This window comes from Anolis sagrei, chromosome 7, assembly GCF_037176765.1.
Source record: "Anolis sagrei isolate rAnoSag1 chromosome 7, rAnoSag1.mat, whole genome shotgun sequence".
Taxonomy (NCBI): Eukaryota; Metazoa; Chordata; class Lepidosauria; order Squamata; family Dactyloidae; genus Anolis; species Anolis sagrei.
In genome coordinates this window covers 33595116-33659385 of record NC_090027.1, presented here as the reverse complement: position 1 = coordinate 33659385, position 64270 = coordinate 33595116, and the positions used below count along the sequence as shown (strand labels likewise).

The following is a 64270-nucleotide window of genomic DNA, read 5'->3' as shown; positions in this document are numbered from 1 at the left end:
ATGAGCCAAACACACGCACTGTCATTGCTGTAAAGAAAAAGCTGGCATCTTTGGAACCGATCCCCAACGGAGGCCACAGAAATGGACGGGAGACGCCTTCCAAGTTTACCTTTGAAAGACAGCCAAAACCAAAGCCACAATAAACCTCACCATGGTGTCAGGGCGACTTGTCATGCAGCAAGAACGGGATATTTTATCCTTGGAGACTTTGACCTCTGATTTGACCTCTGTATTTATATAATCATGTTTACTCACAAGCATAAAGGAATTACATATATTAGAAACCCACACTTTCTCATGACTTTATTTTCCAGATCACCAGGCTGGGCCACAGCAACGCGTGGCAGGGGACAGCTAGTAAATAATAAAACTCTATTTTCTTTCTTGGGAACTGGTCAGAAAGCACCTTCCAACTGCTAGGGAATGAGCATTAAAAATACTCCTTCCTCTACTAAAGGTACCTGACATGCTTCACTTCAGTTGGGCTTTCATGGGTCATTGGAAGACATTGCAAGAAATACTGTGCAGTAAGACAGTATTGAGAAAGGCATACATGTTCTAAAACAAATCCCTCTCAGCTGCTCTCCCAATAGTTTTCAGCTAAGTTGACTTCCCCTTTGTTTCCCATGTCATGCCTGGGATACAAGAAAACGCACTCAATAAGATCCACCTGAATGAAAACAGGGTGTGTGTATATATGACTAAGGCCCCTGCCACACAGCTGAATAAAGTCCCACATTATCTACTTTGAACTGGACTATATGGCAGCGTGGACTCAAATAACCCACTTCAAAGATGATATTGTGGGATTTTTCTGCCTTGATATTCTGGGTTATATTGCTGTGTGGAACAGCCCTCAGATGGTGTAAACCAGTGTTTCTCGACCTGGGGGTCGGGACCCCAGGAGGGGGTCACAAGGTGGTGTCAGAAGGATTGCAAAAGGCCATCAGAAAATACAGTATTTTCTGTTGGTCTGTGTGAGAGGTTTGATCCAATTCTATTGCTGATGCGGTTCAGAATGCTCTTTGCTTGTAGGTGAACTATAAATCCCAGGAACCGCAACTCCCAAATGACAATTCTTTTATCCCCAAACTCCACCAGTGTTCACATTTGGGCATGTTTGGTCCAGATCCATCATTGTTTGAGTCCACAGTGCTCTCTGGATGTAGGTGAGCTACAACTCCAAAACTCAGTGTTTCTCAATCTGGGGGTCGGGACCCCTGGGGGAGGGGGAGTTGCGAGGGGGTGTCAGAGGGGTCGCCAAAGACCATCAGAAAACACAGTATTTTCTGTTGGTAATGGGGGTTCTGTGTGGGAAGTTTGGCCCAATTCTCTCATTGGTGAAGTTCAGAATGTTCTTTGATTGTAGGTGAACTATAAGTCCCAGCAATCCAAATGTCAAGGTCTATTTCCCCCAAATTCCCCCAGTGTTCACATTTGGGCATATTGAGTCTTCGTGCCAAGTTTGGTCCAAATCCATCATTGTTTGAGTCCACAGTGCTCTCTGGATGTAGGTCATCCCAGCAACGTCAGCTCCCAAATGACAACATCAACCTCCCCCAACCCCACCAGTATTCAAATTTGGGTGCATCAGGTATTTGTGCCAAATTTGGTCCAGTGAATGAAAATACATCTAGCAGATCAAATATTTGCATTTCGATTCGTAACAGTAGCAAAATTACAGTTCTGAAGTGGCAACAAAAATAATGTTATGGTTAGGGGTCACCACAACATGAGAACTGTTTTAAGGGGTCGGGACATGACGAAGGTTGAGAACCACTGCAAAGAAATTCAAGGTTAAGGCCCACCAAACCCTTCCAGTATTTTCTGTTGGTCATGGGAGTTCTGTGTGCCAAGATTGGTTCAATTGCTTTTTAACATCTACATGAAACCACTGGGAGAGGTCATCCAGAGGTTTGGAGTTGGGTGCCATCTCTACGCAGATGTTGCCCAACTCTACTACTCGTTTCCACCTAACTCCAGGGAAGCCCCTCGGGTGCTGTGACTATCTGGATGAGGATGAATAAGCTGAGGATCAATCCTGGCAAGACAGAAGTCCTCCAGGTCGATCGTAAGCCGGACCGGGGTACAGAGTGGCAACCTGTGCTTGATGGGGTTGCACTCCCCCTGAAGTCACAGGTCCACAGCTTGGGTGTCCTCCTAGACTCATTGCTAACTCTTGAAGCCCAGGCATCGGCGGTGGCTGGGAGGGCCTTCACACAATTCAAATTCTTGCGCCAGCTGCGACCATACCTCGTGAAGTCAGATCTGGCCATGGTGGTCCATGCCTTAGTCACCTCCAGATTGGATTACTGCAATACACTCTACATGGGGCTGCCCTTGAAGACAGTTTGGAAATTTCAATTGATCCAGCGGGCGGCAGCCAGATTAGTAACTGGAGCAACTTACACGGAGTGGTCAACCCCCCTGTTTAAGGAGCTCCATTGGCTGCCGTTCATCTTCTGGTCCCAATTCAAGGTGCAGGTTGACTTCACTACCTCTGAGGATGTTTGCCATAGATGCAGGCAAAACGTCAGGAGGGAATCCCTCTAGACCATGGCTGAAAAACTACAACAACTAAGGTGCAGGTTCTTACCTACAAAGTCCTGAATGGTTTGGGACCCACCTATCTATGCAACCACATTTCTGTTTACAAACCCACACAATCTCTTTGATCATCTGGAGAGGCCCTGCTCTTGCTCCTGCCCCCTTCACAGGCGCGATTTGTGCGGACAAGGGAGAGGGCCTTCTCTATGGCGGCCCCCCGACTCTGAAACTCACTCCCTAAAGATATCAGACAAGTCCCCACTTTGGCAATCTTTAGGAGGAGCTTGAAAATGTGGCTGTTCCAGTGTGCCTTCCCTCAATAAAGGAAATAAGTATTGTCGAAGGCTTTCATGGCTGGAATCACTCAGTTCTTGTGGGTTTTTTCGGGCTATATGGCCATGTTCGGGCTATGGCCTCACCTCTGAGGATGCTTGCCATAGATGCAGGCGAAACGTCAGGAGAAATGCCTCTACAACATGGCCATATAGCCCGAAAAAACCCACAAGAACTGAAAGGAAATAAGGCCTGATCTGACCAATTTCCTTCTATATGTCCTCTGAAGCACTTTATCTACCTGTGCTTCAGAGGACATATAGAAGAAACCCCCATGTCTAGACATACCCTACTCTGTACATGCCCAGTGTTTTAAAATTTTAGTCTATTACATCTGGCCCTGCCATAGTGTTTTTAAATCTCTTGTGTGTTATTGTTTATATGTTAAATTATATTATTATATTGTTTTATTTGCTTGTTTGCTTGCTTAGTTGTACTGTTGTATTTGTATTTGTCGGGTTTGGCCTCATGTAAGCCGCCCTGAGTCCCGTTGGGGAGATCGTGGCAGGGTATAAATTAAGTATTATTATTATTATTAATAATAATAATAAAACTTTTGTGGCGCAGCTGGCTGAGTGTCAGCTGCATTAAGATCACTCTGACCAAAAAGCCAGCCCAGGTTGGAGTGGGTTTCCAACCAATTGTGTGTAGCCTGTTGTCGACCTCTGCAACCCGAAAAACAGTTGCATCTGTCAAGTAGGAAAATAAGGTACCACCTTAAAGTGTGGGGAGGCTAAATTAACAGATTTATGAGGCCATAAAGAAGACTCCAGCAAAGCATTCCAGCGGGAAGCATGTGGGGAATGCGGAAGTGCTTCATCAGCATCGCAGATGGACGATGAAAGCGACAGCTCCCCTGGCGGCCAGAAAAAAAAAAGTTAAATAGCCTCTGTGTATGTCAGTATATGTTTGTATGTCAAAAATTGGCATTGAATGTTTGCCATATATGTGTACACCGTAATCCGCCCTGAGTCCCCTGTGGAGTGAGAAGGGCAGAATATAAAAGCTGTAAATAAAATAATAAATAAATATTATTATTATCATTATTATTAATGCCATCATTGTTGGAGATCAGAATGCTCTTTGATTGTAGATCAACTATAAATACCAGCAAGTACAACTCCCAAGTGATAAACTCAGTCCCGCCCAACCACAATACTATTCATATTTGGGTATCGGGTATTTGTGCCAAATATGCTCCAGTGAATGAAAATACGTCCTGCCTATCAGATATTTATATTATGATCCATAACAGTAGAAAAATGACAGTTATGAAGTAGCAATGAAAATAATGTTATGGTTGGCGGTCAGCACAACATGAGGAACTGTATTAAGGGGTCGCAGCATTAGGAAGGTTGAGAAAAACTGGTGTAAATTGTAAACGTGCGAGGAGAAGGAAGAAGTGCAAAAAATATGAAGAAGTGACCTGTACAAAAGGAGTCTTGTCTCAGGATCTAAAAGGAACTGGCAGTCCTCTCATGCTTACATTTCCTCTTCAAAAGGTGGGGCATGGACCATTTATGTCCTACTGGCACTCCCTCTCTGTGCTTTTTCAACCTTGCACTCTGGTGCTCACCTGCTGTGCAAACAGGTAGACTTTGAGTTCTGCGGGAGCTGGCAGCAGAAATAACCTGCTGGATCCAGGTAAGGTCTCTCTGCCTTTTCTGGATAGGACCGGATTTGAGTGTGTGTGTGTGTGGGGGGGGGGGGGAGCTATTAATAAATGTAGTAATCAGCCAGCTTTATTTATACCCCACGAAGCTTTCCATGTTCTGCATGCTCAGAGTGGACGCCAGAATTGTGAACTTTACTTTTGCAAAATTGCATTGGGCAGAATGATTAGTGCACTGATTAATTCAAATTCCTGTTGTCCCCAACTTTTACATAAAAAGGAGAGTGTGTACGTATATTTATATTGATTTTGCCCTCAGGGAGTTTTGATGAAACTTGTCACTTGTCACCATCCAAATACCAAGCACTAGGGCCACGGTCTTAGTGACAACAAGTTTGCATTTATCTGCTTGTTGTCATGAGGAAACTGGCAATGAAACAGACGGTTCTAGGTCAAGTATTTGGAGGATTTTCACCTTTCAAGACAATGTTTTCAATTTCAGAAAAGTAATAGAGAAAGGTCTATTAGATCTGATGTCATTCACTGCAAAATGACGTGTGTTCCACCAGAAAGCGCTCCAAATGAGGAAGCACACTGTGAAATAAAAATAAAATCTGGTGAAATAAAATAAAATGTATGTTACTTATTAGGGCTGGGCGGTTTCGTTCGTTAATTTCGTAATTCGTTATTAATTCGTTATTTTTTTTGATAACGAAGCGATATTGAACCATTCAGGAGCAACTAAAAAACGAAACGAATTTTTCAATTCGTTTCGTAATTGTTTCGTAATTGTTTCGAAATCGTTTCGAAATTGTTTTGAAATTGTTTCGAAATCGTTTCGTTATTATTTCCGCATGTCTGGTGCAAGTTTTAGGGTTGTTGTTTGTTTTATCAGTGAAAAAAATATATAATTATCACACCAACAGTCAACAACAGAGGGAAAGGGAAGCTTCAGAAGTTCCCCCTGTCCCATTTGGAGGTTTTTTTAGTGTATTGCGCGATCGCGTCCGCCATTAACGAATCGATTCGTAATTGTTTCGTAATTGTTTCGTAATTGTCTCGTAATTTCCGAAATTTCGTAAATTTCGAACTTTTTTAAAGAAAAATTTCGGAATTCTTTTAAAAACCGAAATGCAAAAACCCCCTAAAAACGAATTGAGTTTAGAAACAATTTTTTCCGTGGTTGCCCAGCCCTATTACTTATATCATGTACGGGCAAACCAAAGCCCAGGGTTGGATGCGGCCCCATGGGCTCTTGTCTCAGGCCTTCCTCTCTCACACCATTCTATCTTTCCTTCCTTCTCTCTTTTCTTCCTCCTTCCTTCTCTCCCTTCTTCCCTCCCTCATTCTTCCTCTCTCCTTTCCTTCCACCCTTTCATCTTTCCTTTCCTCTTTCCTCCCTCCCTCCTTCCCTCCCTCCCCTTCCTTCTTTCCCTTTAGTCTTCCTTTCCTCTTTCCTCCCTCCCTTCCCTTCCACCCTTCCATCCTTCTTTACCTCTCTCCATCCCTTCTCTCTCTCCATCCTCCTTCCCTCCCTCCCTTCTTTCCCTCCCTCACTTCCTTCCCTCCCTCTTTCTCCCTCCCTCCTTTCCTTCCACCCTTTCATCCTTCCTTCCCTCTTTCCTCCCTCCTTCCCTCTTTCTTTCTCCTTCCTTCCTTCCTTCCTTCCTTCCTTCCTTCCTTCCTTCCTTCCTTTTCTCTTCCCTCCCTCCCTTCCCTACCACCCTTCCTTCCATCCTTCTCTTCCTCCCTGTCTTCATTCCTTCTCTCTTTCTTTCCTCCTTCCCTCCCTTCCTTCCTCCCTCTTTCTCCCCCCCTTCTACCCTTTCATCCTTCCTTTCCCTCCTTCCTCCCCCCTTCCCTCTCTTTCTTTCTCCTTCCTTCCCTTTAGTATTTCCTTCCTTCTCTCTTTCCTCCCTCCCTCCCTTCTACACTTTCATCCTTCCTACCTTTCCCTCTTTCCTCCCCCTTCCCTCACTTTCTTTCTCCTCCCTCCCTTCCTTCCTTTCTTCCCTTTAGACTTACCTTCCTTTTCTCTTTCCTCCCTCCCTTCCCTTCCACTCTTCCTTCCTCCCATCCTTCTCTTCCACCCTGTCTTCCTTCCTTCCATCTCTTTTTCCTTCCTCCTTTTCTCCTGGGGGATGTTTAGTTGGGAGAAAAGAAGGTAGACGTGAAGAAACCTTTCAAAGTAAGCAGACAATGAGTCGTGAAGTCCAAAGGAAAGTCCAAATAACATCAAAATCCAAGTAATAATGGAGCACTGCTCTCAAAAAATGTCTTCGTGGGGAAAATCCAAATAGCATCAACAGGGGTGCCTGGGTATTTTTTGTAACCTGTTTCGGGGGAAAAAATCCCCTTCTTCGGGAGTTGATATGAACAGTGACCCCAGACTTCATGACTCATTGTCTGCTTACTTTGAAAGGTTTCTTCATTGAACACGTATCCCTGAAGGCTATATCTATTGACATCTATCAGTCTTAGAACTGTTATGTTTGAGAGCGGTTGCTCCTTTTCACTTTGCTTTATGCCGCTGTATTGAGCTGTATACTGGGAATTTTGATAAAATTATATACTACATGCTCTTTGGATATTATACTTAGATTGCTTTGTGTTTGTAATGTAAAATAAACCCTTCTGGAAGTGGCTGGTCATTTGTGTAAATGTTAAACATTGATGGAGCAAGCATGCTCCCCTGAGGTAGGCCATTCTTCTGTTTTCACCATCTGCTTCTCTGGCCCTGGAATCTTATTTGACAAAAGAGAACTTGTTTGGACAACAGATGAGTTAGGAACATGAATTAAAACTTGTCAATGAAGAGTAGCAAAATGTTACCTTACTGTAAATTCTTTCTGTGCCTTCAAGTTCCATGTCGATGAATGGCAACCCCATGAATTTCCAAAGCTTCTCTTAGCCAAGAAGTACCCAGAGATGGTTTTACTTGTTCCTTCCTCTGAAATACGGCCTACAGCAACATAGTATTCATTTGTGGCTTCCCATCCAAGTGCTAACCAGGGCTGGCCCTGCTTAGCTTTCAGGATCAGATGGGACCTGGTGCCTTTGGTGTATTTAGGCAGGTAGTTTGGCATAATTCCATTTCATGTGCCATAAATTTAATGGATAAAGATCAATATCTTCCACTACTGCATAAAACTAATCTGGGTAAAACCATTATGAACTGTGCGTTCCAAGTTTTCCCTTGAATAGTTTTGAGTTTGTTGTAAGGATGACATTGACTTTTCTGGCTGTATGTTTCTGTTGATGGGAAGCTTCCCACCGGAGTGGAAATCATTGGACAGATGGCAAGCTATTAAACCTCAGCAGACTGAAAGCCAAAACCAAGGTTACAACAACATCTGTTATAGAACTCTAGTATGCTGATGACAACGTCCTCTGTGTGCATTCAGAAGAAGACCTACAAACCACTCTAAACACCTTTGCAGAAGCTCGGCCTGTCATTGAACATCAAGAAAACCAAAGCCCTCTTCCAGCAGTCACCAGCCAACCCCTCTCCAATGCCAGAGAAACAGCTTAATGGTGTAACATTAGAAAATGTTGACCATTTCTGTTCCCTTGGCAGCCACCTCTCCACCAAAGGCAACATTGACACCGAAATACAACACCACCTAAGCTCTGCGAGTGCAACATTTTTCCGAATGAAGCAGAGAGTGTTTGAGAACAGGGACATCAATGGGGATACCAAGGTTCTTGTTTATAAAGCTATTGTCCTCCTAACCCTGCTATACACCTGCGAAACGTGGACTGTCTACAGACGTCACATGAAACTCCTGGAACGATTCCATCAGCGCTGCCTCTGAAAAATCCTGCAAATCTCTTGGGAAGACAAGCGGACAAATATCAGCATGCTGGAAGAAGCAAAGACACTAGCATTGAAGCGATGGTCATCAACTCTGCTGGACCGGCCACGTTGTCCGGATGCCGACTACCGTCTCCCAAAACAGTTGCTGTACTCCGAACTCAAGAACGGAATGTTGATGGACAGGAAAATATATTTAAAGATGGGCTGAAAGCCAACCTTAAAAACTCTGGCATAGACACTGAGAACCGGGAAGCCCTGGCCCTTGAGCACTCCAGCTGAAGGTCAGCTGTGACCAGCAGTGCTGTAGAATTTGAAGAGGCATGAATGGAGGGTGAAAGAGAGAAACGTGCCAAGAGGAAGGCACGTCAAGCCAACCCTGACCGGGACCGCCTTCCACCTGGAAACCAATGCCCTCACTGCGGGAGACGATGCAGATCAAGAATAGGGCTCCACAGTCACCTACAGACCCACCCTGGAGGTTTCCCATTCCACAGTGACCATATGCATTCAGCACCAGAAGAGAGGTGTAATATGATTATTATAGATCTCAGTCCAGTTTTGCAGTATGCAAACGCACAGCAGGCTCTCTTCGATTCCCCTCTCAGCTATGGAAATCCATTGAATGCATTTGTGCAAATCACACTCTTACAGCCGCAGAGGAAGTCAACGGCAACCCTGCTTTTCAAAAAACACAGCCTGAAGGCAACATAAATAAGTGCAGAAAAGAAACATGGTAGATCTGGTGCCAAAAATTGTGGTATTATTCTGACACGCAATCCCAGCTTCATATGTGGGATCCAAATTATTAACAGAGATTTTAGGATTGTGGTGTGGTGGACCTGATTCAATGAGAGGCTTCTTCTGAGAAGGGAGGGGGGAAAGCTTATCCTATGCTTGGCATAATTAGGAAAACAACTAAAATAAAGTGGCCAATATCATAGTACCCCTGATGTGATTTCCATCTGGAATACAAGATACAGATATAAACACTGCTGCTAAAATAATTGCATGTTTCTTCACAGTAAGGAAAAGTGCTAAAATGGCATTCAAAAGCATCAAGGCGTGGCAGTACCTTTGCCACTAAGAAGTTTGAAGGGAGATGTTGACAAAATGATCAAGGTCTGGAGAACAAGCCCTATGAGGAGCGGCTTAAAGAGCTGGGCAGGTTTAGCCTTCAGAAGAGAAAGCTGAGAGGAGACATGATAGTCATGTATAAATATGTGGGAGAAAGTCATAGGGAGGAGGGAGCAAGCTTGTTTTTTGCTGCCCTGGAGAATAGTATGCAGAACAATGGCTTCAAACTACAGGAAAGGAGATTCCACTTGAAAACGAGGAAGAACTTCCTGATTGTGAGAGCTGTTCAGCAGTGGAACTCTCTGCCTTGGAGTGTGATGGAGGCCATCTGCCAGAGATGCTTTGAATGACCTTTTCTTGCTTCTTGGCAGAATGGAGTTGGACTGGATGGCCCACGAGGTCTCTTCCAACTCTATGATTCTATGAATGCTTAAAATAGGAAGGAGGATTTGGATAAGGAGAACCTACGACCTCATCACACAATTAATGTTTAGTGTCCTAAGACACTGACACTGCAGTTGAGCAATGGAGTCCCACGCACCCATCACATGGCGTAGCTGAACTTCCGGTAGGGCTCTGTTGCCCAACTAGGGTGGCAGCGTGGTAGGATGCTGTGCCGCCAACATGGGAGCCTCCCCGTGTTCCATTTGGAATAACGGGGATACCGTGGGGATGATCCTCATGTAGATGCTTCCCCACATGTGATGGAGAAGCATTGCTGCCAGCCAGGCAGGATGCAGGCATTGCCCCGCTTCCACACCGATTCACCACGGAGGCTGGTGAATCGGCAGGGGAATCTCATCAGCGTGATGAGGATGATTATGGAGTCAACGTGATGAGGTCCTTAGTATGTCTCCCCAGTGTTCAGACCTGGGTTCATCCACTAAAAAAGCTGAATGGTGGGAAATTCAAGATAAAGGAAAGGAATCATTTCTTTCGATCGCTGGTGCAAACTGTAGTTGCGACCGCAAGCAAGGGTGAAGCATTGCGTCTACATGTTTCTGCATGTATAGTGCAAACAACAGAAGGGCAAGTAAATGATTAAGCCATTGCACAGCAACAGGCAAGGGAAACAATGGCATAAAACCTGTTTCTTATAGTAGATTGTAAAATGAATCCTTTGTTGTTGTTCATTCATTCAGTTGTTTCCGACTCTTTGTGACTTCATGGACCAGTCCACGCCAAAGCTCCCTGTTGGCCGTCACCACCCCCAGCTCCTTTAAGGTCAGCCCAGTCACTTCAAGGATCCCATCCATCCATCTTGCCCTTGGTCGGCCACTCTTCCTTCTTCCTTCCATTTTCTCCAACATAATTGTCTTCTCTAAGCTTTCGTTTCTTCTCATGATGTGGCCAAAGTACTTCATCTTGGCCTCTACTATCCTTCCCTCCAATGAGCAGTTAGGCTTTATTTCCTGGAGGATGGACTGGTTGGCTCTTCTCGCAGTCCAAGGCACTCTCAGAACTTTCCTCCAGCACCACTGTTCAAAAGCATCTATCTTCCTTTTCTCTGCTTTCCCTAAGGTCCAGCTCTCACATCCATAGGTGACTATGGGGAATACTTACTTGCTTACTTAGGTGATCCCTCGTTGGCCGAGTAGGACAGTCTTCCAGGATCAGAATTCTTGTTAGTCTGTAGGTGGCTGTGGAGCCCTATTCTTGATCTGCATCTTCTTCCGCAGTGAGGGCATTGGTTTCCATGTTGAAGGTGGTCCCGATCGGGGTTGGATTGACGCGCCTTCCTCTTGGCACGTTTCTCTCTTTCACCCTCCATTTGTGCCTCTTCAAATTCTGCAGCACTACTGGTCACACTGCTGGAGAATACCATTGCTTTAACTATGTGGATCTTCGTTGCCAGTGTGATGTCTCTACTCTTCACTATTGTATAGAGATTGGACATTGCTCTCCTCCCAAGAAGTAAGCATCTCCTGATTTCCTGGCTGCAGTCTGCGTCTGCAGTAATCTTTGCACCTAGAAATACAAACCCTGTCACTGCCTCCACATTTTCGCCCTCTATTTCCCAGTTGTCAGTCATTCTTGTTGCCATCATCTTGGTTCTTTTGATGTTTAACTGCAACCCAACTTTTGCGCTATCTTCTTTCACCTTGATTAGAAGGCTCCTCGGCTCCTCCTTGCTTTTGGCCATCAAAGTGGTTTCATCTGCATAAAACCTGTTTCTTACAGTAGATTCCAAAATGAATCCTACAAGCTACAAAAGAAGTAAAAGAAATGGCCAAAATCTTGTCCTCAGTCCAGACTGACCAATGGTGAAGTATGGTGGGAGTTAGGAGTGATACGGCTTCTGTTCTTGGAACACATGTTCCCCTTCCTGGCTTTGAGTCTTTGGTAAGAAAGGGCAACTCAATGGAACAGAACACCCGCGATAAATGAGGGAACACTGTATACCCAAGGTTTTTAAGGTTATCTATCTATCTATCTATCATCTATCTATCTATCTATCTATCTATCTATCTATCTATCTAATCAAAGTGAAAATATGGCTGTATCTTTGTATCTACCTATCTATGTATGTATATGTATGTATCTATGAATCTATATTTATCTAGGTACAGTAGAGTCTTGCTTATCCAATCTTGCTTACCTTCACTCATCCAATGTTCTGTATTATCCAATGTAGTCTGTCTCCTGCCCGGATCCACAGATGTTTCAATACATTGCAACGTTTTCGTGCTAAATTAGTAAATACAGTAATTACTACATAACATTAACATGTATTGAACTGCTTTTTCTGTTGATTTGTTGTAAAACATGATGTTTGGTACTTAATTTGTAAAATCATCATGTAATTTGATGTTTAATAGACTTTTCCTTCATCCTCCCTTATTATCCAACATTTTCACTTATCCAATGTTCTGCCAGCCCATTTATGTTGGATAAGCAAGACTCTACTGTATCTCTTATCTATCTATCTATCTATCTATCTATCTATCTATCTATCTATCTATCCATCCATCCATCCAGTTATGTTCCTGTGTATATTCCAAGATGGCTCCTACATTCAGAGAGCACTGAGAGCCCCACCGGTGATGGATCTGGCCCAAACATGTCACACATACCCAACATAACCAACTTTAAACACTGTCTGGGTTGGGAGGGAGGCAATGACAGATGATGATGGAACTTACTGTTCATCCATATGCGAAGTACAGTGTGAGCTCCACTGACAATGAATCTGGACCTGGACCAAACTGGCATACACATCAATCATGACTAACTTTAACTGCTAGCAGACTGGGGGAGGGGGGATTCACCTTGAGTGATGGGCATTGTAGTTCACCCACATCCTTATGCATTTTCTAATGGATCCATTCATAAAACCCAAAACCAAACAAAGACAATTTCTAATGTTTATCCTTACTACATACTTCACGTGGGCATGGCCAGGTACCTAATGTTCTAAATAAAGTTGCCAATCTCTTCCGGCTGCACTCAAGCAGAGAGTAAGCAGGCAGATCATTTTGCTAGATAGGAACCAGGAACTGCTTGACAAGAGGAAGTTTATTGAATGGCTGCAACTCATCGTTGTAGCTAAACTCAGACCATACCTTCGGGCAACTGTGGCTATGGGATGCTTGGCTGGGCAATTCGCTTGTCTATCAACAAATGGGGCAAGTTTTCCAGCATAAAAACGTTTTGGGGAGAAGGAGGCTCCCAAAGTGACCCGTTTAAGGTGGAATCAGGCGTCAAACAGGGATGTGTTATTGCCCCAACCTTATCTTCCATCTTCATCGCTATGATACTTCATCTTGTTGATGGGAAGCTTCCCACTGGAATGGAAATCATCCATCCGACAGACAACAAGCTATTTAACCTCAGCAGACTGAAAACCAAAACCAAGGTTACAACAACATCTGTTATAAAACTCCAATATGCTGCTGATAACGTCGTCTGTGTGCATTCAGAAGAAGATCTACAAGCCACACTAAACACCTTTGCAGAAGCATATGAGAAGTTCGACCTCTTATTGAACATGGAGAAAACCAAAGTGCTCTACCAGCAGGCACCAGCCAATCCCTCTGCAATGCCAGAAATACAGCTGAATAGTGTAACATTAGAAAATATTGACCATTTCCACTACCTTGGCAGCCATCTCTCAACAAAAATGAACATTGATACTGAATTACAACACCACCTGAGCTCTGTGAGTGCAGCATTCTTCCAAATGAAGCAGAGAGTGTTTGAGGATCAGGACTTCCATAGAGATATCAAGGTGCTTTTTTATAAAGCCATTGTGCTCCCAACTCTGCTATATGCCTGTGAAACATACTGTTTACAGACATCACTCTCAATTCCTGGAATGATTCCATCAGCGTTGCCTCTGAAAAATCCTGCAAATCTCTTGAGAAGACAGGCAGACAAATGTGTTGGAAGAAGCAAAAGACCACCCACATTGAAGAGATGCTTCTATCCTATCAATGCCATTGGAGTGGCCATGTTGTCCAAATGCCCAAAGATCACTGTCTCCCAAAGCAGTTACTATACTCCCAATTCAAGAACGAGAAACGTAATGTTGGTGAACAGGAAAAGAGATTTAAAATGGGTTTAAGCCAACTTTAAAAACTGTGGCATAGACACTGAGAACTGGGAAGTCGTGGCCCTTGAGTGATCTAACTGGAAATCAGCTGTGACCAGCAGTGCTGTGGAATGCAAAGAGGTACAACTGGAGGGTGAAAGGGGGAAATGTGTCAAGACAAAACGCATCAAGACAATCCTAACCGGGACCACCTTCCACCTGGAAACCAATGTCCTCACTTTGGGAGAACATGTGGATCAAGAATAGGGCTCCACAACCACCTACGGACCCAGCACCAAGGCACTGCACTTGAAAGACCATCATCCTTGGTCTATGAGGGATCACCTAAGCATGTTTTCCAGCATAAAAACACTTTTTTGGGAGGGAGGTAGAACATTCTCTACTTCAACCAGGAGTACCTAAAATTAATATACCGTAAGGATTTTTAAAAAAAAGAAAAAGTGGGGAAATTGTATATTTCACAAGGATCTGTCCATTGACCATGTGGTGTTGATGTTGGCAGGTCTATTGCTGTGTTTGGGAAAATGACTGTAGATTGTGTTGGAAGGTGCTGATGGAAGGCTAGTTGAGACATTGGCTATTAGTACCATTCTCTTTATTACATCTATGCCGAGATGATTAATTGGGCTTCCCGTTCTCTCCTTGTAGCTCCTGAGGTTTGATCAGCAATGGCCAATTTTCAGGGCCATGCTCTTCCAGGAAGTTTCTTCTTGCTCTTTGGCCTCTGGTGGGCAGTGAAATGTGTGCTGAAGCACTACAGCAGGAAGCTGAACAAAAAGAATCATCTGCACCGGAGTTTTGACAAACTTGAGGTCATTGAAGGCGCAGTCAAAGTCACTTTTTCAACAATAGGTGAGTTTGAAATATCATGAAACACCTTGAGTTGCTATTACCATTATCTCTAGCACCAAGTTTTTAAATAGCACTTGGAGGCAATTACTTTCAAGTAAGTCATTCTTTGTTGTTCTTTCCCAGTAAAGAAGGTTAAACTGTCCATATGTTACAGGTACTGTATACTCTGTCCTTCCTCCAAAAACCGCCACAAAAATAGTTAAATCCTGCTAGTGACAGCTGTATGTATAATTCAAGGTTATGTGCAACTGTGCTTTCCTTCAGAAGGGATATACGGAGCTATGATCTAACCTTTTGCCCTATCCCAAAATGTTGCCCCAAAGCCACTTTGAAGTTAGGTGGAGCGAGAAAGCCATTCAGAGGAGGAAGAAGTGGTTGGTCTCAGCTATAAGGGGAAACAAAATAAGTATGTACTCTATCTAGAAGAATGCTGTAATTTCTTTTCTCCTTACAGATGGGACCAGCTGCTTTTTCAATTTTTGAGTCTGCAATACATTGCTTTGAGCATTAGCCTTCAGGTCTTGGCAACCAGTTGGCCAAGGAAAGGGCAAAAATCTGCAGGAACAATCTGTTATGCTCCATTTGCTTTATCCAGGATCATCTACAAAATCAATGCTTTTAAAGCTGTGGTTCTCAACCTTTTTTTGACCAGGGACCACTTTGACCAGGGACTACTTCACCAGGGACCACTTTGGCCAGGGACCACTTGACCAAGAACCACTTTGACCAGGGATCAATTTGACCAGGGACCACTTTGACCTCCCTGCCCAAGGACATCAGGCATGCCCCAACATTGGCAGTCTTTAGAAGGAGCTTGAAAACATGGATGTTCCAGTGTGCCTTCCCAGATTAAGGAATCCCAAGCAATTTGTCCCAAATGCACTTTACGAGAGAGTTAGAATTGTCTGCACAGCCACTTATCCCTAAAATATCCATCCTATTTCACCTGGACATGCCCAGCATTTTTTTAAAAAATTAACCATTACATTTGGTCCTGCCACAGGTTTTTAAATGTGTCGTGATTTTTGTTATTGTTTTGCTTTGCTATGAGTAATTTATTGTTGTAATGTTGTTGTTGTGTTTTTTGTCTCTGATGTATTTTCGCTCGGCCTCTTGTAAGCCGCACCGAGTCCTGCGGGAGATGGTAGTGGGTTATAAATAAAGGTTTATTATTATTATTATTATTATTATTATTATTATTTGACCAGGGACCACTTTGACCAGGGACCACTTGACCAGGGACCACTTTGACCAGGGACCTCTTGACCAGAGACCACTTTGTCCAAGAACCACTTTGACCAGGGACCACTTCACCAGGGACCACTTTGACCAGGGACCACTTCACCAGGGACCACGTTGACCAGGGATCAATTTGACCAGGGACCACTTTGACCAGGGACCACTTTGACCAGGGATCAATTTGACCAGGGACCACTTTGACCAGGGACCACTTTGACCAAGGACCACTTTGGCCAGGGACCACTTTGACCAGGGAGCTCTTGACCAGGGACCACTTTGACCAGTGACCACTTTGACCAGGGACCACTTTGACCAGGGACCACTTGACCAGGGACCACTTTGACCAGGGACCACTTGACCAGGGACCACTTGACCAGGGACCACTTTGACCAGGGACCTCTTGACCAGGGATCAATTTGACCAGGGACCATTTTGACTAGGGACCACTCTCCAACATTAGTATTGAAAGGTTTACAAATCTGTTTTTGGTCAACTTTAGATTCGGTTTGGTTATTTAGGGTGCTGATTCAGAAAATTGCATTGGATAGACCACATGAGCTCTAGTAGTCATCTAGTAGTCACCATTTAGTAGTCGCCATCTGCTTGCCCGCAGAAAACCATATTTAATAACCTAGAGCTGATGTGGTCTATCCAATACAATTTTATGAATCAACACCCCAAATAAGCCCAGGAACAGGCCAAAAAATTAGGCCACCAAGGCGCCCATGCTTCCAGGCACCATGTGGAAAGGCTCTGCTCAGGGGGAAGAAGGAGAAGCAGCAGTCAGGAGGCTTGTTGTCCCACCTTGCGTTGGTGGTCAGCCTCTCCCCTCCCAACATCTCCATTGCCTCGGCACTATAAGAGGGTTTTGTGAGATCTGTAGCTCTTGTTGCAACAGTGTAGTAGTAATGGTGAGGCCATGGACCATAGTTTAGTTCTTGGGAACCACTGGTGGTCCATAGACCACAGATTGTGAACCACTGTTTTAAAGGGAAAGGACTCCCAGCATATGTAGCTTCTTTCTAAGAAGTACTTGAAATCATGACCACATTTCTAAATAGAACTACTGCTCAGTTTTTGTCGGTAGTGGTCTAAACTTTTACCTAATAACATCCAATTAACTGTGTGGTCCCAAATCCCTTTCGGAACTGTTTGAAAGCTAGTGTGGATTTGTGTTAATTGACGTGTATCAATTTGCTTTGATCTTTTGTGTTTTGGTTCGCCTTTGTTGTTTAAATGAATCATTACTTTTCAATAATTAGTGATTAAGAAAAATATCTTCAGCTAAATTATAATTTTTGTGGGCTTTTTGAAAGCAAAGTGCTGCGAGCAAACCTCAGAAACAAATAAGCAAGCATTGGAGTTCTATATTTAGAAGCAGCCTGAGTCACAGAAACATGATGCTCTCCTAAAATGCGGATAAATGGCAGAACGATTTCTGTTTATTGTCAGGAAGTATTTAGGAGTTGGAATAAAGCCTGGTGTACATAGAAATGTAATTTGTTTGCTTATGTATTTGTGTATTTATTGAAATAGACATACATTTATAAGTATGAACCCCCAATGGCACAGCGGGTTAAACCGCTGAGCTGCTGAATTTGCTTACCAAAAGGGTGGGGAGTTCAAATCTGGGGAGTAGGGTGAGCTCCTGCTGTCAGCCCCAGCTTCTGCCAACCTAGCAATTCAAAAACATGCAAATGTGAGTAGTTCAATAGGTACCACTTCAGCAGGAAGGTAACAATGCTCCATGCAGTCATGCTGGCCACATGACTTTGGACAACGCTGGCTCTTCATCTTGAAATGGAAATGAGCGCCATCCCCCAGAGACGGACACGACTTGACTTAATGTCTCTTTAGGATGTAATTTGTTTTGGACTATATCTCTCAGAATTTCTCAGTGGGCAAAGAGATGGTGGATTCTGGATGTCATAGTTCAAAGTCTAATGCAGACATGGACCACAAATTCTCTGCTTCTCTATTCCAAGATTGCTCTTTGAGTTTGCCCTTTGGATGAACCTTCTTTCTAGAGAGATCCATTCATGTTTTCCTTCTCTCTATTTTTTAGGGATCCTGGCTGAGCAGTTTGTTCCAGACGGTCCCCACCTGTACCTCTACAACAGAGAGCCATGGGGTTGGGTGAAGATGATGAACTGGCAACACTCCACCATGTACCTGTTCTTTGGCCTGTCAGGAGTTGTGGATATCCTCACCTATTGCCCTGCCAGACTGCCTTTAGGGCTAGATCGGCTCATGCTGGCCATAGCTGTCTTTATTGAAGGTTGGTGCCACTGCAGTGATTTTGGGTGGATCGGAATCAATGGCTCCTAGACATTGTGGAGCTATCTCATCTTTCACTCCTTGATGGTTCTGTTTTTGTTTTCCCGTTCCAAGAGGAGAGAGACATAAAAGGAGGTAGCCAGTGTGACTTTGGCCAAAAGTTCTGGCTAGAAAATATCTTTAATATGTTTATAGGACATGTGTTCTAAAAGGTGGAAGGTATCTGGTTTCCATATCACGCAATTGTCTTCATCCACGCAATTGTCTTCCTTTTGGTAACTAGAAATTAAACACCAAGTTTGACCACCGAGGTATGAATCTCTGAGAAGAAGCAAAATATCTTGATCAGTGGATTGCTCACCAAGAACTTCATCACATGGGGGTGAGGGCTGCAAGCCCCATAGAAAGCTTGCACCCCATTTGATCCATGGAGCCCCACACTACCCATCACACAATGCAGGCTGACCTCTGTTGTGCAAAGTGTGTTTTAGCCAAGTCCCATGCAAAAGACACACAAACAAGAGGAAAAAGGAACAGAAAAACTTTACTCTTATCAGCAGAGACATAAACTTGCAGTGTTGCATACAAAATCAAACAGTGCAACAAACTTACATAGTCCTTGTAAGTAACACAGAATAAGGCTTATTCATCTTCCTTCAAATGAGAGAGCAAAACATAAATATTGAGTAAATAGCTATTCCACCATAGCAAAGAGCATCACTGTTAGAGCATAACAGCATTACAGCATATTGCTTCTCCAAACTGTATTCTAAAATCCATGCAGTTATACCCCACCATGCTGGCTGACCTACATTACCAGCTATACATAATAACTAACATCATAAGGTTTTTCTTTAACACACACTTGATCCTGCTACAACTTACTGTAACAACCTCCAACGAGGCTCTGTTGATCAATTGGGGCACAAGCATCCTACAGTACTGTGCCCAGAACATGGGAGGCTTCCTGTCATGTTGCCAGGGCTCTGCCTTATTTAGGTAGAGATGAATCAAACTCCCAGTTTTATCAAACAGTTTATTTAAAACAGCACTTACTTGCTGGCTGTTTTAATAGACCAAAATATAAAACATAAAGATAGCAAAAACAACTCTGTAGTCAAAAGGATCCAGTTCAGTGGTCAAATGCTGAGAGTTCAATAAAGAAAGTCCAGGGATCAAGAGTTTATACCGTAATCAAAAGCCAGTCCAAAGGTTCAAGGTTCCAGGATTCCAAGATTACAGGAGACAGGTCAGGATACCGAAAAATCCAACAGATCTGGGGGGAAACCAGCAACATCCACCACCAAAATACAAGAGATACTTTTCTCCCAAAGATCAGTCTCAAGGTTAGCTCCTTAAATCAAGTAACACCCAGCTGCAACCCATCTCCTGCACACCTCCACCCCTAATTGCTTTCACCCATGAACTCCCACTTACAGATTACCAAACCCTCTAGAACTAATACTCACATTAACCCTTCCATCACCAACCACCATCAACTGCAGAACATATGACACTTCCCATGTTCTGTAGGGAACAACAGGGCCAGCACAGAGGAAAGCCATGTAGTGACGCTTCCCCACGTGTGACTGAATCATAGAATCATGGAATAATAGAGTTGGAAGAGACCACATGGGCCACCTAGTCCAATTGCCCACTCTGCAGGAAAAGCACAAAGTGATGGTGAAGCAAGGCCGGGTGCAGGGTGCCAGGATTGTCCTGCTGTCTTGCAAATTCATCACCGAGACTGACAAATTGTCCTACACAGCCTCATTAATGCAATGAGGTTGCAAGAGATGGAATAGCAGACAACACTTTATTAATATTGCCTAATTAATTATTTCTAAGTGATATTCCAAAACAAATAGGGTGAGCAACCTAATGCAGCCACAACTGATGTAATGGTCATCCCTAGACCTTTTCACCAACTTCCCTGAAAGAAACCGCACTTGCTCCCAGGTGGGTGTTTTGAGAACTATTTTGACTAAGTTCTCCATCTTAAAGAATCCTAGAATTTATAAATTGGAAAGGTGCTTAGAATTTTCTCCTACAAAGAACTAGTGCTATACTTCAAAGAAATGACATAAGAACTTTAGCTGAGCAGCACCATGGTAAACTTGTTTATTCAGTTACTTGTCTGGTATTTGTGTTGCTAGATCTCCCCTATCATCCCCAATGACCTCCTCCATCCCTTCCCTCTATATAGACACTTTTTGTAATGGCCGCCGTTCTAAAGATGATGTCCATTCCAACAGGCTTTCTCTTCTACTACCACGTCCACAACCGGCCAATGCTGGACCAACACATCCATACTCTGCTGCTGACTGCCATCTTTGGTGGTAGCGCCAGCGTTCTGTTGGAAGTCTTCCTGCGAGATAACGTTATCCTGGAGCTCTTCCGTTCCAGCCTCACCATTCTGCAAGGGAGCTGGTTTTGGCAGGTTGGCCCCCTTTAGATTGCTTTGTTTGGACTGGGTTGCTGCTGGTAATGTCGAAGTGGCCAAATGACTCCACGCAAGTTGATGGAAGTCTCCCACTTTTTTAATGCTAAATGTTCAGTTATTTCTGGAATAGTTGAGGTGGGCAACAGCCTGAAATCTGGGGACTTCATTGGACCGTGGGGCACTTGGCAATCAATTGTTGATTTAAAAACATATTCAAAGTGCTCTTAACAACCACTATAACCAAACTCCAGTGTATACCAAGGGCTCCCTATAACCACCTGTTTCCTTGTTTACTCACCTGGACCTTAAGGTCACCTTCTGAGGTCTTTTCCTCATTATGAGGTGGAACAGGTGACTGAAAGGGAGAGGGACTTTCCCCCATCAGTGATGGCATATCCGTTGTGGAATATCCAGATCTGAACCTGATCTCTTTGCTCAGCATTGGGGCAATTATGACTTTATTTCGCTATAGAAAGGACGATGAAAAGACATTCATAAACTGCTCTGCACTGTACAATGACAAAACAGGTGCGACTGTTTACTCTATTTGCAGAGAACCGCTGGGCACTTAATATTATTTATTTATTTACTACATTTATACCCCGTCCTCTTTCACCCTGAGACTCAGAGTGGCTTACAAGTTATATGTAAATACAATAGATTATATTATTAGCATAGCCCAATATTAGCATTATATATTACTACATTGCACCATACGACTATACTGTAATATTATTAGTAATGTTACATGTAATGTATAATATATAATATGTATTATTTTATTTTATTATATCATTAGTAGTAGTAAATATTGCATTACACTATAATATTATTATCAATATTATATGCATATGAAATATGTTATACAGGGTTAGTCAAAATGCATAGGCCAATAAGCCATTGTATTATTAGCATAACACAATATTACCATTGTTGTTGTTCATTCGTTCAGTCGTCTCCGACTCTTCGTGACCTCATGGACCAGCCCACGCCAGAGCTCCCTGTCGGCCGTCACCACCCCCAGCTCCTTCAATTGATAATATTATTATCAATATTATATGTATATAAAATATGTTACATTATTAGCATAACACAATATTAGCATTATATATTACTATATTGTGCCATACCACTATACTGTAATATTATTAGTAATGTTACATGTAATATATAATATATAATTCATATTATTTTATTATATTATATTGTTAGTAGTAGTATATATTGTATTACATTTTAATATTATATGTATATAAAATATGTTATATTATTAGCACAACACAATATTAGCATTATACATTGCTATATTGTGCCATACCACTATACTGTAGTATTAGTAATAATATATTTTATTACATTATAATATTATTATCAGTATTGCATGTATATACATGTTATATTATTAGCATATAACAATAGTAGCATTATATATTACTATACTGTGCCATACAATTATACTGTAATATTATTGGTAATATTATATGTAATGTATAATCTATAATTAATATTATTATACTGTATTAGTAGTAGTAGTATTATATTGTATTACATTATAATATCATTGTCAATATTATGCCCCTGTGTTTTTGCATGGAAGATGACACATGTTTCTTTTCCATCCAGATTGGCTTTGTGCTGTTTCCACCATTTGGAGGGCCAGCCTGGGATCAGGAGGACCACGAAAACATGATGTTTATCACCATGTGCTTCTGCTGGCACTATGCCGTAGCTATCCTTATTGTGGGTCTCATTTATACTCTGGTCCACTGGTACGTTTTCCTGGGATGTTGGCTCATTTCGCTCCAATCTAACTTTTACTGACCCAAGATGGCATCATAACTCATGAGAGTCAGGGCCTCTGTATGTCTTGGCAAACAAATAAAAAATGAATAGTTGCAGCCAAGATGCAAAATAGCATTGAAAGAACCTTGTTAAGGAGCCAAAAGGGGAGGAAGATGACAAAGCTAGGGAAGACAACCACAGAAGTGAATGTGCCTTTCCTTAGGCAGATTGTATAGCTAGCTGTTCTGTTTTGTAATATTTCTCAGATCAGGAAGTCTTGTAGCAAGAGATGAAGAGCAAGAGCATCTCTTGTAGCAAGAAATGAAACAACTAAGGAATTTATTTGCTATCCAGATACATTGGGTTGCCTCTCCAGATGTCCTTTCAGGCCAAGAGATACTTCTATAGGAACCATTAGACCTTCCAGTGAACTTCTATGGTCATCTCATTGGACAGTGGCCATAGAACCATTCTGAAGAACATAAGGCAGTGTTTCTCAACCTGGGGGTCGGGACCCCTGAGGGGGGTTGTGAGGGGTTTTTAGAAGAGTCACCAAAGACCATTAGAAATCACTATTTTCTGTTGGTCGTGGGGGTTCTGTGTGGGAAGTTTGGCCCAATTCTATTGTTGGTGAGGTCCAGAATGCTCTTTGATTGTAGGTGAACTATAAATCCCAGCAACGACAACTCCCAAATGTCAAGGCCTATTTTCTCCAAACTCCACCAGTGTTCACATTTGGGTATATTGAATATTCATGCCAAGTTTGGTCCAGATGCAACATTGTTTGAGTCCATACTACTCTCTGGATGTAAGTGAACTCCCAAACTCAAGATCAATGCCCACCAAACCCTTCCAGGATTTTCTGTTTGTGTGCCAAGTTTGGTTCAATTCCATTGTTGGTAGAATTCAGAATGCTCTTTGATTGTAGGCAAACTATAAATCTCAGCAACTACAACTCCCAAATGATAAAATCAATCCCGGCCCCCAACCCTACCAGTATTCAAATGTGGGCATATTGGGTATTTGTGCCAAATGTGGTCCAGTGAATTAAAATATACCCTGCACATCAGATATTTACACTACAATTCATAACAGTAGCAAGATTACAGTTATGAAGTAGCAACGAAAATAAATTTATGGTTGGTGGTCACCACAACATGGGGAACTGTATTAAGGGGACGTGGCATTAGGAAGGTTGAGAAACACTTACATAAGGATTCCTAGAGAAGTGTTTTCTTCATTAAACAAATAGTGACTTTATCTGTATTTTCCCACTTTTGTGTGGATCCAGTACTCCCAATCCCAGCCAATGTATTGCTTATGTTTCCAGGTCCCATAATAGTTATTCATTGTTACAATTATTGTTTTTTTTATTATTGCTTTTAAATATACTAACTTAGTATATTTAAAGCAATGTTGTAACATTGCAAACCCACTGGTGCAAAGTACAAAACATACTTAAGCAAGGATTAAAAAAAACACTGTAATATATCTGGAACTGTACACATTCTCCCACCGAAAAAATGAAGTTATCCCTTGTTGCATTACAATCTACTTTGGCAATGGCAAAAGGAATTAATTGCAAGTACAGAATGAATAACTGCATTTATTTATTTTATTATTTATTTACAGTATTTATATTCCACCCTTCTCACCCCGCAGGGGATTCAGGGTGGATTACAATGCACATATACATGGCAAGCATTCAATGCCAGTTAGACATTCAACATATATAGACAGACGCAGAGACAATTTAACATTGCAGCTGTGTCCAAGCTTTTCCAGCTTCATGAGGGTATGCTCCATTCTGGCTCAATTCCGATCACAGATGGAAGTGCTGCTTCACCATCCATTGTGACACCGAGTCCTTTGATGTAGTACTTCCTCATTTTTCTGCATGCTGCTGGAAAGTTTTTTATAGCATCATAAATTAGTTAAATTAGCTTCCCTGCATAAAGCAGTACCTAAATTTCCTAAATTTCCAGGAGCCTCCGGTGGTGCAGTGGGTTAAGGTCCTGAGCTGCTGAGCTTGTTGACTGAAAGGTTGCAGGTTAGATACCGGGGAGCAGCGTGAGCTTCCGCTGTCAGCCCTATCTTCTGCCAACCTAGCAGTTCGAAAACATGCAAATGTGAGTAGATCAATAGGTACCACTCCGGCAAGAAGGTAACGGCGCTCCATGCAGTCATGCCGGCCATATGACCTTGGAGGTGTCTATGGACAACGGCTTAGAAATGGAGATGAGCACCACACCCCAGAGTCAGACATGACTAGACTTAATGTCAGGGGACAACCTTTACCTAAATTTCCTACTTGACAGAGGCAACTGTCTTTTGGGCTGCATAGGTCGACAGCAAGCTAGACCAATGGCCGGAAGCTCACTCCGACCCAGGCTGGCTTTGAACCTTTTGGTCAGTAGTGATCTAATGCAGCTAGTTCCCAGCTAGCTGCACCATGGCGTGCCCATTTGCAAAGTCTTCGTTCTATTTGCAATAAGTAAAGATCTCTTGCCATAGGTGAGAAATGAGGGATTGTAAAGGAAATCAGAGGCAGGCTAATTGCCCTCTGGTTGCCTTGCAAGAAAAAATTTGATTGCACCAATGTCTCTGATTAACAGGATCTCTTTTTGTCATTGTTCGTAGCTTCATCCAGAGATGTAGAGCAAGCAGTGGACTGACAGAGATCAAGCTGAGTCAACACAAAGAGAAGAAGGCGAAAGAAGATCGTGCTTCCCTCTTAAACGCTTCAGATGAAGAATGAGCGAAGATACCACCCCACATCAGTCTCTTAAGACTTAACAAGCAATTATTATTTTTAAAAAATGAATAAGCTTACCAACACAATTGTGGCACGACATCACAATGTGATTATTATCTTTAAAATATTTGAAGAATACTAATAAATTAAAAGTCATTGCTGCTTTGTTAAAGGGACAGCCAATAACAACAACAACAACAACAACAACAACAACAATAACACTTTATTTATATTCCGCACTTCTCCCCGAGGGGACTCAGAGCGGATTACAGTAGAAAACAGAGCAGATAAACAGACACAGGCAAACATTCAGTGCCTTGATTACAATGTCACACAATGAGACACAAATACACAGACAAAGGCAAAGGCTTCTCCTTCCATGTCCGGTTCTGGGGAAGGTGCTCTTTCTCCATTTCCTAGACGAGGAGTCTGCGTCCGTAGACACTTCCCCTGGTCGTGTGGACAGCATGACTGCTTGGAGCATCTTTTGCCTTTTTCCGCCAAAGTGGTATCTATTGATCCACTCACATTTGCATGTTTTCGAACTGCTAGGTTGGTAGGAACTAGGGCTATCAGCGGGAGCTCACTCCATCAAGAGGAGGCGCAATCTTTGGAAAGTTCTTCAATGTAGTACATGGATAGTTCCCTCCAAAGGTCAGGATTACACCATTATTGTACTAAAGCAGCAAACCGTTTGTATAAAAAATGAGGATTTTTTATTCAATTCAAAGAATAGTATTAAGAGTGTAATGCATTAAAGAAATTTCCGAGATTTCCTTGTGAGTGAATTTAATTTAACGGTTCTGGCCCAGACTACCTGTCAGAACGTATCTCCTGTTACGAACCATCACGAAGTTTAAGATCATCTGGAGAGGCCCTGCTCTCGATCCCACCGCCGTTGCAAACGCGGTTGGTGGGGACGAGGGACAGGTCCTTTTTGGCAGTCTGTTGAACTCTCTCTCCAGGAACATCAGACTGGCCACCTCCCTCCTGTCTTTTAGAAGGAAACTTAAGACTTGGCTCTGGGACCAGCCGTTCGACCAGTGAATAGTACCAAGTGGAAAGAAGGCTTAGGTAACTCGTGACAATGAATTGACCCAGACTTGGATTGTTTAATTAATTGTTTTTAATTAACTGTTATAATGTTTCCAATGTATATGTTGAATGTTTTATGATGCTGATGACATCGTATGGTGCTTGTTGTCAAGCCACAACCGAGGGGCCACAGCTGAGAAGGCCCTATCCCTCGACCCTGTTGGACCATTTGAAGCTTCCGAACAGTCTTCAAAGGCAACCCCACGTAGAGAGCGTTGCAGTAGTCTATACAGGATGAAACCAGAGCGTGGACCACCGTGGCCAAGTCAGACTTCCCAAGGAATGGGCGCAGCTGGTGCACAAGTTTTACTCTTGCGTGGCAGAAGGGGATTGGACTGCATGCCCCTGGGGGTCCCTTCCGAATCCAGAAATCTATCTATCTATTTAATCTAGCCCAACCCAAGATTATAAACTGTTATGGTATATGCATAACACAGTTAAATCTGTTAAGGGTACACATACACTTCCGTAACATTCCAAAATTATAAGACACTAGCTGTGCCCTGCCACGCGTTGCTGTGGCCTATAGTAAAACTTATCAAAGTTGAGGTAGATATCTGGACTATTATGAAAGAGAGGTCCTTACCTATTCCTTCCCCCTTTTCCTCCCCCTTTCTCTCCTTTCTTCCTTCTCTACCTCTTTCTTTCTTTCCTTCTTTCACTACTTGGTTTCATCCTTCTCTCTTTCTTTCATTCCCTCCCCCTTTCTTCCTTTGTCTTTCTTCCCTTCCTTGTTTGCTTCCTTCTTTCTCTTTTTATTTCCTTTTATTTCACCACCATCATAACAATAACAATAATGCAATGCATTGCCTCTGGGACCTGACACCTCTCCCATTCCCCCTAAAAGGGTCTCATAGGAATAATAGCATAATAATAATAATAGAAATAACAACCTTTACCCGCCACGTGTTGCTGTGGCCAACCTTCCCTCTTTCTCTCCTTTCCCTCCCTCCCTCCCTCCTTCCTTCCTTCCTTCCTTCCTTCCTTCCTTCCTTCCTTCCTTCCTTCCCTCCCTCCCATCTTTCCTTCTCCTCTTCCTTCTCTATCTCTTTCCTTCCTTCCCCCTTTTTCTTTCTCTTCTGGTCTCTTTTCTTCCTTCTCTCTTTCCTTCTTTCCTTCCCTCCCCCTTTCTCTACATCTTCTCCCTTCCTTCACTCCTTCCTTCCTTCCTTCCTTCCTTCCTTCCTTCCTTCCTTCCTTCCCTCCCTCCCATCTTTCCTTCTCCTCTTCCTTCTCTATCTCTTTCCTTCCTTCCCCCTTTTTCTTTCTCTTCTGGTCTCTTTTCTTCCTTCTCTCTTTCCTTCTTTCCCTCCCTCCCTCTTTCTCTACATCTTCCCCCTTCCTTCACTCCCTCTTTCCTTCCTTCATTCCCTTTTTTCTTTCCTTCTCTCCTTCCTTCCTTCCTTCCCCCTTTTTCTTTCTCTTCTGGTCTCTTTTCTTCCTTCTCTCTTTCCTTCTTTCCTTCCCTCCCTCTTTCTCTACATCTTTGCCCTTCCTTCACTCCCTCTTTCCTTCATTCATTCCCTTTTTTCTTTCCTTCTCTCCTTCCTTCCTTCCCCCTTTTTCTCCCCCCCTCTGTCTCTCATTTCTTCCTTCTCTACCTCTTTCCTTCCTTCCCCCTTTTTCTTTCTCTTCTGCTGTCTCTCTTTTCTTTCCTTCCATCTTTCCTTTTCTTCTTCCTTCTTTCTCTAACTTTCCTTCCTTTCCCCTTTTTCTTTACCTCCCTTTCACTTTCTTCCTTCTTTCCTTCCTTCCTGTCTTTCCTGGATTTTGACAGGGCAGGAAGGGGCGGGGTGGGGTTTGGAGGTGGCGTGAAGTAAAAGGAGGTAAGATTGGGGCAGGGGAGTGATGGAGCATGGGATTGTGTGTGTGTGTGTGGCGGCGGGGGGAGTGATGGAGCATGGGGTTGCGTGTATGTGTGCGGCGGCGGGGGGAGTGGAGTTGCGTGTGTGTGTGCGGTGGCGGGGGGAGTGGGGTTGTGTGTGTGTGTGCGGCAGCGGGGGGAGTGATGGAGCGTGGGGTTGCGTGTGTGTGTGCGGCGGCGGGGGAGAGTGATGGAGTGTGGGGTTGCGTGTGTGTGTGGCAGCGGGGGGAGTGATGGAGCGTGGGGTTGTGTGTGTGTGCGGCGGCAGGGGAAGTGGGGTTGCGTGTGTGTGTGAGGCAGCGGGGGGAATGATGGAGCATGGGGTTGCGTGTGTGTGTGTGGCAGCGGGGGGAGTGGGGTTGCATGTGTGTGTGCAGCGGCGGGGGAGTGATGGAGCATGGGGTTGCGTGTGTGTGTGCGGCGGCGGGGGGAGTGATGGAGCGTGGGGTTGTGTGTGCGTGGGAAGCGGCGCGGCGGGGCTTGAGGTGGGCATGGCTTCCGCAGAGGGAACGTTGGCCAGAAGGCTGTGTGCGCGCGCCAGGGAACTTGCGGCTGGGCGCCAATGCACATGCTCAGTTGTTTTGCCGTTTTGTGTGTTGTTGTGTTGTTTTTCATTTTGAGTAGGTATGTTTGTACCTTGTGGGTTGTGTTATGGGCATGGGAATTTTGGTTAAATTTCGTTGGGTTTTTTTGAGTTTTGTTGTTTTGCCGTTTTGTGAGTGTGTTGTTGTGTTGTTTTTCATTTTGAGTAGATATGTTTGTACCTTGTGGGTTGTGTTATGGGCATGGGAATTTTGGTTAAGTTTCGTTGGTTTTTTTTAGTTTTGTTGTTTTGCCGTTTTGTGAGTGTGTTGTTGTGTTGTTTTTCATTTTGAGTAGATATGTTTGTACCTTGTGGGTTGTGTTATGGGCATGGGAATTTTGGTTAAGTTTCGTTGGGGTTTTTTTGAGTTTTGCTGTCCCGTTGAACCAACCTAACAGATTTATATATATAGATCAAGGGGGCCTATGTAAGGGAAAGGAGATGAAGATTTATTTATTTATTTATTTATTTAAAATCAACTATACTGCAAATGCTTATTTTGCGTAATGGGTTGAGCCGCCCCTGCACGTAGGCATCTGGACTTTCATCTGCACCTTACTTTATTTCTTTTACTTTAGGCAGGTTAGTGGACTTTTTCTTGCCCTTGCAAGGATATGAATCATTAACTGGTCATGCAAATGAATCAGTCAATTGGCTTGCTTATATCAGGATTCCAGAGTGGACAATTCTCCCTCATGTGGTCAACCTCATTAACAGCAAGGTATCGTCTAGCCTCAGTCAGTCACTTCATAGCTGCTACGATCCTTTTATGTTCAGTAAGGAGTGATGTCATCAACTGTTGACAGTCCTGCCATGTAGGGTCATGTGTGTTGATGATGTTGACATCTGCCATTGGCCCTGGGTCTGTGGAGAAGACCCTCGTTTTTTCCTAATTTCTTTCTTCCCTTCCCTTTTTGTCTTCCTTCCTTTTTTCATTTCTCTCCCCCTTTCTTTTCTTTATTGTTTCTTCCTTCTTTCCTCAAAGGGATTCATAGAATCATAAAGTTGGAAGAGACCTCATGAGCCATCCAGTCCAACCCCCTGCCAAGCAGGAAAATTGCATTCAAAGCACCCCCGACAGATGGCCATCCAGCCTCTGTTTAAAACCTCTAGAGAATGAGCCTCCACACACTCCGGGACAGAGAGTTTCACTGCTGAACGGCTCTCACAGTCAGGAAGTTCTCCCTAATGTTCATTTCTTGTAGTCTGAAGCCATTGTTCCATTGAGTCCTAGTCTCCAGGGCAGCAGAAAGCAAGCTTGCTCCCTCCTCCCCATGACTTCCCCTCATATATTTATACATGGTCCTCATCAGGTCTCATCTGCAGACTAAACATGCCCAGCTCTTTAAGCCGCTCATCATAGGGCTTGTTCTCCAGACCCTTGATCATTTTAGTGGCTCTCCTCTGGACACATTCCATCTTGTCAATATATTTCTTCAATTGTGGTGCCCAGAATTGGACACAATTGAATGAATGAAGGGGAAATACAGTAAAGCGGTGCAGTATCTCAATGTGACTACTGGGGGTGGCACAGGGCCTGGCCGTCAAAGTCCTTTATAACTCTAGGATTCTATAATACTAATCACATACTGAAAAATCTCTCCTTCCCCATCCAGTGCTGATGATGCTAAAGAACTTATAGCTTCCTCTGGAGGAAAAGGAGGGCCAGATGGAGAGCAACATGCAGTATAGGAAGGAACTCCTTCACCAGGGCAGGTTTTAAGGGAGGTCTATCTGTTCTCCAACTTTTCTAGCCTCAAAAGCCACCAGGTTTTGCATTTGGTGAAACATCAGTGTTGCCTCTGCAACACATTACAACTCCTTTTTTACTTAGGCGATCCCTCGTTGCCCGAGGATGATGGTCCTCCAAGTCTTAGGTCTTGGCGGTGGGTTCGTAGGTGGAGCATGTTCCGCATCTTGATCCGCATGTTCTCCTGCAGCGAGGGCATCGGTTTCCAGGTGGAAGGCTGTAATGAATCCCTTACCTTAGCTGGCTGGCTGAAGCCTAAGGGAGTAAGCCTGGCGAAGCCACGACATCCATTTGAGAAAAGGGAGCCAGGTGAAAGCCATTTTAGTTAGGTTTTCATTGAGGGGGCATGTTCAAATCTTCGAGGGAAAATAGGGAGGCTAGGATTGGCTAGAAAGGTGGGGGCAGAGCCTAAGTGGTCTAGAGAAAAAAGTGTCCTTTTAAAACAAAGGCTGGAAGTCCCAGTTAGTCAGTTGAAGTTGGAGTTCGGGTGTTAGAATGAGAGGAAGAGTTGGTGTTAGTTCAGAGTGAGTTTGGGTTTTAAGGAGAAGATTGAGTTAGTCTTTTGTGAGGTATTCAGAGTAGCTATTAGTAGATAGCTAGAGTACTGTTGTGGAGCAGTGCCCAGTTAGTGGACTGTTCAATTCCAAGGGAAGTCTAGTTCTGGGTATCTTTGGCTAGATTCCTAAAGATCAGTTTTGGGGAGTTACTGTCAGAGATTAATTTCCTGAAGTAATTTTCTGTGGTGGAACTTTGAAGACTAGTAACCCAGAAGTATTTAAGATTTTATGCCAGAACTTTATGAAACCATTAAGCATTTGTACCTGAATTTATTCAAGCCTGTTCAATAAACATTCTTGTTCGGTTATTAACTTATACCAGCCTCATTGTGTGTACCTTTGTGGTCAAAGTATTCTTAAAGTCAGTTTCACAGCAGCCACTAAGAAACTATAGTGGCCCAGTGTGTGTTACAGAACAAACTCACAATATTACCTCAGCCTGATTATTATTGGAATGGTGGCAGTGGAATTCAATTGAAGAATCATTTTAAATCTCTCAAGTTTAGGGTTTCCCAGTTCCTACCTTTTAAAATACTAAGTGTCTCTCCCCTTCTTGTGATAAACTCCCTGGATATATTTCAGTGGGATATATTTCAACAACTAATTGAAAGAGAAATTCAAATCTACACAACTGTTTTCCACAACCATACTCCCTCTTCCTTTTGATGGCTTCATATTTTTGGGTGAACATGCGTTCATTTATATTTTAGGTGGTGCCTTGGTCATTAAAGGCGTTCCCGGTCAGGTCTGGCTTAAGGCACCTCCCTCTACACATTTCTCCCTTTCACCCTTCATTTGTGCCTCTTTGAATTCTGCAGCACTGGTGGTCACAGCTGACCTCCCGTTAGAGCACTTAAGAGAACAGCAGGTACCTTTAACTACTCCAAAGGAACTCTCCTTCACTTTCCTGCAGTACCCCATATCAATGTGCTACTTACCGCCATAGTGTTATTTTACAAAGCAGGAACGAATTTACCTTTAGCTTTATTTTTAAAATTGTAGACAAATCACATGATGATGTCACACCATAATTACTTTATTACAGCTTTATTTTAATTAGAAAAACAAAGGGTTGATTTTAATGAAGCATAACGAGACCAATGCAGGCCGGCATCTTCACTCATTCTTCATCGGAGGCGTTTAAGAGGAAAGCGCAGCTGTCTTTTGTGTTCTTCTGTTTCTGGAGGCTGAGCCGGATCTGTATTCGTCTATTGCTTGTTCTACATCTCTGGACAAAGCTATGGACAGGGACAAAAATAACTCTCATTGGTACTATGAAAAGTCATTTTTCTGGCAAGGCAGCTGGAGAGCAGCACGCTTACTTCCAATTCCTGTCTCATGTCTAATTGACAGCAAGAAATCTTTAGTTATTGCTAAAGGAAATTAGTATTTGCAATTGTAACCAATGACACAGCCCAACAAAAATATTATTTTTCTTGCTGCCTTGGATTTTTGGCCTGTTCTTAGGGTCATTTGGGGATTCAGAAAAGTGCTTTGGATGGACGATATCAGCTCTCGTTTCTTAGATATCTTATCGTTTTCTATGGGTGACTGGTAGATGCCATGTGTTCTGGATCTCAAAAGCTACAGCTGAGATGGGGAAACTGATGCCATTTTTGGAATCCACAGATGAAATATACCCAGAAATCAGGCTAACATTTGAGGCACCAAAATGTGTTTGGGCCAGTGATATTTGTTTGGTGTTTTGTAATGAATTCCTTTTGCGATTATTAAATTGCAGTGACTCCTGTGGTTCTCTTTGCCATTTCCCCCCAAAATACCTTTGACTGGGTTGTTGTAGGTTTTTTGGGCTAAATAATAATAATAATGATAATAATAATAATTTTTGGTCGTGTCAGGAGAGACTTGAGAAACTGCAAGTCGCTTCTGGTGTGAGAGAATTGGCCATCTGTAATGACATTGCCCAGCGGTTGCCCAGATTTTTTGATGTTTTTACCATCCTTGTGGGAGGCTTCTCTCATGTCCCCACACGAGGAGCTGGAGCTAACAGAGGGAGCTCATCCGCACTCTCCCCGGATTTGAACCTGTGACCTGTTGGTCTTCAGTCCTACTGGCACAGGGGTTTAACCCATTGCGCCACCGGGGGCTCCTAATAATAATAATAATAATAATAATAATAATAGTAATAATAATAAACTTTATTTATACACTGCCACCATCTCCCCCAATGGGGACACAGGGCGGCTTACATGAGGCCAAGCCCAAATAACAAATTACAACAGAGTAAAACCAAAAACACAAACAACATCATAAATTACATAATAATAAAAGAAAAAAACATATAAATACATTAGCAATATAAAATTACAATCACAGCGGCAATGGGCGGGTCACAGGTGCAGAATAAAATGATTAAAAAAGATTAAAAACTCGGGTGAGCTAAAAGGAGGGGCAGGTTAATTGCAAGGGGAGCTCAATTAAAAATGAGGTTTTGGAACCAAGCTTTCCCACAAAGGCGGGGGGAGGGGGGCATGTACTTCAATGACAAAAACATTGCGGCTGAGTGATAGTGTGAGGTTGTGTACCTACTCACCAAAGGGGCAGTGGAAGAGCCAGGTTTTGAGGTTCCTTTTAAAGGTTTCTAGGGTATGAACTTTCCTAATCTCTCCAGGGAAAGAGTTCCAGAGTTGGGGAGCCACAGAGGAGAAGGCTGTCTCCCTTGTGCCCACAAGGCGAGCTTGTGAAACTGGCAGGGGCGAAAGGAGGGCTATATGGCCATATTCTAGAAGTATTCTCTCATGACGTTTTGCCTGCATCTATGGCAAGCATCCTCAGAGGTTGTGAAGGCCTCATAACCTCTGAGGATGCTTGTCATATATGTAGGTGAAACGTCAGGAGAGAATACTTCTAGAATATGGCCATATAGCCCAAAAAACCTACAACAACCTAGTGATTCCAGCCATGAAACCTTTGACAATACCTTTGACTATTTTACAAGGCGAGGCTGTTGCAATGCCCTTTTCACGTTTGCTCCTGCTTTATGATAATTGCTGATCATGTGGAGCAATGCCATCTTGTGTAAATAAAACTAGATTGGAGCGAAATGAACCAATATCCCAGAAAACATACCATTGGACCAGAGTATAAATGACAGTCACCATAGCGATAGCTACGGCAATGTGCCAGCAGAAGCACATGGTGATGAACATCATGTTTTCATGGTCAGCCTCATCCCAGGTTGGCCCTCCAAATGGTGGATACAACACAAAGCCAATCTGGATAGGAAAGAAACATGTATGATCTTCTATGCAAAAACATAGAGGCATGATATTGATAATGATATTATAATGTAATACAATATAATACTACTACTAATAATAATACAGTATAATAATATTGATTACAGATTTTATATTACATATAATATTACTAATAATATTACAGTATAGTTGTATGGCACAATATAGTAATATATAATGCTAGTATTGTGCTATGCTAATAATATAACATTGTATATACATGCAATATTGATAATATTATAATGTAATTCAATTTAATACTACTAATAATAATACAATATAATATTGTCAGTTCTGGGTTCAAAAGGGTTGGGAAAATACGATTAAACAACCCAAACACCATTAGTAGGTATTAAGGCAACTTTGAATATTTTTTTAAATGAGCCATTGATGGCCAGATGCTCCAAGGTCCAATGATAGTCTCAGATGTCAAGTGGTTGTCCATCCCCGCCATCACAGGAGCATTTGAAGGTTTGGCTCAAAGTGCCTTCTGGCAACTTGTGTGGAGCCACTGGGCCACTTTGACAACACTGGAGGCAACCCAGTCCCAACAAGGCATTCCAAGGGTGGCCAACCTGCCAAAACCAGGTTCCTTGCACAAAGCAGAGGGTGGTGCGGAGGAGCTCCAGGATAACGTTATCTCGCAGGAAGATTTCCAACAGAATGCTTGCGCTGGTAGCAAAGATAGCAATCAACAGCAGAGCGTGGATGTGTTGGTCCAGCATTGGCCGGTTCTGGACGTGGAAGTAGAGGAGGACACCTGTTGAAATGGACATCATCTTCAGAAATGCAGGCATTCAAAAAAGAGGATATAGACTTGGAAGAGATCATAAGGACCATCTAGTCAAACCCCCAGCCAGGCAGGAAAACACCATCAAAGAACCCCTGGAAGATGGCCATCAAGTCAGCGTTTAAAAGCCTCCAAAGTAGGAGCCTCCACTACACTCCGTGATTGAGAGTTCCACTGTTGAACAGCTCTTCTTATAGCCAAGAAGTTTTTCCTAACGTTCGGATGGACTCTTTTTTCCTGCAATTTGAACCCATTGCTCTGATGGTCAGTAGTTATATTTATATTATTAACTAGCTGTGCCCTGCCACGCGTTGCTGTGGCCTATAGTAAAACTTATCAAAGTTGAGGTAGATATCTGGACTATTATGAAAGAGAGGTCCCTACCTATTCCTTCCCCCTTTTCCTCCCCCTTTCTCTCCTTTCTTCCTTCTCTATCTCTTTCTTTCTTTCACTACTTGGTTTCATCCTTCTCTCTTTCCTTCATTCCATCCCCCTTTCTTCCTTTGCCTTTCTTCCCTCCCTGTTTGCTTCCTTCTTTCACTTTTTATTTCCTTTTATTTTACCACCATCATAACAATAACAATAATGCAATGCATTGCCTCTGGGACCTGACACCTCTCCCATTCCCCCTAAAAGGGTCTCAGAGGAACAATAGCATAATAATAATAATAATAGAAATAACAACCTTTACCCGCCACGTGTTGCTGTGGCCAATCTTCCCTCTTTCTCTCCTTCTTTCCCTCCTTCCTTCCTTCCTTCCTTCCTTCCCTCCCATCTTTCCTTCTCCTCTTCTTTCTCTATCTCTTTCCTTCCTTCCCCCTTTTTCTTTCTTTTCTGCTGTCTCTCTTTTCTTTCCTTCCATCTTTCCTTTTCTTTCCTTTTCTTCTTCCTTCTTTCTCTAACTTTCCTTCCTTCCCCCTTTTTCTTTACCTCCCTTTCTCTTTCTTCCTTCTTTCCTTCCTTCCTGTCTTTCCTAGATTTTGACAGGGCGGGAAGGGGCGGGGTGGGGTTTGGAGGGGGCGTGAAGTAAAAGGAGGTAAGATTGGGGTGGGGGAGTGATGGAGCATGGGGTTGTGTGTGTGTGTGCAGCGGCGGGGGGAGTGATGGAGCGTGGGGTTGCGTGTGTGTGTGCAGCGGCAGGGGAGTGGGGTTGCGTGTGTGCGTGCGGCAGCGGGGGAAGTGATGGAGTGTGGGGTTGCGTGTGTGTGTGCGGCGGCGGGGGGAGTGGGGTTGCGTGTGTGTGTGCGGCGGCGGGGGGAGTGATGGAGTGTGGGGTTGTGTGTGTGTGTGCGGCAGGGGTGTGTGTGTGTGTGGGAAGCGGCGCGGCAGGGCTTGGAGTGGGCATGGTTTCCGCAGAGGGAACGTTGGCCGGAAGGGCATGTGCGCGCGCCAGGGAACTTGCGGCTGGGCGCCAATGCGCATGCTCAGTTGTTTTGCCGTTTTGTGAGTGTGTTGTTGTGTTGTTTTTCATTTTGAGTAGATACGTTTGTACCTTGTGGGTTGTGTTATGGGCATGGGAATTTTGGTTAAGTTTCGTTGGGGTTTTTTTGAGTTTTTTTTTTGTCGTTTTGAGTGTGTTGTTGTGTTGTTTTTCATTTTGAGTAATATGTTTGTACCTTGTGGGTTGTGTTATGAGCATGGGAATTTTGGTTAAGTTTCGTTGGTTTTTTTTAGAGTTTTATCCTTTTGCCGTTTTGTGAGTGTGTTGTTGTGTTGTTTTTCATTTTGAGTAGATATGTTTGTACCTTGTGGGTTGTGTTATGGGCACGGGAATTTTGGTTAAGTTTCGTTGGGGGATTTTTGAGTTTTGTTGTTTTGCCGTTTTGTGAGTGTGTTGTTGTGTTGTTTTTCATTTTGAGTAGATATGTTTGTACCTTGTGGGTTGTGTTATGGGCACGGGAATTTTGGTTAAGTTTCATTGGGGGATTTTTGAGTTTTGTTGTTTTGCCGTTTTGTGAGTGTGTTGTTGTGTTGTTTTTCATTTTGAGTAGATATGTTTGTACCTTGTGGGTTGTGTTATGGGCATGGGAATTTTGGTTAAGTTTCGTTGGGGGGTTTTTGAGTTTTGTTTCCTCGTTGGATGCCCCTAACAAATCTATATATATAGATGTTCTAAATGTACTAAGTTTGTATGAAAATGTGACTTCTATTTCCTGTGCTGGTCTATGACCGAAATAAATTATTTGATTTCCTCTGCTGGTCTCTAGAGCAGCAAAAAACAAGATCTTCCCCTTCACAATGTGACATCCTTTCAAATATTTAAATACATTTAAATATTTAAATATTTAAATATATTTAAATATTTAAATATATTTAAATATTTAAATATAATAATTATTAGGCTTCTTTTCTCCAAGCTAAACGGACCCAGCTCGCTCAGATGTTCCTCATAAGGCTTGTGTTGGCCCATGTTCAGCTTCTGGTCTACTAAGACTTCTAGATCCCTTTCACAGAGAAGCCAGGTATCAACCATCTATGCATTTAATGTTTATTGCCATAGTATAGTACTGTTCATTTTGTTAGTATGGGTCAATGAGCTCTCAAATCCATGAAGGCCATTTGGGCTCTGTTCCTGTCCTCTAGGGTAGTAGTTCTCCCTCCCTGTTTGGTGTCACCTGTAAACTTGATCAGCCTGCCTTCTATTCCATCATCTAAGCCACCAATAAAGTTGTTGAATAGTATTGGGCCCACGACCGAACCCTGTGGTATCTCACTGGTCACCTCCCTGTAAGACAGTGTTTCCCATCCTGTGGGTCCCCAGATGTTTTGGACTTCACCTCCCAGAAATCCTAATAGCTGGTAAACTGGCTGGGATTTCTGGGAGTTGTAGACCAAAACACCTGGGGACCCATAGGTTGAGAACTACTGCTGTAGATGTAGGAAAGGAGCCATTGGGAAGCATCATTTGGGTTTGACCAGTCAAACCATTCCCAATCCACCTATCAACAGCATTGTTTGGTCCACTGCTGACATCAGTTCTAAGTCTTTTGCTACCAGAAACAAGCTTTCCTAGATTTTTCTACCCTTCTTTTCTCCTACTGGAAAGAGAAAACAAAAGCAGAATCATCAAGAGTGAAAGAGGAGGTAGTTACACAATGTCAAGGAGCCACCCAAAATCACTGCAGTAGTATCAACCTTCAACAAAGAGGGCAATGGCCAGCATGAGCCGATCCAGCCCTAGAGGCAGCCTGGCTGGGCAATAGGTGAGGACATCCACAACTCCCGACAGGACAAAGAACAGGTACATGGTGCAGTGCTGCCAGTTCATCATCTTCACCCAACTCCATGGATCTCTGGTGTAGAGGTACAAGTGGGGACCATCCGGAACAAACTGCTCACCAAGGATCCCTAAAGAATAGAGAGGAAAAACATGGATGGATCCATGTGGAAGGATGATTTGTCCAAAGGCCATCTTGGAATTGAGAAGCAGAGAGTTTGTGCATTCGATTTTGGATGACTTCCAGAATTCACCATGTTGTTGTCAACTGGGAAATTCTGGGAGATAACAGATGAAAAAATACATTTCTCTGTGTAACGGGCTCAGCTTCTTAATCTTTCTCAACCACTGACAAATAGAAACTTTTCTGTCATTTATCTCAGGAGAAAGGTAACTTTTCTATTACATCAAAAATAATGCAATGATTGTCTGTTTGTTTTTGACATGTGTGCGGGGCTTGATGAATCCAAAGCTGGAGTTAAAATTGATGTAAGAAACATTAATAACCATAGGTATGCAGATGATACTACTTTGATGGCTGAAAGCGAGGAGGAGCTGAGGAGACTTCTAACCAAGGAGAAAGAAGAAAGTGCAAAAGCTGGGTTGCAGTTAAACATTAAAAAAAAAAACCAAGATGATGGCCACTAGACTGATTGGTAACTGGCAAATAGAGGGAGAAAACGTGGAGGCAGTGACAGATTTTGTTTTTCTAGGTGCAAAGATGACTGCAGACGCAGACTGTGGCCAGGAAATCAGAAAACATTGACCAATGGTGTTTGATGGTGACCCTAGAATAGTTAAGAGGGGAGGCATCACGATGGCAACGAAGATCCACATAGTTAAAGCAATGGTATTCCCCGTAGTAACCTATGGATGTTGGAGCTGGACCATAAGGAAGGCTGAGTGAAGGAAGATAGACGCTTTTGAACTGTGGTGCTGAAGGAAAATTCTGAGAGTGTCTTGGACCGCAAGAAGATCCAACCAGTCCATCCTCCAGGAAATAAAGCCCAACTGCTCATTGGAGGGAAGGATATTAGAGGCAAAGATGAAGTACTTTGGCTACATCATGAGAAGACAGGAAAGCTTGGAGAAGACATTGATGGTGGGGGAAATGGAAGGAAAAAGGAAGAGGGGCCGACCAAGGACAAGATGGATCAATGATATCCTTGAGTTTGAAGAAACTGGGGGTGACTGGCTTGACTTTGAAGGAACTGGGGATGGCCACGGCTGAGAGGGAGATTTGGTGTGGGCTGGTCACAAAGAGTCAGAAGTGACTGAATGAATAAACAACAAACATCATATTTGGTGGATCGTCATGCTTAAGCTCACCTATCACTGCAAAGATGACTTTGACGGCTCCTTCGATGATCTCCAGATGGTCAAAGCTCCGGTGTGCACGTCCCTTTTTGTTCCGTTTCATGCTGTAGTGTTTCAGTGCAAACTTCGCTGGCCACCAGAGGCCAAAGAGTAAAAAGAAACTGCCTGGAAGAGCATGACCCTTAAAGTTTGCCATTTTGATCAACCTCTGGATCCTACAAGGAAGAAATGGGAAGCCCAGTTAAGCACCTTGGCAATTGACTTCATAAAGAGAATGCTAAAAACAGTTGTGCAACAGGTTGGGAACTAGATCTATCTATCTATGATCCTTTTCCTTCCTTCTTTCTGGCAACGTGACAGCCTTTCTTCATGGCTCGAGGCAGGTTACAACATAACTAAAAAAAACACAGTCATCATAAATATTACAATATGCACATACTAAAACGTATTCATAGAAGTATGTATTTAAAATACATAGATCAACATATCAACATATAATGAGCACAAAACGTGAGTTTAAAATTCATGATTGGAACCAGGCCCTTAAACGATATAGTGTTCCCTAACTTATTGCGCAGGTTACATTCCAGGACCTTCCGCAATAAGTGAAAAACCACAATGTAGGGATGTTATATTTATTTTAATATTTATACATTATTTTAGTAGTTATACACTATTTAAAGTCTTTATTAACTTAAAATAAAGTGAAGGAAAGGGAAGAAAGGCCCTTCAAGGCTGAAGGGAGGGAGGACTGAGGAGGGAAAGCACCTCGGAGAGTGGCGGTGACAAAATTTATTTATTTCTTTATTATTTATTTATTTGCATTATTTCTACCCTGCTCATATCAGCCCGGAGGCGACTCAGAGCGGCGTACACAATCGGCACAATTCGATGCCATAAAAATACATACATTGATAAGCAAAAGAACCGTTATAGTGCAATTAGACATAAGACAGTGCATAATAACAATATTAAAAGCTAAAAACTATATCCTCTCATTCAAGTCCTTATCCGTTCCATCGTCTTGGGCCGTTCCTGGGTCATTTTCCAATTCAAGTATATTTATTCGGAGGTTCCAAATGCTTGCTCGAAGAGCCAAGTTTTTACTCTTTTCTGAAAAACCCCGCAAAACAGCAACAATTCCACGATATATATTTTAAATCAGTATTTTTTGAAAACCGTGAAACAGCGAGTCCACTAAAAGCAAACCGTGAAGTAGCGAGGGAGTACTATACAATAAGGCTAAAGCTAGCTAAAGCTAAGCCCCATCTCCATTGCCATATAATGCAGTGTGACTCAGATAATGCAGTTCAGTGCGGCTACAGATGTTTTGCTTTTATTTTGCAGATTCCAACAAGGCAAACACTACTGTATTTCTTTTATTCTAAGACACACTTCCCCCCCGTACAAACGTATCTAAAAATGGAACATATCATAGAACCAGGAGTGCCATTTATATATATGAATAAAGCTCTTTTTCTGCTAGTGGTACTGAGCTTAGTATGTGTCTTACAACCGGTGGCGTCTTACAATCTTATCGCATTGAGAAGGGAAAGCATGGGTGATCGTCCTTTCACCCTCATCACAGAATTTTGGGGTTTGTGGTTTACGGAGGAGCCTTTAACTGCAGGAGGATGCATCCAGATTTTACGTGGATTCATTCTCTAGTGTGATGAGGTCCACAAGGGCATCATCGCACTAGAGAAAAAAATCCACTTAAAATCTGGTTTCTGCCTCCTGCGATGCTCAGCAAACCCTTCCAGTATTTTCTTTTGGTCATGGGAGTTCTGTATGCCAAGTTTGGTTCAATGCCATCATTGGTGGAGTTCAGAATGCTCTTTGATTGTAGATTAACTATAAACCCCAGGAACTACAACTCCCAAATGACAAAATCAATTAACTCCCCCCCCCCCCTCCCACAACCCCAACAGTATTCAAATTTGGGCATATTGGGTTTTTGTGCCAAATTTGGTCCAGTGAATGAAAATACATCCTGCATTTCAGATATTTATATTATGATTCATAACAGTAGCAAAATTAGAGTTATGAAGTAGCAACAAAAATAATTTTAGTGTTGGGGGTCACCAAAACATGAGGAACTGTATTAGGGGGTTGCGGCATTCGGAAGGTGGAGTAACACAGCCTTAGACTCTGACCCCTGGATGGCGTGTTTAGCATTGGAATGTATAATAATTATGATTAATATGTATTAATTTTAATCCAATTTACTTTAAAGTTAACATTGTATATTTTAAGGCACTGTGGAGGTGCCACATGTAAGCCGCCTTGAGTCCCCCTTGGTGTAGAGAACGGCAGGATATAAATAAGGTTACTAAATAAATAATAAATGAATAAATTTACCAAATTCTAATTGATTCAACAAGTCTTCTTCAAATGTAGACTTATCCAATTTAAGGTGGAAAAAGAATGGGGACCCTTTCACACCACACAATTATAGCACCATGATTCCACTTGAACTGCCAAAGCAACATATTCTAGCATTGTGGGATTTCTAGGTGACCTCACTACCTCTGAGGATGATTGCCATAGATGCAGGCGAAACGTCAGGAGAAAATGCCTCTAGAACATGGCCTTATAGCCCGGAAAAACCTACAACAACCCAGCATTTAGAGTCCTTTGCCAGAATGCCTCAACTAACTATCAATCCCAGGATTTTATTGACTGCAGCTATGGCAATTACAATGAAATCATAGTGTCATAGCTGTGAAGTAAGAGGCATAGAAAGGCTCCTGGATGGGATTTTCAGGGAAGGCAGGAAACCTGGTCCATTTTAGCATGGATCTACACTATCATATAATTCAGTCTGAAGCAGATCATCTGGAATCAGAAACTGGTTTACATGGCAGTATAGTTGGGGCCATAGTTAATTATCTTTAAATTGGAGGCACTAAAAAAACACAACAATTTCTGCTGCCGTCGTTCTGGTTTGCTTGTATTTTTGAGTTATGCAAACCTGAGGCATCACTCCAGGAACAGAGAACAGTCAATTATAGTCCCGTTTTGGCCTCAGGCACCCTTTCTCTTCCACTTCCTTCCTCTTGCCAGCTTCCTTGTAAGTAAAATTTTGGAAGTGCATCAATACTAAGATGACAATTCCCAAGCTAAAAGGGAGAAATGATCCCAAGAGGATTTGCAGAATAGAGTGTCAGCTGCATTAAGATCACTCTGACCAAAAGGTCATGAGTTCGAAGCCAGCCCGGGCTGGAGTGGGTGTCCAGCCATTGTGTAGCCCGTTGTCGACCTTTGCAACCCGAAAGACAGTTGCATCTGTCAAGTAGGAAAATAAGGGACCACCTTGTGTGGGAGGCTAAATTTAACTAATTTATGAGGCCATAAAGAAAGAAGACTCCGGGGAATGTGGAATGCGGAAGAACTTCCTCGGTGTCGTCGATGGACGATGAAAAGCAGCAGCTCCCCTGGCGGCCAGAAAAAAAAGTTAAATAGCCTTTGTCTGTTAAATGTTGTTTGTCAAGCTGGCATTGAATGTTTGCCATATATGTGTTTACTGTAATCCGCCCTGAGTCCCCTGCGGGGTGAGAAGGGCAGAATATAAGAACTGTAAATAAATAAATAAATAAATAAATAGAGCTCAAATTCTGCAAACAGGAGAAGCCAGCAACCTCTGAGAAGAAGAAGAAGAAGAAGAAGAAGAAGAAGAAGAAGAAGAAGAAGAAGAAGAAAAATGGGCTCGCAAATGGAACTTTGAAATAGGAGACGGAGGGTCTGATTTTGGCAGCCCAAGAACAAGCCATTAGAACCAATGCCATCAAAGCAAGAATTGAAAAGTTGACGACAGATCCCGAATATAGACCCTGCAAGGAAGCAGATGAAACAATAGCTCACAAGAAGATTGCGCAGACAGACTACAAGCAGAAGCATAACACCATTGCTCAGATGATTCATTGGAACTTGTGCCACAAATACCATCTCCCTGCGACAAAAGGATTGGTGGGATCACAAGCTGGAAAAAGTTACAGAGAATGAACACGTCAAGCTACTCTGGGACTTCCGAATTCAGACAGACAGAGTTTTGGAGCACAATACTCCTGACCTCATGATCGTGTTAAAAAACAAAGTATGGATTGTCGATGTTGCAATCCCAGGTGAAAGCAGGATTTAAGAGAAACAACTGGAAAACCTGACACGATATGAAGATTTAAAGATTGAACTGCAAAGACTCTGACACAAGCCAGTCAAGGTGGTCCCAGTGGTGATCGGCACACTGGGTGCAGTGCCTAAAGACCTTGGCCTGCATGTAAAAATATCTTTATTGAGATTTTGCTTACAGATATTTTAAAAATGGAAAATAGGGAAGAATTGGGATTGGTAGTGGTGTATGGGTTGGGGGGGGCGGGTTGGGGGAAAGGGGGAGGGGATTAAGAGGACCATTGGGAGGCAGGAAGGGCGGTGGAGGGGGAGGGTTGAGGGAAGGGAAGATAATTTTTTTAAAAAAGAAATGTTGACTTCCACATTCGTCTTCCCTGTGTCCTAATCTTCCTTCTCTGCATCAATAAAATTATTTACAATTAGTCACTTCTCTTTTATGTCTTCATTGATCAGGAACCTATTTTTCCCTACTTAATCCGTTTTCACCTTTATAATTAGGAATCACTGTGAACTTTGTTGGGTTTTCATATATTCCTTGTACAGTGTAGTCTGTAGGTTTCAGAGGTTTTCCCCCTGAATCTTTTAAGTAGAAAGTCAGTGTATCCATGTCCATTATTTCCCATACTTTGTTCTCCCAGTCTTCTTTTGTTGCCGTTTCTTTAAGTTTCAATTTCCTTGCAAATACAGTCTTGGCGACTGTGGTCAGGTAAGTGAACAGTTTGTTTTTGTCAAGCTCGATGTTGTCATCTGTAATTCCAAGTAAGAAATATTCTGATTTGAGTTGTATTGTTGTTTGTAGGATCTTCTGGCTAGCTTCCAGTATTTTCTTGCTTTAGCGCAGGCCTACCACATATGATATAGTGTTCCCACCTGCCTTTCACACTTCCAGCATTTATTTTGGGCCTTTTTATACAGTAAACATAATTTCTGTGGGGTAATATATCAACAAAAGAACATCATGTACTAATTTTCTTTTAATTCAATTGCATAAGTATATTTTAATTTCACATTCCAGATTTGTTCCCATTCCCTCAAATGTATTGACCTGCCTATATTTCTGGACCATTTAACCATACATTCTTTTATTAATTCGGTCTCGGTAGACCATTCCAATAATTGGGAGTATATCTTAGTTACATTTTTCTTGTCCTTTTGTATTAAAGATTCCCAAATTTCATCCTTGTCTGCGAAACCTACTAGTGAGTCTTTGTTATAGTATTCTCTTAATTGTAGAAATTGAAACCATGATACGTTCTTGTGGTGTAGTGTTATCTCTTCTTGCACTTTTAACTGTATCTTCCCTCATTAGTAAGTCCCTATAGGTGGGCCACTCTGTCCAGCCTAGGAGTCTCCTTTGACCTGCTTCTGGGGGGGGGGGGAGAGGAGAGATCCATATTGGAGTTCTTGAATAAAGGTTGTTCTTATATTTCTCCCATATTCTTATGGTTGGTCTGGGGTATTTTGTTCTCGATCTTTTTAAAGTTTCTAGTAGAAGTCCTGCGCTTTTTCTTTAGAAGTGAGCCAGTTTCTTTGGTCTTTATAGGTGACCATTATGCCCTCAGACTTTTCCCACCTGAACCTAATTTGAAGTTTTTTTCCATTCTTCAGTTATGAAAAAAAATATTTCCTTCTTTTGTTCGGTGTGGTCATAAGGTATTCTTTCAGGATGGTCACCTTGCTTTCTTTGTGAAAAAGTAATGTCTTGCTATTCTTTTTTAGGATTTCATCTCGAATCCTCTTTCTAGTAAACTGAATAATTACGTCCCTAGGAACTTTATTCCTTTTGGCATAGTTAGTAGAAATTCTATAGGCCCTGTCAATTTCCTGATCCATATCCTCTGCCTCTTTTTGTAAGATGAATGCAATCATTTTCATAATTATCTGTCTGATGTTTTCCTTGGGTTCTTCCAGGATATTTCTAAACCTTAATTGAAACTCTAATTCTTTTTGCTCCAATCTTTTTGCATCTGTTCCATCTTCAAGTTTTTAACTTCTAATTTTTCAATTTTCTTTTGAATTTTTTTGAGTCGCTTCCATTTTTTGCTTTGTCTAATTTAATCTCTCTTAACTCTCCATGGACCAATTTCATTTCTGCTTTAATAGAGCCAGTGTCCTTAGATATTTTATTTTTCATACTCTGAATCACTTCCTGGAACATCCTATATTGACCCTCCTTGTTTATCCGCCATTGCATGCAATTCTTTTTGGTAGAGATCTTGTTTCTCTGCTAGTTTTTGGATTTCTCTCATAACACCTCTTAGTGTAGTCTCTTCCATTCCTGAAGCTCTCTTTTGCAACACCTTTATCTCTTTGAGGTCTTTGTCCCATTTATTTTTAAAAGTGGCCATGGTTTCTCTTGCTTCTTGTGTTTATTAATATCTTACTGACTTAAAGAGGATTTATTCTTGTGCTTCCCTAAGCAAGTAAATTGATTAGTTAGTTAATTAGTCTGCCACTTAAAATTAGTTGAGATTAGGTAGTAATTTTACTGAGTTAATTAATGGATGAATTGACTTAACTGATTTAATGATTAATTGCTGCACTTCTCCAATGAATTTATTAGTGAATTAATTGATAAATTGAATTAATTAAATCTTTTAATATTTTTAATTTAATTTAATTTGTTTATTTATTCATTTAATTAGTTGATGGGAGCAGTCTAGGTCAATTGATTTTGTTAACTCCTCTTTGATTATCCCTTTGTCCCTCTGTTTATTTGCCCCTCAAAGACAGGGTTTTCTCTATGCCTTGTAAATGCTTTATCAGTCTTTTTATTTGTGTTTCATCTAATTATGCCTGTAGAAGACCTCCTACTGTTTACCAACTATGATCTACTCTTTGTATTAATTCTTTGTCTTTTATAAGTCTTGGGTCTATCCCCTTTATCTTCTCTCTCCAATCCTGTTGTTCCACCGTTATTACTCTTAAAGATCTTACTTTTGCCTCTTTCTCCTTTCTCTTTTTCATTGCTCCCGTTGCGTGGTGTCACGTCTTTCCCTCTTCTGTCGTAGTGCGGTCTGCGTCTCTTCTCTTTGTGTTTCTTGCTCTAACAATAATATTGTACTCACTTTCTGCGATTTATAGTATGGCTCCTTCCTTCTCCTCTCCTTCTGCCCTCATTGTGGGGCCTCTTCCCTTACTTTGTACTTCTTCCTTCCTGTTTCCCATTACGCACTTCCCTTCTTCTATTCCATTACTTCTTTGCTGTTTCCTGTCTCTCTATCATACTCCTGTTTGTACTCTATGCTAGGATCTGTTTATGCTAAAACTTTCCACTAGACACAACAACTAGCTCTTCAAGGTCAGTGCGGTCTCTAGTTTTGTCATTTTTGGTCACAATATTTGAATATTTAAATAGATTAGGTGAATTAATTTAATTTAGTTTAATTATTTGTATACTCGCTGCACTTTGATTATTTTGCTTTGCTTGGTGAAGATAATCACATATTTGATTTTATTAATTTTAATCACCTGAAGATCCTTTAGTCCCTTAATTTCTTCGGCTTTCATTTGATTCTAATTAATTCCCTAGTTACATCAGATTTGAGAACAAAAACAGCAGAAGGATGTAGCTTACTTGAGGGCTCCAATTTTCCACTGCCTTCCATTAAGCTGTATTTCCAGGCTTTTAATGTGAGGCAATGAATTCAATATTAGATAATATATTTCCTCGTTCCAATACTCTGTTTTAGTTTTTTAAACACAGGATACATCTTTTGCCAATAGTATTTATGCTATATTAATAGTCCACTGTATCGGGTACCAGAATTCATCCAAGGTTTTTTGAAAATGGAATGAAGTGTCCTCGCCTCACCTGTAGGGAGTTGGAATGTATTCTTTAGTAACTTGCTGTTACCTCTGTGGCTGGTCTTCAAACCTCCCCTTTCTTCAATTTGCCGTTTCTTCCTAATTTATAAGGTGAGCTGGGCTGCCAGTATTTACGAACTGTCGCTTGCTTCCCTCTTCTTGGTCCACACGCCCACGGGACCTTTGCCGGGCCCACTCGGTCGACTCCCTTGAGGGGAAATCAACTTTTGGGGTCATCGTCGGTACCACTTCGACTTCGTGTCTCCCCTGGCTTCGATCCACTCAGGGAGGGGGCACAATCTGCCCTACTGAATCCCAACCGAAGAAGTGGTTGGCACTCTGAGAGCCCTCAGAATGCCCTGCCTGCCACCATCAGCACTCATTGGAAGTCCCCACCTTGGCCTGCACTTAATCACAATCGGTGCTGACAAAATTACCATCTGCCAGCTGCAAAAGGCCACCTTACTGGGATCTGAACGTATTATTTGCCAATACATCTCACAGTCCTAGACACTTGGGAAGGGTCTGACATGTGATCCAATACAACAGCCAGCAGAGTGTCTGCTGTGGACTCATCTTGTTGTGTTTCTAATAATAATAATAATAATAATAATAATAATAATAATAACAATAACTATATTTATATTTTGCTCTATCTCCCCAGGGGGACTTCAGCATGGATTCTAACATACAATGGCAAACATTCAATGCCTCCATAAAGCAAACAAGTACCAATATTATAAACCCTCCCCCCAAAAAAACCCCACACATGAAAACAACATTAGAACCTAACATCACTAGATTAAATGAAACATAATCAAACAAAAATGATAAAATGACATAAAATCTAACATAAAAACATTCAGATTAATTTACAGAAGCCAACAATTATTCACAGAATATGTATAAAACCATGCAGAGAGACCTGGTTCAAGTCCAATGCATGAACCAATATACAGCATTTGCTCTAAAGCCATTTGAGTTTTGTTACTTTTTTTGTAAATCAAGGTAAGCAGCTTTGCTGGTTTGCATCAGAGGCTTCTGGCATTATTTCAAATAATACACATTAGGCTTGTGCAATCCGGGTAAACCTTGACCCATTTTATGTCCCAGCTTTTGGTGAGGGCTCTGATCCATTTTTGGGGAGCCTCGCAAAATCAGGAAGGCAGATATCTGTTTTCTCTCTGGGAAGCTGAAAGATTAATGTCCCATTGGCCCATGATGTGTGTGTGTAGGGGGGCATTCCCAGGCTCCCCTTCCCATCCTTTCAGGCTTTAAGCTCTACTCTAGAGGAGAGGTGCTCAGCTGCAGGCAGGCACATGGTTTAAGGAGGCCTCTTACCTTACTCTAGAGGAGGCACTCGGTTGGAAGCAGGCACGCACGCTTTCTGGACCTGCACACAACACACACTTTCCAAGGCAAGGAGGCAAGTTCTCTGACTCCAAAGGAGTCACTTGGATCCAGGCACAACTCTAATACAATTTGTTTAATTCAAAGGCACATATACATAATGTCCCCCTTCAAATATTACTAATACAGGTACATCCCACATTAGCTTCATCATTTATTGGGCAACCCTGTTTTATGATTAGAAATAAACCTGTTCCCAGCATCTCCCAGTTGAGTAACTGGAAGCATTTTGCAGGACTTGCCGGCCAAAGGCGGAATGTTAAACATGGGAAATTGTGAAAACCATTGCTACCAGCAAGAATAATGTGTATATTTGAAACAGTGAAATCATTGCAATTAATTAATTGTTGCATGCATGCTCAGCTGATACAGGGATGCATATTTATAGCCTGTGGTAATAACAACAACTTCGGCTGAGATCCTTGCATAATGCAAACCTGCTCTCCAACATGGCCACATTACTCCTTGCTTCTGTTTCTGTCCTCAATATATCTGGAGATATATGTGTTTATGGTCCCAGTGTGGAATGGGGAGTCCATAGCATCTGTTTCTGCATTTCCAGTGTAATAAACATCATTCAAGAAAGCACAATGAAGAGCCTTACCACACAAAGCTGGGAAGTCACAACTGCATAATGGTACTTAATGGGGGTTATTATTATTATTATTATTATTATTATTATTATTATAACTTTATTTGTACCCCGCTAGCATCTCCCAAGGGATTCGATGCGGCTTACAATAGGCCGGAGCCCAACACAATACAACAACACAATACATAGCAAATAAAACAGTTAAAGCAGAAAAACAATAGCAATAGCAATACAACAGGACATTATTAAAAACTGAGCCGGCCGGTGTGGGGTACAGGGTTAAAAGTGCTGAAGTGTCGGAGGAATATGGGATTAAAATATAAGTGCAGTGTGCGGTGAAGGTGATCTTGACTCTACTAAAGTGCTTCTGGGCTTTGGTAGTGGGGTTCCTAATCTGAGAAGGCACGTTGGAACAGCCAAGTTTTCAGGTTCTTTCTGAAAACCGCCAAATTAGGGGCCTGTCTGAGATCTTTCGGGAGGGCATTCCATAGGCGGGGAGCCACCACAGAGAAGGCCCTGTCCCGCGTCCCCACCAAACGCGCCTGCGACGCGGGCGGGATCACGAGCAGGGCCTCTCCTGATGACCGGAGTGAACGTGTGGGTTCGTAGACTGTGATGCGGTCACGCAGGTAGGGTGGTCCCAAACCGTTCAGGGCTTTGTAGGTAAGCACCTGCACCTTAAATTGGGCTCGGAAAATAAACGGCAGCCAGTGGAGCTCCTTAAACAGGAGGGTTGACCTCTCTCTGTAATGGGCCCCCGTTAACATCCTGGCTGCTGCCCATTGGACCAATTGGAATTTCCGAGCCGTTTTCAAGGGCAGCCCCACGTAGAGTGCATTGCAGTAATCCAGTGTGGAGGTTATCACATGATGGCATGGCTTTTCTCTTGTTGTCATGTAGGGGACCATTATTAGAGAAATTATTTTGATTATTTACTCCCAAAATCTGTTAATGAGTTCTTTTCTCACTTCAGCTATGCTATGATATCCTGCATGAGTGTCAAGACCCAGAAGCCTCAAGAACGCCAAACACAATGTAAAAGGTCCAAACACAAATTTATTATACACAAAAAAAGCTTAGAGACACTTACTTCAGTGTCTCTAGCAAGAACTAAGAGTTTGTAGCAAATGCAGAGCGAAAAAACCAACTTAAATATAATCCGGATTATCCTAGCATATAATCCGGTATAACAAAAATATGCAGCAATCCGCTTGAGATTTACAGTGTCCAAAGAACATACAAAAACAAAGTGGCAATGAGCAAAAACAGTGTCTAAAGGCAGTCCGTAGTCCAAGCATGTTCAAAACAAGATGAGATAGTCCAAAAAGCGTCGTTGTCGTCAAACACGGTCCGGAGTCAAAACGGGAGAGTAGAAGTCATCACTTACGGAGTTTCAAGAAGGAAACCCGGAGATCTATAGTCCAAGGACCCAAGCTTGAGAATAATGGCAGTTCCAGAATCTCACTGGCCACATCAACACTGTCATGCCATGCAATTTGGAACTGTGTAGTAAACTCATATAATGCATTTCAATGAAGTTACATTATCAATTTTGCATAAATAGGTCTCTAGATCATTTTTGGCAAAGCAGGGAGTTAAACCAGTTCTGGCACAAGCAGATCTTTGCAAAATAATAGTAGTAGTAGGTAAGTAAAGGTTTTCCATTAAGTTCAGTTGTGTCCAACTCTGGAGGTTGGTACGCATCTCCATTTCTAAGCTGAAGAGCCAGCGTTGTCCGTAGACACCTCCAAGGTCATGTGGCCAGCACGACTGCATGGAGCATCGTTACCTTCCCACCAGAGCGGTACCTATTGCTCTACATGCATGCTAAATTGACAGAAACTGGGAGTAACAGCAGGAGCTCACATTGCTCCCCAAATTCAAATCTACGACCTTTAGGTAATAATAATAATAATAATAATAATAATAATAATAATAATAATAATGTAGACTTTTGGTTAACCAGAATGCAAGTAACCACAACTCTCAAGCAACCAGCAAAAAAAGAAAAAGAAAAAAAGAAACAATGCTTTAAATTAAAATTAAATTAAAATCAATTCTTAACTGTCATTTAACTAAAAATTACCTCCTACACCCACAAAGCTGTTTTTATAATCCAGTAACACTGTGCTACAGGAAGTTAAGTCTGTCTTAATTTGCTTTCAATATCAATCCCAAGTCAATATAGAATTTATGGGATGCCATGGTATGGGGTAAAATATTAGTTGGGCTTATTTTTAATAGAAACCCTCAAGCAGCCAGAAGCTACATTTCTAAATCCCGATTATCTGCTTTGAACAGGATTATATAGCAGTGTAGACTCTTATAATCCAATTCAAATAAAATAATATGGATTATTGTGATCTGGATTATTATATAATCTGGATTATATGGCAGTGTAGATTCAACCCTGAATGACATGTGCCAATCTAGTCCTGGCCAGGTAAATGTCCCCCTGAGCAACACCAATAGGACAAGTCTGAAGATTTCATTAAATCTAAATACTGGCTCTTATTTACCTTGGATTATGGGAATCCCATCCAGATATTATTGGATCCACTGGCCAGCATCATTGTGGTATCTATACTTTTAGGGAAACTGTGCCCTTCTTACCTGTTCCAGGTTTCCAGGTGCGTTGCTTCCTTCTTTTAAGGTGGATAAGCTGTGAAATGTTGCTTTCTAAGTTGAGGGCGATCCACAATTTGCAGTTGCTGAGATGGGACTGGCCTTGAATGGAGCTGATCTTTGCAATTCCAAAATTTGGGTGGAGAACAGGAGAGGACCTTGTAGCCAATACCATGTCATTGTTGTGACTCTCTTGAAATATTTCAGTGTATAGCAGAGCTGAAGGAAGCAGGCAATTTGCTAATAATCATTATGGAAATAGCACATGATGTGTCACAATAGTGTAAGAAGAATTGCATGAGCCAAGATCCTGCATTTCATGACTCCATGCATATGTGGTGGGATTGGGCAGATTTGGCCATGCTGAATCAATTCAGTGACACTAATTAATCAGAGCAGGGCATTGTGGGGAGTGAGTTCCAGAGTCGGGGGGCCACCACAGAGAAGACCCTCTCCCTCATCCCCACCAATTGTGCCTGCGAAGGGGGCGGGAGCGAGAGCAGGGCCTCTCCAGATGATCGAAGAGATCACGTGGGTTTGTACACAGAAATGCGGTCATGCAGGTAGGTGGGTCCCAAACCGTTCAGGCCTTTATAGGTAAGAACCTGCACCTTGAATTGGGACTGGAAAATGAACGGCAGCCAATGGAGTTCCTTAAACAGGGGGGGGGGGGTTACTTGAGTATAAGCCGACCTGAATATAAGCCGAGACACCTAATTTTACCACAAAAAACTGGGAAAAATTATTGACTCGAGTATAAGCCGAGGGAAATGCAGCAGCTATTGATAAATTTCAAACTAAATATAGAAAATTACATTAATTGAGGCATCAGTAGGCTAAATATTTTGAATATTTACCACATTTCAAAGAAAAACAGTAAACTAGCTCTATAAATGGAAAAATAGGGTCAACAAAAACAATATGATATCAACAATAAAACAACAACAATAATCATTTTGTATCCCACCCTATCTCCCCATGGGGACTCAGGCTGGCTTCCAACATAGTAACAGGCACACATTCAATGCCAATGTAAACAATGCAGAACTAGATATAGATCTCTAATTATATATACTAATTATATATACTAATTTCCTTGGTGTCAGCAGCGGAGGAGGGAGCTACTACGGCAGGGATTGTCCGTGGCCTAGCTCCCCTCCGGGTTCGGGAAGGCAGATCTGGCCAAAGTGGTCCACGCCTTAGTCACCTCTAGACTGGATTACTGCAATGCACTCTACGTGGGGCTGCCCTTGAAAACGGCCCAGAAATTTCAGATGATCCAATGGGCAGCAGCCAGGTTGTTAACTGGGGCTCCTTACACGGAGCGGTCAACCCTCCTGTTCAAGGAGCTCCACTGGCTGCCATTCATTTACTGGACCCAATTCAAGGTGCAGGTTCTTACCTGCCCTAAACGGTTTGGGACCCGCCTAACTGCGTGACCGCATCTCCATATATGAACCCACACAATCCCTTCGATCATCCGGAGAGGCCCTGCCCTCGATCCCACCAGCATCGCAGGCGTGATTGGTGGGGATGAGAGAGAGGGACTTTTTGGTGGTGGCCCCTCGACTCTGGAACACACTCCCTAAAGACATCAGACAGGCTCCAACTTTGGCAGTCTTCAGGAGGAGCTTGAAGATGTGGTTGTTCCAGTGTGCCTTCCCGGAAGAATGATCCCATAGCACCTTGTCCTCCAAAGCACTTTACATTTCTTTAGGTTTGCTCGTATGCCCTTCCACAAACACCACTATCTCCTTTTCGTCTATGTCCCAACATTATTTCCAATTTTAACTTTACATTTGGCCTCCCCACTGTTTTAATTGTGTGTTGTCTTATTGATAATGTTATATATTTTTATTGTCTATGTTTTATTTTTAATTGCTTGTATTGCTGTTTATTGCCCGTATTGTTGTGTTTGGGCTCGGCCTCATGTAAGCCGCACCGAGTCCCTTGGGGAGATGGTAGCGGGGTACAAATAAAGTGTTGTTATTATTATTATTATTATTATTATTATTATTAAGGGAAAGGTGCACAGGGGGTGAGGGAGAAGTGGGGAGAGGTGAGGGTCCTGGTGGGAAGGTGCGTAGAAAGCACTCTTCTTCCTTTCCACCAGGACCCCCACATGAGTATATGCCGAGGGGAGCTTTTTTCAGCTGAAAAAATCAGCTTATACACGAGTATATGTGGTACATAGTGATTGCAAAGGCTTGCAGGGGAAAATGCCTATTTATCTGTAGGAGAGATTAACAATTATTTCAGGGGAAAATGGTTTTATTATGTCTTATATTTTATATACTTATAACAGAAGGTAACAAATATACTGGAAACCATGTCACAAAAGGTATTTGACCTCTGCTTGGCCCGAGTCAAGAACTAACTACTCTGTTAATTGTTTTCTACCCCAATCAATGACTCACAAACAAAAGGATTCCAATGCCTTTGTCTAGTGTTTGGCTGAGAAACATTTACATATTTAAGATGTGAGCGAAACGTCAGGTGAGAGTGCTCCTGGAACATGGCCAGACAGCCCGGAAAACACACAGCAACCCAATGTGTATAAAGCTTTGGTTGATATCTTTTAATATAGGCATTTGATTACTTGTAATTATGTGTTTTAGCTATGTTGCACCCCACCCTGAGCAGAGATGCAGATAATAAATGAATTTATGTTGTTTTTGTTGCTGCTCCTGCTGCTGCTTTCTTAACCAACATATCGGCTCTTCACCCCTTGATGAGCCTAGGTTGCAATGGGGTTAAAATATAAATTCTTGATCTCAGAGAGACAGAAGGAAAGATGGGGTGGAGACAAAAATAGGATTAAAAAAAGAAGAGAGTGATTGCCAAAAGCGGCCAGATCACAGGCACCACCGGGTGATTGGCAACCAAGGGGCGGGGCCGGAGGATTCTTTCTCCCGCAAATACGCTCCTGCCTTAAAGAGACCACACTTTTTTCTCTCTCTCTTTTCCCTCTCTTTCGCCCACTTGGAGGAGCAAGCAAGCAAGCAACCCACCCATGGCCGGGGCGCTATACACAAATCCCGACGCAGCCCCATACTTCTTTGTATGCAGCCACATGTGGCCATGTGTCATCAAAAATGGCTATCCGCAAGCTAAAAATACCTATGCACCCAGAAACATTCCTACTGGGAATAACAGACAGATCACTGCTGAAGTCACACGACAAACTCTTCACCTTGATGGTAATTGCTGCAAGAATTGTTTATGCACGAACCTGGAAATTGGAGGAAACACCGGAAATGGAGGAATGGATTGTGAAAGTGGCAGAAGTGGCAGAGATGGACATTCTGACGGGATATCTCCAGTCAAAAGACCCTTCAGAATTTAGGAAAGACTGGGAACCCTTCAAAAGGTTTCTAGAAGAAAAGGCTATTTCAAAATGGGGATTCCAAGACTGACGAATACAAAAGCCTGATTTTCATCAAATAGTTTGACTTCCTTCTGAAGAAAGAAATGATGAGGAATCCTTTGTTGCTCTTTTGGTGTGACTTTCTTTTCCATGGTATACGTGTTATGGTGGAACTCCTGAAATGTGAATATTATGTGGATGTTTAGGTATTGTTTTCAAGAAAAGAAAAGGAAGAGGGAAAAAGGGGAAAAAAGAAAAGAGAAGGGAAAGAATTAAAATAAATAAATAAAAAGAAATATGTAATACTATGTGAACAAGCTGAAATGCTATACAATAGAAAAAAGAGATTCCTGGAAAGGTTATATATGTTGGCATAATGCTAATGAAATATTTGATTATGGTTTTGGACATCCTTCAATTTACACAAATTGGGTTTTTGCAGTTGTCCATGCCTGTGTATGTAAAATAGTCAGAAAGCTCTAGTCATAAGAGAGTACTTTGTTGCCTTCTCCCATTCTTGTTTTCTTTTTATATTGATGTAATATCAAGATGTATTTGGACATACTCTGAAACCATCTTGATCATGTAGATACATTTCTTGCCTTGCAAGGAACTTCCCCCCCCCCCCCAAATACATTGGCATTTAATTTATTTATTTTTTTGCATATGATATGGGGGTGGGAGTAGCTGATGACACTATTGCTGCTAGCTAGATAGACTCAGTTCTAGTTAGGAATAGTTTGCATGGATTTTCCTTTGAAAGTGTCTTAAACTTGAGTGAATGGTATAATATGTTATACTTACTTTGTACAAGTTGCTGTCTACGTACAGATCTAGACATGTTCCAGTATTTCTGAATGTATATTTTCTGATTATATATGAGATTATGTCAAATAATTAATTTAAGAAATATTTAAAATATTTAAGAAAAAGAAAGAAAGAAAGAAATAGGATACAAATGGTATATAGTATGCTAATCTCAAAAAGGATTAATATGTAAAAGAAAACAATCCTCATGGTGGTGGGAACTATAAATGTTGTGTATGTATTAAAATAAACATATATAATTTTAAAAAATGGCTATCCGTGTCAGTTCTGACACACATGTCGTAGGTTCGCCATCATGGCACTAGAGGATCTCCCTTCTTCACCCACAGGTCCTTTCTGCAAGTCTTTCCCTTCCCAAGGGAGGCCAGCCTATCTAATATAGATTTCAACATGTGACATTTACCATTTGGTATGGAAACCATGCCACTGTCTTTCCAAAAAGAGCAATTTCCCCTTTCTTATTCCCAACAATTGAACATTTACCCTTCCAGGGATGGACAGCATTTTCTGCAGGAACTTAAATGGGAGTCCAATACCATGGGCACTAGATTCAATCAAGACTGATAGACAGGTGACAGGAAAGGTTCCGGTGACCCGTCAGGTCCATTGTTTTTCTCATGCCAGGGATAGTTAGTCCCATTACAAGTCATTTCTTGCATCTATTGTTCAGGGGACCGCCAGCCCCTCTTTCACCACTGGACAGAGGGAAATCTGCATTGGAGGCAGGAGGCGCTCTTCCATTGGCTGGGATGCGCTGGACTCCCGCTTCCTCAGGGAGACCTCATTGATGTCATCCAGGCTTAGCCAATCACGGCCAAGCCGGGTCCAGAGGGGGATGGTGGGAACGTTGAATCTGACATGTATACAAATGCCTGTTTTGCTGTATAATGTATCTCATCTTATTTTGGGCAGATTATCGCAGGCTGGCACCATTTTCAACTGAAAGTAATAAATACCTTTGTGGCTTCTGCTTCAACTTGGTGAGATTTATTCTGGAATATTGACTTCTGGAATATTCTGGAATATTGACTTCTTTTTCTCACCAGGCTAAACCCACTGCTACCGGGATCTCAATATCCACTGTTGTTTTAAATTGTCCAATAACAAGTACATATGGTTATATACCACAAAAGATAACAGTTTTCAAATGTTTGTGAATGACATTTTTCTCCAAATGGTTATAGGGATTCTAGTTTTCCAAAACCTCCTTCCTTTTTTCTGATGTTTTTGTTGCTGGCGGTGTTGTTTTTGCTAATACAGAAAATAGTTTCGAAACTTCTGTTTGTTGTAGGTAAGTAAAACAACTGAGAATGGCTTGCTCACTAACACCATCTAGTGGTTACAACAGTTGTGGAATTGAGTGTTATTTCTGTTTCAAGAACTGAGACCTCATTTAAGCTGATCATTTAGATGAGGGCAAGTTTGGCACAGTCTTGGGCGGATAAACAACACACACACGGGCTGATTTCCATGGGCTGATTCAGGAAAATATGCTTTGTGCAGCTGCACTCCAAGTTATATAACTCAGCTACATGCATATTGCATGCTTCCATGTGAAATGGGGGTTTCCCAATGAGCTTTAGGCCCTTGTGAGGCACATTGGTTGCTCCTCTTACGGGCCTATTTATTTTGCATATTTGTATCCCATCCTTCTTACTCCCGGAGAGGGACTCAGGGTGGTTTCACAACAGGCACTCATTCAATGCCGACAACAATAATAAATAATAAAACAAATTTAAACAATTTGTTAATGCTTTAAAATTCCTAAAACTTTGTTTAAATCACGCAGGTTTGAAATCATAGTCCAGATCAGTCCATTCACACAAATTGGGTCTCATTCTAAATTGCTGCCTCTACTGTTTGAACGCTTGGTCCCATAACCAGGTTTTTAGTTTCATTCATGAAGTCCTCACAACCTCTGAGGATGCTTGCCATAGATGCAGATGAAACGTCAGGAGAGAATGCTTCTACAGCCCGAAAAACCTACAACAACCCAGTGATTCTGGCCATTGAAGCCTTCGACAATACCATTCACGTACAGTTGGGTGGATCCATGAAGTACAGCATCTGGGCTCATATAATTCTTTTTTTGCTCTGAAGATGCATCATACAGCATTTTCATGAATATAATCAACATATTCCCTCAGTAAGCAAATGCTAGGTATTCCCTTCTTATACTCCACCCATATTTTTAGAACTCCTTTGGAAGCCAGTCACTTCTCAAGAGTGGCAAACTGTGGGTCACCACTCATCTGGAGAAAACTCAGAGACAGTTCAGGGCTTGTTTGTCTTATCAGAAGGAAGCAACGCGCCTTGAATCCTTGGGCAGGTAAGGAGGGGCACCATCTTTTTCCCCTAGAAGGACAGACATTATATTTATGTTGGGCAGTGGATTTTGATGCCAAGAACATCCTGATGGGAACTCCCATCATCAAAGCTAAATACTTAGCCAAGATAGGTAATAATCTATATTTAGATTTAATCAAATCTTCACATTTGTTCCATGTTTACAAAATGGCAGTCTTTGCTTCTCCAATAACCTCATTTACAGAATTATGTTTTCAAACTACCTGCTTTATTTTTGGTTGGACAACTGAAGCAAATTCTCAGTTTATTGCTCTGTATGTGTGACATGGGAGAGACGGAAGATATTCCATACTACTTGCTATTTCCCCCCATATATCAGAACTGTATGGAGATTTTCTGGTGATGTACCTTGGCATCTTTGTAGAGTTAGAGTCCTTACAAGAAGATAAGTTGCAAGAAGCATTTGCACAATCATTCTGAACATTATTGCAGTAGTCAGTGCAACTAACTCACTAACCTGATTTTTCTGTGTGTTTTACTGAGTGCACACTTACCACTTTGCTGCCATATCCAATATAGGTGTATCTTTTTAAATACCTTGATAGAGTAGCACTGTAGCAAATAGTGATATTTTTTTAAACATATTTTAATATGATATAAACACAAATTAGTAAAACATATTCCAAGTGTTACAAGCATAAATCCCGAGTAATTCAACAAATGTTAATGGCATTATGTTATTTTGCAATGATGTAAATTATATTTCCCTCCCTCCTCAACCACAATATATTTCTACTAATCTTGCAGATTCAGCCACTGGTGAAGTCTTTGTATTTTTTTCTTTGATGTACCGTATATTCTGGCGTATAAGGCTACTTTTTAACCCAAGAAAATTTTCTCGAAAGTCTGGGGTCGTCTTATATGCGGGAGTAGTCTTATACATGGGAGTCATCTTATACCCTGGAGTAGCCTTATGCATGGGCATCATCTTATATGCTGGAGTCGTCTTATAGAGTGGGTGCTGACACTTCCAATCTGGATTTGAGAATCTGTGGTTGCTGCGTATTGTGGGGGAGCTCAAAAATTGCAGTGGCCGCGTCCCTGCCATATGCAGTGACTGTAAGAAAGCATTAAGGGCGACGCTGTACAAGTAGGGTAGAAGAAAATCAATTCATCGGAATTTGTGGACTTAATGTGGTCCTGATGGTGAGGTGAAGAGGCACCTCACTGGGAAAGTGTAAGTGAAGGCATCTGGGGCACCCGGTGTACGGAAAAAAGAGATAAGAGTGGCTCTGGGCCCAGAAAAACACAACTCTTTTGCCTGTCTGGCCCGCCCTTGTATCCTATTACCATACCTCCTCCTCTGCCTCTCAGATCTCGCTACTGAAGACTGCAGTGAAGTCGTGAAGGTGCGCATGTGCAAGATCTGAGAGGCAGAGAAGGAGGGACAGTAATAGGAAAATTACCATTTTGAAATCAAGTCTGATGCTTTTAAATTTTTTATTTGTTGTGTGTTGGAAGAGGGGTAGTCTTATACGGCGAGTATATCCCAAATTCTATATTTTAACTGGAAAGGCTGGGGGTTGTCTTATACGACCAGTCGTCTTATATGCCGGAATATACGGTAATAGTTGGCTCTTCCATTTTTCACCCAGTTGAAGTAGACCTTTCATCTATTTATAATGTTTGTCCGTTCTTGTTACTTGCTTAGTCATAATTCCCGTAATATCTAACAACACTTGACCATACATATAATCATTCCAATTATTTAATGTCCATTTTGATTTGTCTTTCCATCCTCTAGTGATTGCTGCATGTGCTGCTCTTATTGTTACTTTAAATAACTCCTCGTAATTGATTGATATATTCGGGTGAGCCAACGCTCCCCATAATAGCAAATCATTATTCATTTGAATTTTTATCAGCAATATCTCCTGAATTTTTGCTTGTATCATCTGCCAGAATTGTTTTATTTCAGAACATTCCCACCACATATGTGAATAAGTACCTTTTTCTTTATTACAATGCCAACACTGTGAATTCATCCCTTTTACCATATAAGCCAGTTGTTCAGGGGTTCTATACCATCTTAATACCATCTTTTTTTCTAAATCATTATATTTTTCTGTTTTTATTTTATTCATGTTTCTAATTATGTCCTCTATTTCTTGTGTCCTTAATGATTTAACCCCATTCCATTTGTTATGTTCGCAGCTTGGGTGTGATCCTGGACTCATCGCTGAGCCTGGAACCCCAGGTCTCAGCAGTGACCAGGAGGGCATTCACACAATTAAAACTTGTGCACCAAGTTGAGGGAAGTCTGACTTGGCCACGGTAGTCCACGCTCTGGTTACATCCCGTATAGACTACTGCAATACTCTCTATGTGGGGTTGCCTTTGAAGACTGTTTAGAAGCTTCAAATGACCCAACAGGTGGCAGCCAGGTTGCTAACAGGAGTGGTGCTCAGGGAATGTACAACTCCTCTGTTGCGCCAGCTCCACTGGCTGCCAGTCTGCTACCCAGCAAAATTCAAAGTGCTGGCTATAAAGCCTTAAACGGTTCTGGCCCTGCTTATCTGTCCAAACGTATCTCTCCTTATGAACGATCTAGGAATTTAAGATCTCCTGGGGAGGCTCTGCTCTCAGTCCCACCTCTTTTTGTTGTGCTGTTGCAATTTTAGAGTTTTTAAATACTGGTTTAAATTTTTAAACTAAAGCACAACAACAGAGAGGAAGCAGGCAGGGACATCTAATTACCTCTCAACAAAAGTTTGCTCCAGGCACAGTCAGCCCATTGTATGCTAATGAAGGTGGTCAGTTGAAACATTCACACCTAGCTCCAACAGACAAGAGTCTTTTGTCTCACCCTGGTCATTCCACAGATATATAAACCCTTTTTCCTAGTTCCAATAGACCTCACTATCTCTGAGGATGCTTGCCATAGATGCAGGCGAAACATAAGGAGAGAATGCCTCTAGACCATGGCCGCACAGCCCGGAAAAACCTACAAAAACCCAAATTAAAACAATCATAGATACTTTAAAATACTAACAGTGATATAAAACATAAAAATCATACACAGCATTTAAAAACATTGTCAAACGGTCTCCATCTCAAATCATTGTCCGGTTGCGTCATCGATTGTCCATAATATCATATATCTATGCCATATTTGGGAAGGGCTGTTCGAAAAGCCAGGTTTTCACCATTCTTCAAAAGGACAGGAGGGAGGGGGCCGATCTTATCTCTCTAGACAGATATTGAATCTTTTTCATTATTCTCTTTCTCTTTTTTCCATATATCCATTCTCTCAAAGAGTTATCCCATTTTTTAATTGTTTATATTCTATTTTTATTGATAAGGTTTGGAAAAGATAAAGTAATTTGGGAATTATGCACATTTTCAGTGCTTGTATTTTTCGTGGGATACTTAATTGCCTATCCCTTCAGGGCTTTTAATGATAGTGATATAACCTAAATACTTGAATGGTTAAAACAACATATGTCTTCATTTGGAAAACATAAACAAAGCGAATGAAATCCTATTCAGGGGAAAAAAGGTTTTCTGCAAAGGCAGCATACAAATGTCCTATATTATTATATTGTATTTCTAGGATTCAGCTGTGTACTTCATTTGGTCCAAAAGCCATCCAGTTAAATTGAACTTCAAAAGGAAAAAAACCCATGTACAATTGTGGCGCAGTGGGTTAAGTTGCTGAACTTGCTAACCGAAAGTTCGCAGGTTCCAATCCAGGGAGCGGGGTGACCTCCCACTGTTATCCTCAGCGTCTGCCAACCTAGCAGTTTGAAAACATGCAAATATGAGTAGATCAATAGGTACCGTTCCGGTGGGAAGGTAACGCTGCGCCACGCAGTTATGCCAGCCACATGAGCTTGAAGGTGACTATGGACAACACTGGCTATTTGGCTTAGATGGAGATGAGCATCACACCCCAGAGTCAGACATGACTGGACTTCATGTCAGGAGAAAAGGATGAGACAATACCTAGTTTTACTGAGCTTTCCATTGCAGCAATAACTGGGAGATACATAGAAACGTTTGATGTTCTTTTTACAATCTGCACTTATTATCAATTGTTGTAACCAATAACTTTGGCACCTTCCTACTTCCTCTCAAATCTGGTCTGACGAGGAGTGTTTCAAGGCTTCATAGTTACTGCATTGCGATTCTTGTTGAACCATTGGAAAGATTATGCCTTCCTCAGTTTGGAACCACTGCTTTAATCTTTGTTTCTTCTTCTGTCTAGGTATTTAACCATTCCCATACCTCAGTAATGGGTTTTTTCCTAGGACATACAATGGCGGGATTATCCATCCTGCTGCTTGGATTTTTATGGGCCATCAAACAACCCTTGAGGTTCCTTGGCCGGAAATCAAAGTGTTCTCTACAGATTGAAAAGCTCCTTTATTGGTTTGAAGTTCTGGAATGGGGAGTCATCGGCTTCTTAGGTAAATGTGACATGCAGTTGTTGTCTTTGTGTAGCATCAGTGCAAACAGAGGAAAAACTATTGCAAAAGCACTTATGAAGAACTAAAATCAACACAGATTTGCAGGGGAAAGAAAGTTGATTTTGTTTTCTAAGAGGCTTGTTTTTATGTCAGACCTTCTAATATTTATTTATTTATTTGACCAGCCATATGACCATTTCAAAATACAACATGAATAAAAGACAAGGCAAAAAGGAGAGGAGAGGACAGCAGCTGACCCTGCTACAACCTCCAGACCTAATAGAAACCTCCCGCTTAGACCAAAGCACAGTTCTCTTCCTTCCTATGTCACCCTCCCCTCCTTCCTATGTTATTGTTGCAACCCATTGCCATACCCCCTTATTAATTAGCTCAAACACCTTCAGATTTTTTTTATCCAATCGAACTTTGGAAGCCAAAGAGATAAAGTCACCTTACTGCAGTGTTTCTCAACCTAAGGATCAGGACTCCTGGAGGGCCGCAAAGGAGTTTTAGAGGGGTTTCCAAAGTCCTTCAGAAAACACAGTATTTTCAGTTAGTCATGGGGGTTCATGGGAAGTTTGGTCCAATTCTATAATTGGTGCAGTTCAGAATGCTCTTTGATGGCAGGTGAACTATAAATCCCAGCAATTACAACTCCCAAATGCCAAGATCTATTTTCCCCCAGAACTCCACCAGTGTTCACATTTGGGCATATTGAGGATTTGTGCCAAGTTTGGTCCATATTCATCATTGTTTGAGTCCACAGTGATGTCTGGATGTAGGTGAACTACAACTACAAAACTCAAGATCAATGCCCACCAAACCCTTCTAGAATTTTCTGTTGGTCATGGCAGTTCTGTGTGCCAAGATTGATTGAATTCCATCATTGGTGGAGTTCAGAATACACTTAGATTGTAGGTGAACTATAAATCCCAGCAACCACAACTCCCAAATGACAAAATCAATCCCACCCAACCCTTGTTGTTCATTCATTCAGTCATCTCCGACTCTTCATGACCTC

General features: G+C 42.1%; 2 protein-coding genes across 2 annotated transcripts; one reads left to right on the top strand and one right to left on the bottom strand.

Moving 5' to 3' along the window:
• The first annotated feature begins 4445 nt into the window (after window positions 1-4445).
• Window positions 4446-25728, top strand: LOC132782718 (transmembrane protein 45B-like). The gene is made up of 6 exons (XM_060787611.2): window positions 4446-4524; window positions 14584-14787; window positions 18092-18304; window positions 20559-20743; window positions 22370-22515; window positions 25169-25728. Exons 2-6 carry the CDS (start codon window positions 14604-14606, stop codon window positions 25284-25286), a joined length of 846 nt encoding a protein of 281 aa, XP_060643594.2. The 5' UTR covers window positions 4446-4524; window positions 14584-14603; the 3' UTR covers window positions 25287-25728.
• A 6433-nt stretch (window positions 25729-32161) lies between these two features.
• Window positions 32162-46984, bottom strand: LOC132782757 (transmembrane protein 45B-like). Its single transcript, XM_060787665.2, has 6 exons — window positions 46782-46984; window positions 39729-39931; window positions 38318-38530; window positions 34968-35152; window positions 34223-34368; window positions 32162-32370 (listed from the first exon to the last, which is right to left on the bottom strand). The coding sequence occupies exons 2-6, from the start codon at window positions 39910-39912 to the stop codon at window positions 32253-32255; spliced, it is 846 nt and encodes a 281-aa protein (XP_060643648.2). The 5' UTR covers window positions 39913-39931; window positions 46782-46984; the 3' UTR covers window positions 32162-32252.
• Window positions 46985-64270: the final 17286 nt, after the last annotated feature.

Bases quoted from the DNA above. Each gene is read 5' to 3' on its own strand.
- LOC132782718 (XM_060787611.2), top strand. From the start codon at position 14,604: ATGGCCAATTTTCAGGGCCATGCTCTTCCAGGAAGTTTCTTCTTGCTC. The intron at 14,788-18,091 runs GTGAGTTTGAAA...TCTATTTTTTAG, and splicing joins AGTCACTTTTTCAACAATAG to GGATCCTGGCTGAGCAGTTT. The intron at 22,516-25,168 runs GTACGTTTTCCT...CATTGTTCGTAG, and splicing joins ATTTATACTCTGGTCCACTG to CTTCATCCAGAGATGTAGAG.
- LOC132782757 (XM_060787665.2), bottom strand. From the start codon at position 39,912: ATGGCAAACTTTAAGGGTCATGCTCTTCCAGGCAGTTTCTTTTTACTC. The intron at 38,531-39,728 runs GTGAGCTTAAGC...TCTATTCTTTAG, and splicing joins AGTCATCTTTGCAGTGATAG to GGATCCTTGGTGAGCAGTTT. The intron at 35,153-38,317 runs GTTGATACTACT...CCATTTCAACAG, and splicing joins CATTGCCCTCTTTGTTGAAG to GTGTCCTCCTCTACTTCCAC.